At 44.7% G+C, this 72,089-nt stretch overlaps 1 protein-coding gene across 2 annotated transcripts; it reads right to left on the reverse strand.

Annotated features, from left to right (window-relative positions):
• Positions 1-7,456: 7,456 nt before the first annotated feature.
• Positions 7,457-41,409, reverse strand: Ankrd50 (ankyrin repeat domain containing 50). Of its 2 annotated transcripts, none has more exons than XM_055626018.1 (5): positions 41,265-41,409; positions 39,332-40,602; positions 18,537-18,766; positions 9,409-12,956; positions 7,457-7,877 (listed from the first exon to the last, which is right to left on the reverse strand). In XM_055626018.1, the coding sequence occupies exons 2-4, from the start codon at positions 39,841-39,843 to the stop codon at positions 9,412-9,414; spliced, it is 4,287 nt and encodes a 1,428-aa protein (XP_055481993.1). In that variant the 5' UTR covers positions 39,844-40,602; positions 41,265-41,409; the 3' UTR covers positions 7,457-7,877; positions 9,409-9,411. The 2 variants fall into 2 exon arrangements, with proteins under 2 accessions (XP_055481993.1, XP_055481994.1); XM_055626019.1 differs by lacking the exon at positions 41,265-41,409 and adding an exon at positions 40,832-40,870.
• Between the last annotated feature and the right edge of the window lie 30,680 nt (positions 41,410-72,089).

The raw sequence follows: 72,089 nt of genomic DNA on the forward strand, positions 1-72,089 counted from the left end.
GTGGCTTCTAAATTCATCTTTAAAAAGTCATGTGACGCCAACTTAATGGTTGCCAGCCAGTTTGAAGAGTTTGGGACCTGGTATCTGCTAAAAGCAATTAAGCAGCCAGGCACAGATAAATAAGTGATGAATAATTGCAGTGCTACCTTGCTGTATTCAACATAAGCTGAATAGAACAGATGGGAAAGCAGGGGTAGAAAATATATACTCACTTGTGCTACGAGTTGGGTTCCTTTTTGAGCATGGCTAAGCCAAGAATATGTTCTGACAGGTGGCCTAAAATAGCAGGATTTAAATGTGTCTCACAGCTCACAGCTGTTTCTGAATGAAAAGAAAACGCTACAGAAAGTAATTGAACACTTACTTCATGAGGATAATCCGAAAACACTGGGATAAGGAAGGCTCGATTTCTATCTAATGGCAGATTCCAGTGTCAGCAAGGAGAGTCTACTCCAGATAACTCTGAACAGGAACTAGTAAAGACACGATACACGACAGCCATACTAAAAAGACAGGTACTCTTGCTGGGAGAGCAGCACTAAGGCCACTGAAGGTGGCTATATAGCTGCGAAAGAGGAGGAAAGTGTTTTAGAAAGGGGAGGGGCAGGATGGGGCTTGCTGAATCTTGTGGTAGTTGTCGAGAGGAAACGTGTTAGAAGAAGTAACTGGAAAGGCAGGTAAGTCTGAGAAAGGCCCTGGGTTCCCTACCATTGACATTGCCTTAGAAATGAGAGCCGCTGCAGCTCCCTTCATTAAGTTAAATGCCTAATCTTTTTCTGAAATGACCTTGGTAGAACTTTAATATGTCAACACACATCGGCATGATCCTTCAAAAGAGAAGACAGACCCATGTAGCAGCTAGTAGCCATAGAGTACCAAAAATAGCTATTTTAGACCTACTGGCAGAGCATGGCAACAGTCTATTGTGTGTTTGAAGCTCAAAGGTCTGGCAGAATGAAGTGCACAGTGGAAACTCTGTTCAACCCAACCAGAAGGGTTATTTGATTGTCCGAACACAACTGAACAGGTCTTTTTGCGTTTTCCTTCACTTTTCTGAGCACACACGTCACCCAGATTGGATATGTTATACGGATTCAGTGGAATGAACAACCTTGCCTATTCACAGGCCTCAATATGACCCCTGGCTAGTGCATGGGGAGAGGTGACCGTCTTGGGTTTGGATAGACACCCTTTGTAGTGCTCTTAGAACACACACATGGGAAGCGTACAACTTTATGAGAAATAATGGCAATGGCAACATCTGATTGCAGTTTATGCATGTGCCCGTGCATGTGAGTGCTTATCTTACTGAAACAAGGCGGTAGGGGGATATATATGTGTGTGCTTGTATGTGTTCATGTGTGTGCTGCTGTTCATGTGTGTGGTGAATGTGCAGGTGTGTACCAGTGAGTGGAAACCAGACAACAGCCTTGGGTGTCATTCCTCAGGTGTCCTTGTGTTTTGAGACAGGGTTTCTCACTGTCTCAGAGCTCCTGACAGAGGAAGTGCTGGCTGGTGAGCCCCAGGAGCCTGCTCAACTGACTCACCACGAGATAGGGCAGCCAAATCACTAAAGCACCATCAGACATGGACAACTCCATGGTTCCTTTAATACTGTCTCTCTTTTCACCCGACTATTACTCTCTTTAGACAGAGGAAGGATGACATTAGACAAGACAGGGCTGCACTCATTCTGCCCTGCGGAGAAGCTTAAGCAGACACCGTGCCAATAATGGCACACAGTACAGCTGCTTACACTGTAGGGGCTGTAGTGTGTACCGACAGTCTTAGCTGTCGGCACATTTGCCTCTTGGTTTTGGTTTGGGGTGCTGAGAACAGGAGCCAGAACATACGTCACACTCCTAGTAAACTGTAAACTCTTGTTTTTACAATGTTAAGGTGGCCTGAAGATGAGATGCCGAGGACCACTCAGCATTAAAAAGCCATGTAATGTTGTAAAGTTGCCTTCTACATATTTATCTTATACTCCTACACCGTAGGTCTTGGTCAGAGAAGCTTCTTTTTTTTTTGCACTGGGTAGCAGCCAACGTAGACTGCTCAAAGGGCTAAAAATAAGAGGTGGTGAGTGCTCAGCCCTAAATGGAGACTCCTTACCAGCCTCCTACCCTGTCCCAAAGCTCAGGAAGCGGAGGCAGAAAGGGAGCACTGGCTAGAGGATGGGGAGGAGCAGTGTGACTCTGTCTCTCGGACATAACGTGGGGATCAGTCTCCTGAGCTCACAGCAGCTGTGGTGACCTACACAAGCCCTGCACGGGGTCAAGGCAGCTGACATTCTGGGAGCGATGGAAGAGAGGCCCTCAAAGACACACCCCTTACTGAGGAGTTATTGGCAGTGGGGAGTTGCCAGGGAGGGAGAATCCCTCATTTTGATGTGGTGGGCACTGGTGGGATTCCCATGCTTTAGGGGATGCCCTGCAGGGAGTCCTGCTGGATTTAGTAGGTTTTCAGAAGAAGACATGAAGTTGTAGGGGGCCACCCTGGGGAGTCATAGGAGGAGCTGGAGGGGTAGATATAATTATTTTCACTGTACCCATAAAATTTTTGAGAATTCCATACAGGACCCCTGCCTGCTATACGGTGAATCTTAATCACCAGGATGAGGCAGACAGATTGCTAGCTTGTAGTCTGAGGCCAGTCTGGTCTACAGTGAACCATGCTGTTTTAGGATGCATAGCAAGAGTGCCTCAAAACCAAAACAATCCAAACCAAACAGAATACAAACAGAAGAACCAGGTACAACGCACTTGTATCATGATTTCACCCATGGCAAGCCTAGAAAGGCTAAACTATTAAGAAATATAATTAGTGGTTGTTAGAAGTAGGGTCGAGGGGAGGAAAGTGACCGGGTGAATGTAATGAGCCTTGGGAGGTTTGGAAAATATTCAGTGGAATTATGCTAGTGACCTTATCAGAGTCATCAAAGTGCCCTGGGTTTGCTGGGCATGGTGGCATATACTTAGAATCCCAGCATTTTGAGTCTGAAGCAGGGGGATCCAGGTTACTATTCTCTGCTGCGAAGTGACCTTAAAGCTAGCTTGGGCTACATGAGCCCATCTTAAAAAAAAAAAAAAAATCAAAATTCATTCAACTATACTTAAGAGTGAATACTGGTAGATCTTGCTTTAAAATACATTTAACAAGACTTGTACAGAAGAAAACTGTATTTCTGTATGCTAACAGGAAAAATAAAATTTAAAATGTCATTTATAACAATATCAATAACTAACAAAGGACTAGGGAGTCCTGCTAATCATTGTCCAAAGCTTTGTGCGAAAACTATGACACATCACTCTGCGTAAAGATCTAAATAGTGAAGGAAATTAAAAGACTAAAATATATGAACACAGTTAACAAAAGCTTGCCCATGGAGTCAATATCTAAAACAAAACCAGATTTTTTTTTTGATGTTACATTTATATCTGCCTCTCTTCTCTCTCTTTCTCGCTGTGTGTGTGTGTGTGTGTGTGTGTGTGTGTTTATGGAAGTCATGACCACTGCAAGAGCCATCCCTCCTTCTGCCATGTGGGTTCCAGAGATTGACCTCAGGTTTGGTGGTAAGTAGCTATAGTCTTTGAACCATCCTGTGAGCCCTAAAACAAGAATTTTAACAACCAAAGCTTAAGCCTCCCTAAGGTTCTTATGGAAGTGCACACCAATAGACACTAAGGCAAGCTTCAGGAAGAAGACGTGAGGACTCTCAACAGCCTATGAAAACTTGAGGAGCCATGGGTGGTGGCAACTCCCAACAAAGGATTCTGCTTAAAAGCTGTAGATTAAAACACAGCGAGGAAGTGGTCACTCTAATGGATAATAGCACAGACCCACGCAGGCTTTTCAATCGTCAGTTTCTGTGAGTCCCTATGCATAGTTGATTCAGTGGGCTGTGTTCTCCTGACCCCTCTGGTTCCCCTAATGTCTGGCTGTGGGTCTCTGTGTGGGCTCTTCGCAATCCCAAATTGTCTTATTCTAACACTGGTTTTATTCATACTGTAACGCAGACACTGGCAGCCAGATAGTGCGTCTTCACAGTAACTTTAGTACATACGTGGCAAGATGATGAAAATTTCCCAGAAATGCAGCAGTGTGACTCTTTTTTGTTTAAGCTGGCATCTTTCAATCTACCGACCCGACCAAGCCCCTGCAGATTCCCCGCCCTGTGTCTTCTGCCCACCAGCTGAACTCTCCTTGGCAAGGAAGTGTTCTTAAAATTCCATTATCACTTATTTCTGCTCAAATACCTCCTACAGTAAAATTGCTTAGAATAAGTTTTTTTTTTATTAACCTATCAAGTGTATAAAAATATGAGCAAGTGAATGATTGGGGAAATTGAGTTCTAGGAACTACATTATAGAGTCAAGAAGGAAAAACAACTGTTGGCTTTTTTAGAAACCTTCCTTGGGAGGAATGTAATTTACATATAAGCATGGGAGGAACAGAATAGACATATACACTCAGGAGGAATAGAATATATACACACATGCATGGGAAAAACAGAACATACACATACACACGGGAGGAACGGAATTTATACACGCATGCACGGGCGGAATGGAATAGACACATATGCATGGGTTTGACATTCTGATCAGTGATGGGTTCTTCTGGGGAAAAGTGTCCAGGGAAGGCACTCAGGCTCACCAAAGAAGCAACACACAGCCTTTACTCAGAAAACAATCCATTCTTCCAGAGAATTAAAAAAAAAAATCCAGGATAAGACTGTAGTAAAACCAAGGGGCCCCTGTGTACACAGCTCACCTGGTCACAGGGAAGAGCCGACAGTGACATACAGCAGGTGTTCTGTCAGAGGAGAGGGAGCAGAAACAGAAAAGCCAACACCTATCAAGGCTTCGCGAGAGACAAAGGCTAAATCTTGGTCTCCTAGCTTCCTTTGGGAAGGGCTATATCTCATTCCCCCCCCTCATGTTTTTTAAGAGCATAAACGTGTAACAGATTCTTACTGTAAGGACACCCTGCACGTGCTACTACTTGAGGGAGAAGAGCAAACCAAGGCATTTTCTGTAAAGCAAATAGATTTATTATGCACTTCATGTACATCAGGATGTTTTCGCGTAATATAATACAGGGAATAAAATAATACTTTACACTGTGAAATTCAATGTACACTTTAGGTTATTTACACACCCCACACAGAGAGAACAAAAGAAAGCATCTGTCTGCGACTACATTTATGGAAAGTGTTGATGGGGGGACATTAAGCAAAACGAACAGTCGCCTAGCCAAACAGCATGATGACCTGCTCCTGACTCTGAAGTAAGGGCTGTTTGCTTTGTTGAGGAATCAGGTAGGGGTGGGTGGGGGAGAACAGAACAAAAGGTATTTGCTGTACACCACAGGGCTCTGACTTCTGGTCTTCTTGGGCCCCAAGCTTCCCTGATGTTTCCTTCAGATGTTTACTTCTCTGATGTTTCACCTGACCTTTGGGAAGGGGTGTGAAGAAACGCCACAAAAATGTTATACACACATGACAGCCTAAACAGTCGACTTACAAAATTTAGACATTTGAATTTAAAAAATAGTTTGTTTTTTTTTTTAATTTTTGGGACCGTTTCTTATCTTCGTAGTAGAGCAGAAGTCATTGTTTTTCCCAGTTATGGTACTAACCCTCCCCTCCCCCATCCCAAAATGAACGAGCACAGCGGGCTGGCTACAGCACCTTGGTCAGCCTGGTCTTCACCAGAAGCCATTTTTGTTCTACTCTAATCATAACTGATTATAAAAACAAAAACAAGAAACAAACACAAAAACACCCCAAGGAGTATTTATGAGAATCTGATTTCTTCAAGACTCTCCTCCTAGCAACTGTTTCCAGGTGTATAAAGATGGAAACAAAAACAGGTGGAAAACACAAATCCCTAATGCACCAAGTTGTCTTTGCCCTTTGGTCACAAGGTGCAACTTTGTAAAAGCAATAAAATTAAATAAATATGATTTCAGTAATTCAAGGTGAAGAGAAAAAAAAATGGCAGCTTTCAGAGTCTCTTCCTTAAAAAAACATCCACCTAATAAGAAGTCAGAGGTTCCTCTTCTATGGTCAGTGTGTGTGAGAGATGGAGTGATGCTGGTTCTAGTAACAGGCTGTGACCCCATACTTCTCAACAGATTCAGAAACTTTTAAGGCTGCCTTCCAAGAGTCCTGTTCAATGTCATTAATCAACGTCCCATAGGGACAAGAATTCAATCCTTGAACCATTCACATTTGACTTGTCGGTATCAACCACGTCGTCACCTTAACTGTGAGTGAATTCATCAGCTCTCCCTCATCCTGGTTATGACTGATGGATGACACACAGGAAATGAGCTTGGCTGACATGGGAAAGACAGAAAGCAAGGAAAGGCTTACACACAGACTCACGTGAGAAACACTCATCACAGCAATTATACATCTGCACTTCCATAAACAACACTACTGGCGCCCTTCGAGCACCATGACCATTACTGGCCTCTCATTAAAACATTCCAAAGTTGTCAGTAGTAGCAATGGTTTTGTGCTCAATTTCCAAATTCTCTTTCCCCATTTCCCCTTAGCAACAGCACGTGGAGTATACAGAATCTCCTAGGCTGGGGAGATGGACGGGACTCGCTCAAGGATCAAACCATCCTTGGCTTCTGAATCATCCTGTCAAACATTTGTGCAATGCATCTAAGCTGCTCCGAGTTCCCTAGTGCAGATGCCTCCCTTAACCACGGCATCCAGCCACCCTCTGTGCAATTGTGCAAAGAAGAAAACAGGAAAGAGAATGTGGCCAGAGAAGTGCAAGCCCATCACTTCTAGCAAGTAACAGAAGATATGTGCTGTGACTAATGGTTAGCGGTGTCACTTGTGATGGACAGCACAGCATACATTCAAGAACATCCATCCCACCAAGCCATTCAAATGTTCCCAATTGGTTCTGACTGGGGCTAATTTGATCATGCAGTAATTGGCAAGTGGAAACAGCTCAGAGCACTGAGCATTCAATTACAACGATAGATTACATTTCATTTGGCTGGAGGAGGTGAAGGCAGCCGGTGAATGATTCAGGGATCAGAGCTTCATCCTTAGCTGGACCTGGAGCCTGTCTGCACACGTGCCCCACAGGCACTAACAGCTCTGTCCCTGAGAAAGTCCAAGCTTCGGGAGCAGGAGCGGTGGTAGTCTACTTGCAGGTGGGATGACAGGCAGCTGGAAGGTGGCTCAGAGCCCGTGTTGAATTCACAGAGCTCTTTTGACTGCAGTTGGAGTGACTGGCATTCGCCTGCTCTGTCACATTCAGCCTGACACAAACGGTACTTGGCTGGAAAATGGAGACTTAAACTACCCACAGTGACTTGCTACACCACCAGAATTGAGTCACAAAGTCATTTTTTTCACCTCCACGTGGCCTTAACACAGAAACTTGTTTTTGTCTAATGCTGAAGGTTAGCGGACAGAAAACACTTGCAAGAATTGCTTTATTGACTAACATCTATTAAATACACAAGAACCAGGCACACCAGACAATCGATGGGACCGAGTACACACCACAACGCAGAAAACAATAAATACAGAACACCGCCTTTGCGGAGACACCTGACCGTGGCACATGCACGTTTAGCAAATGGGAAAATACTCAAAACTGGGTTTGGTTGTATCGAGGAACTGCTGTTTACATCTGCATTTATTAGGTGTGGTGGAGACTGCTTCAGCACGGGTTATGCTGAGACAGGCAGCCTTACTGGGTAGGCACATGACAGGAAGTCAGGAAACAGTACTGTGGGAGTCACAGTCTTGGCAGCATGTCCTCAGGTGTCTTGCTTCCATCTGGCAGCTGAATGGCCATTCTGACCTAATGCCTCCTGTTTCACACAAGCGGAAACTGGAAAAAATAAAATGAAAGGGAATTCATTTATTTCTACACTTTTCTTACAATGGCACAGTTTTACGGTCTTATAAAAGAATACGTATAAACCACTTACTATTTATGCATTTAAGTACGTAAAGAACAATTTCAATATATACACATCAGAAATTCATTATTCTACCAAATATTTACCTCACATCACATTTTTACTATTTGACAGGGATGTAATCCTTTGTTTTCACAGGAGGTAGTATTATGAGTTGGGGGGGAGGGGTTGTGTTGCACCACCAAAACCAAGTATTTGGAGAAGTATTTTTCAGTGAGCTCGGGCTGGCCATCCATTCCTCCTTATAGATAGGTGCTTAGTATTAGCAGATGATGTAATGCATCATCTATCAAATTCATAAACTGTATCACCAAAAACCATCCCCAGAAGCCATGTGCTCATTACAGTCACTGGACATCAGACATGATGCTCAAGGAAATTTTCAGTTTATTTAGAACATGAGAAATGCCTCTGGGGGAGCACACAGAGTGTACAGAGGAGCCACTCACTTTTACCTGTACAGCGAGGCCTCCTGTGAGAAGATGATAAAACATTTTTAATATAAAATTCTACTGATATGAACATAATATATGCTATCCATATCTTGCCCCTAAATACATAAATAAGTAAATATGATAAACCCATACCTTTCATCTTGGTCCACATCTGTTCATACTACATGCCAACACTACTAGATTTTTACAAGAGTTATCATAATAAAACCAGATTACTGATTTAAATCCATGCTCTGTCTCTGGGTGAAACAATGAAATTAACATTTACCAACTATCTACTAGGTGCAACCCGGTGCTTCAAAATCAAACAATGAATACTTAGAAAACAGCCCTGTTTTCCATCAGAAATCTCCTGATAGGAGATGATAATACAGGAAAAAAAATCTTAATCTAGGATTAATTCATGATATGTTCATCTGTTCATCCAGTTACCCAATACATTTTTACTGACAGTCTGCCACGGGTTCCAATAGTATTCCAAGTACAAGAATCCAGCATCAAATACAAACACACCCCTTTGGTCTAACATTGAGGAGGAAAAGGGAGGGGAGATAAAGAGTAAACAGATTAAGTATGTATTGTGTATGTGTCTTCTCCTGTTTATCATCTGTTACCCAGTGTCTGTCTCTATTACCTATTATCCTCTCATCAACCACGTGCCTATGCATCTACTACCGACCTATCAATTCTCTATGTCTATTATGTGTACGAGCGTATCTATCAATTATCTACTGGCTATTGACTATGAGCTATCCTATCTCCAATTTGTGCATCCGTATATGGACCCATCAGTCCTGTATCACATAAATGCTTTGGATAGGTACTAGAGTCTGGAGAACTCACGCTGAACAGACTGGCTGGGATGAGACCCCCGAGGACACACCGAGGGAGGGTGCCTGAGGGGCCTTGAGAGCACCAGGGAAAGGGCGTTTTAAGGAAGAGGAATGACACTCCCATTCCTTTATGCTTTCCACTGCTCTCTTACCTCTCACAAGGGTGTTTCCTTCTTGTAGTTGAAGCTGGGGTCAGAGCCCTCAATCTGGAGCTTCAGGGCTTGTTTAAGGTTCAGCTCTGTCTCTGAGGGAGGGAACCCCTCCAGCACCTCCTGATGCCCTCGCTCCTGCACTGTGCGAGGGACGGAGACCCTGCCCAGGAACACCTGGTTGCTCTGCAGATGGTAATTGGGGTTCGTCATTATGCCATTCCTCCTCTTCTGCTCACCGCTCTGCTGGTGGAGGAGAAGCTGTTGCTGGGCACGGTTGCTGTCCTGAGGTAAAGGGACCACGGTCTTACACTGAGATTCTGCCGGCGGCGTCTGCTTAGGTGGGCTACTCCCAGGCTTAGCGACAGGTCCTCTTCTGTCAAACTGAGTCATTTCGTATTCTAGAACCTTTGGCTGTGAGGAATTATTTTGTTTTGCTTTCTTCCCAGCTGACCCAGACTTGCTGGAGTTCTCTGATTTGCCCCCTTTATTTGATTTTGTTGACTTCAGACTTGGCTTCACTTGGCTCCATTCAAACTCACTACTGGGAGAATTATGGCTGTGTCCTAGGGACTGGGTTGTGGAGGAGGGGGACACGACTGACTGCCTGCTCCTACTGCGAGGCAGCGAGTGCTGCTGGATCTGCTCCGTGAATGACAGGCTGTGGAAACTGTCAATGGGCACCGTTTGAGCCGTGGCTGTGGAGGAAGTCGTTCTCAGAGACGAATTTTTTGAGCTCTTCAGGGAATTGTTGGACAGGGACGACTTTTGCCGATCCACAGTCGAGTCTGGAGACTCTGACGGAGAGCTGAACGCATGAGCCGGCCCATTGGGCAGGCCCCGGAGGGAAGGCTGCGCGTCCCCTCCGCCAGTGCCACCAGAGCTGTTGGACCTGATGGTCAGAGACTGCATCTTGGAGGGTGCCGACTGTGGAGGCTTCTGCTCCATCGTGTGGACAGGGGAGGGGGAGCAGCCATTCAGACTGGAAGCACCATATTTTTCTAACAGCTTAATGATCTGAGAATGCCCGTTTTTGGCTGCCACCCTCATGGCAGTACGTCCAAACTGGTCGGCGTGGTTGGGGTCGGCGCCGTGCTCTAGCAAAACCTGCACCACATCCACATGTCCCTCCTGGGCCGCGATGCAGAGGGCCGTGGCGCCTTGGTTGCACGTGTGGTCCACCACGGCGCCGTGCTCTATCAGAAGCTGGACCACTTTGACGTGGCCCTGCCAGGCGGCAGACTGCAAGGCCGAGCGCTTCTCGTTGTCCACCGCGTTGACGTCGGCGTGGCAGGCGATAAGCACCCGCACCATCTCCACGTGGCCCTGCCAGCAGGAGACGTGCAGAGCCGTCCGTCCCTCTGCATCGCAGGCCTCCACGTTCGCACCGTTTTCCAAAAAATACTCGGCCATTGTAAGTTGGTTCTCTAGCGCCAGGATGTAAAGCGTGGGCCGCCCATCGGCGTCTTTGTAGTTCACATCGGCCCCGTGGCTGAAGAGTAATTCCACGATGTCCCGGTGCCCTTCCAGGGCAGCAACGCGCAAGGCATTTCTCCCGTCATAGCCTCTCTGATCGATGTTGGATTTGTTCTCTAGGAGGATCTGGACACAATCATAGTGGCCCTCCTGGGCGGCCAAAATGAAAGGGATGCGCCCGTCGTTGTCAATCTCATTCGTTCTAGCACCTTGTTCGATGAGAGCTTCACATATTAACCTGTGACCCTCAAAAGCTGCCATGTGCAGAGGCGTCCAGCCAGCATCATCTCGGTGGCTCTCGTCCAAGCCTCTGTCCAGGAGAGTGCGCACCACCTCCACGTTCCCCTGTGCCGAGGCGATGCTGAGGACCGTCCGGCCTTCGCTGTCGATGCTGTCCACGGCTGCGCCCCAGAACAGAAGCGTGTTGACCACCGAAGCATGCCCCATGGAAGCTGCGGCCAGCAGGGGGGTCCGCCCGTTGTTGTCCGTGTGATCTACATCTGCTCCCCCCTCGAGAAGCAGGTCCACCACGTCCACGTGACCTTCGTAGGCCGCCACCAGCAGGGGTGTCATGCCATCCTTGTCACAGTGATCTACCTCGGCCCCTCGGTCAATCAGAAGGCTCACGACTGACGCGTGCCCCTTGCTGGCCGGCACGCACAGCGCGGCCACGGAGAGGGCCGTCCTGCCGTCCACGTCCTCGTGGTTCACCTCGGCACCATGGTCCAGCAGGTGCTCGACGATCTCTCTGTGGCCCATGTAGGCCGCGGCTATCAGCGCCGTCCTCCCTTCATTGTCGGCTTTGTTGACCTCGGCACCGTGCTGCAGCAGGTTCAGGACGATGTCCTCGTGGCCCCCCCAGGCCGCTGCACGCAGCGCCGTCCGGCTGTCCGCGTCCGCGCAGTCTACCTTTACGCCAGCGTAAAGCAGGGCAGACACAACCTCGGTGTGGCCCCCCCAAGCAGCGGACCTCAGAGCCGTCCAACCGTCCTGATCCGTATGGTTAACGTTGGCTCCACACCCAATCAGGCAGTTGACCACCTTTGTGTGCCCTTGTCGGGCCGCCAGGGTGAGGGGCGTGTGTCCGTGGGCGTCTTCGATCTCCAAGTCGGCCCCCCTGGAGACAAGCAGGTTCACCACATCCAGACTGCCGCTGTAAGCCGCATTGGCCAGCAGAGTTCTGCCGTTGGAGTCACACTGGTTGACCGATGCCCCGCTGTCCAGTAATGTTCGAATGGAGTCCTCTCTCTCCAGGGCTTGCCGGACGATGCACGAGGTGCGGTCGTCCTCGCTGTTGACGTGAGCTCCGGCTCGGATCAGCAACTGCAGCACCTCTTGCTCCTTGGGTATCAAGGTGGACAGAGAGTCTTTGACGGGGGTGCCATTCCATATCATCCACAGCGCCAGCTCGGCTGGCTCCAACTGCAAGTTCGAGTTAATCAAGTGCAAGGCGAATTCTTGTGCTCCCTGGGGCGTCAGGTCCCGGGCCTGGCAGGTGTAGCTCATGGCCAGCATCCGGTGCCCTTCCGCAGCGTTACACAGGTATTTCTGGGTGCAGTGCTTCACATCCAGGAGCCACTCGGCAAAGCTGTGGTGGAACAGGATCTTGGTGCCGCCCAACCCATCCACCAAGAGCTTGGACAGGACGTCTAGCTTGCGCTGAAAGTCCTCCAAGGTTAGAGACATATTTTTGGTCCACACAGCATGGTACAATTCTGTCATGGTCAGGGGCCGGCAGGCCGCAAGGATCACGTTCAGAATGGGCTGAACTTTGGCAAACTGTTTTCGGACAAAAAGTCTCTGGCATAGCCAGAGGTAGAGACCATTCAGCGTTCCCGGGATGTCGCGGATCTCGCGAAGCATGATGAAATTCTCCACGACTCCATCCAGCACGCGCTCCAGATACAGGAAGCACCCGCTGCTCTTGATGTGCAGCTGGTTCAGGGTCTCGGCCGTCTCCTTGGTGAGGTGCTGCCGGAGGGCCTCCTCTTGATCCAGGCGGTGGAGGATGTACTGCTGCACATCCTTGACGATGTAGGCCTTCCGAAGGTCGTCCAAGCTGATCTTCCGGAACCCTGCAGAAGACAAGTACAGAGGTGGGTGTTTGTGTGAGGAGAAAGAACAGATGCAAATCAACGGACTCCTGGGTGAACGCTAATAAGAGGGTCGGTGGACCAACACCTGCTGAGCTGCAAAGCGGCTTTTGCATGTAAAAACACATAAACTGCCAGGCAATGACTTCACTTTTCTACCGACAAATGTGGCTACTATCTGTTCTTGCAGCTCGGTGCCTATTTCAACTCCTTTGCAAGAAGCACTAAGTGAAACCAGACAGACATACCCAGACATACCCAGTACCACGGGAAGGCATTCTGAACATCAAATTTGTGAAAGACAAATAGGCCTGTTTTCACAAGATGCTCTTTTTAACACAGGTACCAGCTATTTCCACCCACCCACTTGACCATGCATCAGATTTAATGTAGGTGGTTTATATCCAGACAGAATACCACTCACTCTATCATATGTTGCTTTATGATATCAAATTAAAATAATTAAATCTCAGACTCTCAAGAAGTAGCTGGAGCCAATTAACATGCAAATTGCCAAGCCACTCATTCAAAGTCAACCAAAGCTAAAAAGCAAACTATCGGTGGCTACTCTAGATTCTTCAAAGCAGACAATAACAGCATCTTCTAGAGGAACACCAGCGTACAGACCTGATTTGTTAGGTCTATTTGTCTATTTGTCCCAAGAAAGAAAAAGCTCATCAAGGCTGGTGTGTGTTAGGAATGGTCATCCCTAAGTCACTCACAATCACGAGCACAGCGAAGCAAGACTGCAGGCAACCCTTAGAGAAAAGACACACTCTAGAAGGGACCATGGCGGCTGGACGACAGCAGCAGCAGCAGCAGCAGCAGGTACAACAATCCATGCTGGGCTGGGAATTATGAGCAAAAGGTGGGTCATACAGGGGGCTTGGTGAGTGTGGATAAGTCAAAGGTGACCTTGACCAACAGGATGGAAAAGGTATCACTGAAAAACAAGCCAACAACTATCTGAACCCAAGCTTGAAATACTCAAAGGGAATTTTTGAAAAGTGCAATCTGCCAACAAAACCAAAATGAAATAACACATACACAAAGCTACATTTTCAGAGTGGGATCTAAGAACACACCACACGCATACACGCATGCACAATAGCTGAATCAGAAGATAAATTATGAAAGAGGCTCTCACCTCCGGGAGGGTTTAGAACTGAGTCTGCCCTGAGTCTGGCCTCACCCCTGTTCACAGCACAGCCTCACCCTTCCCCCAGTTCTGCCTTGTGTGCATTCACTTACTTTTTCTTCCAAAAGGTGAACACCCAACTGCCTAATAAAGCCATGTGTGTGCTTCATGCTGTGTCCCTTAAAAAAAAACAAAAAAAAAAAAAAAACAAAAAAAAAAACTTTCTGCTTTCAAGTAGCAGCTGTACTTTAAAAGTGTTAGAGTTTTGTTTTGTAAGCATAATTTGGCCAGTGGCATCTTCTTGGTTTGGGCTGTTTACTGACAATTGGAGATTTAATTATTTTAATTTAATTGCATAAAACAAACCTTCCCAACCTGAAGAGAGGCTGAGCACACCCCTAGGAACGTCTGGCACCCCACACATCCTAGCAATTCAAGATGACTGGCCTCCAAAGCTTCTTCCTGTGTGTTCACTCCCTTGTTGCTTTACAAAGTCACTGACACCATTAAGGGTACAAGCAGCCCACCTGGTGAGGTGGTGCATGCCAGTGATCGCAGTACTGGAAAGCTGAGGCAGCAGGATTGTGAGCTGGAGGCCAGCTGGGGCTACAGAGCAAACTCTAGACCTGTGACTAACAAATAAAACATTACTAAAGTGGTACACAATAGTGTGTTAAAGTTTCCAAAGTGATGTGCACATAGACTCACCTATGTGAAAGATTATACAACCCATTATGCATAAATAGCTACAATTTAAGCTAATTAACTAAAATACCTGATAAAAACTTGAGATAACAAAAACAGATTTGGGCTAGGCCTCCACAGTGCCAGGACTGATGCCCCCAAAGTGGGCTAAGGACAATGCATTGAGTCAGCTCTCCCTGTGTGCAGTAGTGGGGACTGAACACAGGGCCTCTGAATGCTGAGCAAGGGTTAACACTGGGCTACATGACTGTAAATATTCACACACACACCTTTCGTGTGCACTGTGAGGGAGGCTTTCCTATCTTAAAAGTGAGTTAAGTTCAAGCACAGAAAGGCTGCTTGAGTCACCCACCATGACCAGTGAGTGATGGAGTCAGCGTCAGGGCTTTGTGTGATGCTGAAGTGTTTCCTTTCCTGGTAGCACTGAGAAAGAAAACCATGCTGACAGAGATGGGAGGAGCAAGAAGGCCAAGGACATGGGGCTGATGCTATGCAGATGGGTGCAAAAGATTTACAACTTGAAACATAAACCTTTCCCAAATCTAAAGAGTGATATGGATTTAATACAAATTTCTATGTACCACTAGTAACAGTGATATCCTCAACATGGGGTGGGCAGCTTGTGCCAACAATCCTAGCACCATGGAGGCAGAGGCAGGAAGACTGTTACAGGGTCAAGATCCACACAGTGAGGTCCATTCCTGCCAGGACAAGACTTAGTGGCAGAAACAAAACAAAAATAAGAGCAGAAGGTTTAGTTTAGCTCAGCAGTGCAAGTTGGGCCAGCATGTGCAAAGCTCTGACTGAACTATAGCATGCAAAAGAGAAACTGGACTAACACATATAGAATTGAGCCCATCCACTGACCAACAAGGTAAATATCATGGAAATGATCTTATTTGTTTATTGGGGTACTGGGGGTGGAACTCAGCACCACACTCATGCTAGGAAAGTGCCCATAGGAGCCAAATGGCCTCTCTTTTGAGTCAGGGTTTTGCACTGGCCTGGAACTCACCATGTAGGCTTGTCTGCCTGCCCAGGGAGCCCAGAGGCCTGCTCTTCTCTGCCTCTTCAGGAGGGAGGCTATCACACCCAGCTTCTTTATGTGGATTCTGGAGCAGGTGCTTTGACAGATGAACCATCTTCCCAGGCCCCACTAAATAACTTTTCTATTTTTGGTAAAATATTTCAGTGGGCATGACACTCCTGACTAAACAAATGTGTTTGAGTCTCTGCTTACAAATGGGTGCAAACACTCTTGGTACCCTGACAGGGGACTGCCCCCAGGCTTACAAACAGGTGCTCACACAGTCAGGACCGTTTTCATGGAGCCTACACCCTAGTTGAGAGGATAATCAGTAAACACACGAAATCCAGACAAATTTAAAGTCGTATTAGATCCATGAAGAAGATAAAACCAGACAGAGGGGGTGTGTGATTATGTACAAGGAAGGCACAATTCAGCAAGAATGGAAAACATAGCTTGTGTGACCTAAGAGGGAAGACGGCAAGAAGTGCAAGGGATGAACATTCTGGTATGTGCAAGGCTGTCAAGCAGATGAGGCAACCTGGCTGAAGGAAAGGCAGCGGGAGCCCTCATGCCAAGGCAGCCATGGCTATCACTGCAAGCATGAAAGACTGTAATATAGCAAAGTAACCAGGTCCACGAAGGGCACACTGCCTAAAGCAGTAAGTACAAATAGGCTGGAGGACAAAGGTTCACCTACCTTGCCTCTGGCAGCTGAGGTAGAGTAGCTCATCAAAAATGCCTGGGCTGGGAAGCCATTGGAATTTTTCAGACTTTGAAATATCTGAATATGCACAACACAGAAACCATTTCCAAGTGCAAAACCCATCTGTCTCACATACACATTATCCACACAGCTTGAAAGCTCAGGTAATATTTTAAATAACACACAAAACAAAATCTTGCCAAGGACTCTACTTGGATTCACTCAAACAACTTTTAGATTTTGGGGCATCTGGGACTCAAGATGACCAACCCGCAGTAAGACTACAATGCAACCTGGATGCCAGACAATGGAGGAAAGAAGGGTACAAAGGAAGCCTGCCGTGTTCCTTTGGAGTTCTGCTGCTCTGAGGAAACACCAGGACCAGAAGCAACTTGAGAGGGAAAAGTTTCTTTCACCTTAAGGCTTGCACTTCATCATCCAGGGAACCCGGGGCAAAAACCTGAAGGCAGGGGCTGACTCGCGAGACCATGAGCAACACTACTTACTCATAGTTGGTTGGTCTGCCCTCGCTTTCTCATCCTGCTTTCTTTATACAACCTGAGACCACGTGCCCAGAGTGGCACTGCCCGCAGAGGGCTGGGCCCTCCCACATCAATCACGGATCAAGAAAATGCCCCCACAGGCTTGCCCACAGGCTAACCGTGTTCTCCACTAAGGTTCCATCTTCCCAAATGCCTCTAGCCAACAAACTTGTTCACAGCAAAGATCATGTGGCACTGAAGCTAAAGACCCAGACTTATAAGAAACAAAAGAATCCAGGTCAACACTGATTTTCATTAACACACGAGAATGGAATGACTAGAATAAGAACAACGTGTCCAAGGCCCTCACCAGGCCTCAAGGCCTGTCTAGGCTCATGGGACCACACCGTACAGACAGGAACCAGGAAGTCAGGCAAGCTGCCTGAGGCCCCGGTGTAAGCACGACTGTGAACACAGTGCAGTGACTCATTTGTGCAAACAGAGGACACAGCTTGGGGCTGGAGACATTCAGGGGTTAAAGCATGTGCTGCTTTCGCTGCGGACCCAAGTTTGACTCACTGCATTTCCACTGGGCCACTCCCAGCTGCCAGGAGCTCCAGTGAGAGGGGACGTGGAACCCAAGCGTACAGACTCACACATATACGCACACTTAAAAATGAAACCTAAATGTTCATAGTGAATACAGAACGTAAATGAGCTGATGCTACCAGCTGACTTGAAGAGGCAGAGAAGAAAGCAGGGCTTTGCCTTCACCCACACACAGGAGCGGCCACACAACACTGGCTACTGTCCCAATCACTGGAAGCTTTCACCCTGATAGCACACGGCTGGCCTCAGATGGAATGAAGTGCTCTACTCAGCCATGTCAGGATGAAAGGATCACACGAGACAGCTCAAAGGACTTCGGGAGCCAAGAGATAGCAATTTAATGACTAATGAGTTGTAAAGTGCCCAGAACTACTGAAAAATGGCAGAGCTAATTAATCACTGAGTTGGGTCTTACTGTGGGAAGTAGGGAAAGACTGTTCTTGTATGTGTACACATTCATGTGTGTACATGTGCATATGGAGGCCCAGGAACAACATCAGGGATCATTCCTCCCAATTGGCTAGGCTCGGAGGACAGTGGACCCTAGGGCCTGACTGTCTCTGACGCCTCAGCACTGATTAAAAGCTGGTGTTATGATGCCGGGCTGGGTTTTGTTGTTTTTATGGATGGGGGTTCTCATGTTTGCATGGCAAGCACTTTACCCACTGAATTATCCTCTCAGCCCGGGGAAAGAATTTTGTGGAAAAAGCCAACGTAAGTGATTTTAAAACACACCACGCCTTATTTTAAGTATGATCTTAAGGTATGGCGGTGAGAGGCTAAGAAGGCCTATGCAGCACTGAGGCCTCCACCCGCATACTGTGCTCCCTACCAGAACCCCTCTTGGGTCCAGTTCTGGAGAACACAACTCTGAGGGTCACATAGTCTTGCTCACCAGTGAACATTTTAGTGACGGCTCTGCTCTGTTTCCGGGCAGAGCAGAGAAGCAGCAGCCACGGGGGAAAGAACTCGTGGTGACCAGCCAGGAGCTCTGCCACGGTCCCGGAGAGGCTGGGCGACATCTGCTCCCCTTCCACCACATTGCAGCCTTCGTCCACGGAGTCAACCAACAGGTAGAGGCTCTGTGGGGGTGGCTTCATCCCCAGGAGTGGGAGCAGCACACACCTGCAAGACAGCCACGGAACAGGTCAATGTCACCAACAGACAGGGCACTGAAATTCATAGTCCAAATTATTCGTTGTCATGGTGTAAAAACAGATTTCAGATGAAAGCGCGTCTTCTAGTAGTAAGATCCACGGCACAGTGTGTAGTCCGCACTTGCCTGTGTATGTGCCATGACTCAACATAATTAAGGGTGGTAGGAACTGGATGAAGCTAGATTTCAACACCCTTCCCAGTGCTCTGAGTCAGTAATGAAATGCTTAGATTGTCCTGAATGTGCTGAAAACAGAAACACAGATAAGCTTGGAGGATACCATAGCAGGAAGAAACTTTTTGTCCTGGTTTGGTTTTTGGTCAACTTGACACAGGCCAGAGCTATCTAGGAGGGAGCCTCAACTGAGAAAATGACTCCAATAGAGTGGGTTGTGGTGAATCTGTACCGATTTTTCTTGATAATCAGTGATGTGAGAGAACCCCGCCTGCTGTGGATGGAACCACCCTGGACAGGTGGTCCCGGGAAGTATAGGGAAGTAGGCTGAGAAAGCCATGATGAGGAAGCCAAAAAGCAGTACTCCTCCCCAGGCTTTGAGTCGGTTCCTGCCTTGAGTCCAGCCCTGATTCCCCTCAGTGATGCCACCTGGAAGTGTAAGACGACATAAACCCTTTCTTCCTCAAGTTGCTGTTGCTCATAGTTTTTGATCACAGTGATATAGACTTAACTAGGACAGAAATGGTACCAAGAGTGGGGTATTGTGGTGTTAGACTTGACCATGTTGCTTTCGTAAAGATCGTAGAGGTGTTTGGAACTTTGGGCTGGAAAAACCACTGAGTGCCCAGCGCTTAATAAACTGTTGTGGGAAACTGGAGGATAACTCTGAGAGCAGTGCAGATGTTGGATGCCTGCCCTGTGAGTTTCAGAGGGAAGCAGAGACTCTCCTCCAACAGCTGGTGTGATATTTTGTATTAAAAATCTGTGGCCAGCTGGAGCTGATCAATCAGCCAGCTGTGATTAACTCCAAAATTACCAAAGTGAAACTATCCCTTAGCAGGGAAAATAGATGCTGGTCAGCTGAGGCTGAAGAATCAGCTGGGATAAAGAAGAGACCAGCACCACTGAGGTGAAGTCTTCTGAGAAGAGGTTCCTCAGGATCAGCACACTGAAGCTATGGTCCAGAGAAGGTCAAGTCTATACTTGTGTTTGCAGCTGAACTTGGTAATTTGTAGGAGTTTTCCAAGTGTTACTGGTTTTGAAGGCATAAGGATGTAATGGAAAATAGCTGAGGCTTGACCCTGAGAGGCCAGAGAGGCCATTGGCCAAGGTAGAGCCTCAGTTGCACAAAAAAGCCCCAGGATTAAAGGGGTCATGTAAAGATGAGACTTGGCACCATGTGGCAGGGTCAAAGTCCCTGAAAAGAGCTCAGGAGAGACTATTGGGAAAGGTGAAGTTGTAACAGAGACCTTGGCACTTTTGAGATGCCAGTATCATGAGATGACCACCAAGCACAGCAGCAGCTGTAGAAGGGGAAAAGTCTGAGACTGTGAGACAAGCCGGGTGTGCTGGGTATGCCGGAGAAGTAGAGCTGCTTAGTCTCTTTGAAGCCCAGAAAATTGTGAGTCCCAGGTGAACTTTAAGCTATTTACACTGCTGGAGTTTGGTTTTCCTTTGATCTGCGACTGTGCCTTAATGCTTCCCTCTTATGGTAAGAAAGTATCTGAGTTAATTTTGATTTTACAGGTACCCACAGTTATGAGACTGTCTTAGTTAGGGTTACTATTGCTGTGATGAAACACCATGATTAAAAGCAATTTGGAGTGTAAAGGGCGTATTTGGCTTACACTTCCATATAACAGTTAATCATCAAAAGCAGTGAGGGCAGGAACTTGAGCAGGGCAGGAACCAGGAGGCAGGAGCTAATGCAGAGGCCATGGAGGGGTGCTGCTTACTGGCTTGATTTTCCCAGGCTTGCTCAGCCTGCTTTTTTACAGAACCAAGGACTACCAGCCCAGAGGTGGCCTCCTCCACCTGGGCTGGGCCCTCCCACATCAATTACCAATTAAGAAAACGATCTACAGGCTTGCCTACAGCCCAGTCTTGAGGCACATTCTCAATTGAGGCTCCTTAACTCCTGATGACTCTAGCTTGTGTCAAGCTGACATAACACTAGCCAGTCTAGAGACTTTGGATTTTTAAGGAGACTTGGATATTTTAGAGACTGAATGTACTGGCTAGTGTTATGTCAACTTGACACCCTAGAATTATCTGAGGGAACCTCACCTGAGAAAAGGCCTCCAAAAGATCCAGCTGTAGGACATTTTCTTAATTAGTGATCACTGAGGGTGGGACTCATTGTAGGCCAGGCCATCCCTAGGCTGGTGGTCCTTGAAAGCCATGCTGAGCAAGCCAGCAAATGGCACTCTTCCATGGCCTCTGCATCAGTTCCTGCCTCCAGGCTTCTGACCTGTTGGAGTTCCTGCCCGGACTTCCTTGAATGATGTGTGGAAATGTAAGCCAAATAAACCCTTTTTGTCCCCAAATTGCTTTTGTCAGTGTTTCACCACAGCAACAGAAACCCTAAGATACTGACCTTTTTTTTTTTTTTTTTTTTTTTTTTTTAAAGACTGTAAGATTTTTAGTCATGTTGTCTCACAGGGCAATATTAATAGTAAAATGACATCATGGGGAGAAAGAGAAATGAAAAGGTAATGGTTTAATAGTCAAGTTTGCATGTCAGTTGGCTAGTTTCTTAACAACTTAACACAAGCTGGTCATCTGAGAAGACGGAACCTCAAGTGGTAAAGTGCCTCCATCATAATGGCCTGTAGGAAAGTCCATGGGACATTTCCTTCTTCAGTGATTGATGTGAAAGAGCCTGGACTCCCGTGAGGGGTGTTACCCCTGGGCAGGTTGTCCTGGGAAAAAGCAAACTGAGAAAGCCAGGGTAACAAGCCAGTAAACAGCACTATTCCACGGCTTCTACCTCATCCTGCCGACTTCCCTTCATGACAACTGGAGGCTGAACTAACCCCTTTCTTTCTCAGGTTGCCTTTGGTCATGGTGTTTTAGCACAGCAATGAGGAGCAGCTAATATGCCCATCACATGTTCTGCAGAATTAAGTGCTCCATGAAAATTTTTCACAGGAGACCTGCACGTGGAGAAGTTGTGAACATACTCACTTAAAGAGACTGTGAAGTAGTAATTTTATCACTTTTTATTGCAGCAGTACACAGTACAATGAAGCCGTCTGCTTTCCAGTCTACACTGTACTTATTTAGACCTGCTAAGATCACCTGCCAGGCCCGGGGGCCCTGAAGAACAACCCCCATTCTCTTGATGCTTACAGTCCCAAACAAAAACAGAAACACCATAATGACATTCAGCAAGCCAATAGCACACCCACCACTGCGCCTTACCCTATCTAGTCTTTTGTCTGCTGTGAACACAAAGGTTGATTAAAAGCGAAGCAGTAGCATAGGTCAGCCTAGCAATTCCCCCCCCCCACACATCTATCAGTGAACCAAGATCCCGGGTTCTTAGTATTTACCACTCACTGAGAGACTGAGTGAACCTCAAGGCTTCCACAGTTTCACCTATAACCCAGCCCACAGTAGGAACACCCAGATGCATGCCACCTGGGGAGTGAACAGACTTTGTTCATACCCATCATACTTTGGTTGGTTGCCACCGCAACCAAAAAGGAAACTGAAAGCAACAGGCTAGGGGATTCACACAGCCTGCCTTCCAAGAAAATAGGCCAAGATCAGAAAGCTTTGTGTCTGAGTGCATCAAAATGGCTCCCTAAAAAAAGCATGATTATGGGGATGTGACCTAGAACTTGGTTGTGGAAAAGTGTACTCAAAAAGGAGAGTGCAGAGGGGAATTCTGGGAGTGACAGGATAGCTCTGTACTATGACTGACTCTACACTTCTCAAAATAATAGAACTTTAAAAGAGTCACTATTACTGCATGCAAACTAAAAACAACAACAACAAAAAAAAACAATCAAACAAACAAACTTACATGATATACACTAAAATAGGCAAGAACATAAATCTCTCATGGTAATGTGTCCCTTGGTGTGGGAGTCTGAGTTCTCAGCAGTCGGCTGACTCTGCTCTTCAGACACGAATGCTGAGCAAGTCATTACACAGAAAGCCTTTGTTCATGGGCTGGCCTGGCCAGGCCTTCAATCCCATCATTACCCTCAAGCCACTGAGATCCACACTGCCCTGGAAGCATGCTGAGTCCAACCACAGGTTTCTTTTTCCAGGCCCTGACCAGTAATTGCTGCTTACCCATTCCCTGCAACTCTGCAGGCTTGCTGTGGGCCTTTGAACAAGCCATCTCTCATGCCAGAACCCTCCTTGTATGCCTGCTACCATGATCACTCTCCCCCCCAGCCCCAGAACTCAGCTCAAATACGCTCACAGGCTTGGACAGCACTTCTCACTCTGCAGCCTGACATAGGGAGGGTGCCGCAAAGAGATGATGCTCAAAAGCCCTCAACAACAGGGACCAACCAGGTCACCAAGGAACTGGGAGTATGCCATCTACCTTCCCCATTGCTAGGGAAGAGGAAGGATGCTAGGTGAAATGCCCTTTGCCCTCACACTAGCTCACCGAGGACCCCTTGGAAGAGTTACCTATAAATGTTTCCTGGGTGAGTGAGTGGTGTAGTATATTTGTGAAGCATTCATTTATAAATATTTTTATCTCAATTATAGAAAAAGTTCACAACACTCAAAAATAAGATGCCTACAATTCTAGTGTTGATAGAACAATGTTCTTCATTCCCACATGTGAACATAAGCAACTCACTGCTGGCTTCCACTCAGCTCCTGTGGGCTTGTGGTGGCTGGCTTTATGTGTCAACTTGACTAGGCCACAGGATGCCCACACGTGGTCTTCTGTTCTTCTGGATGTTTCTGAGGTTAAGGTGTGAAATGGTGGCTCTTACCCAATCAGCCAGAGGCTAAATGCATGACTGCCTGAGTTGGGGCATCAGTTCATTCCTGTCTTCAGATTCAAAAACATCTGTTGGGGTCTCGAGAAGAGCTTGAGCTTTGCAATGAGAACTTGTACCACCTGCTGCCCCTATTCAGGTCAGCTTTCCTAAGTCTCTAGCCTGATAGCTGCACAGCTTGCAGCTTCTCAGCATCCATCGGTCACTATGGGAACAAGTTCCTTATAATTAATCCATTTATTACATTCCAACCCAGGGCTTACTCTAAAGCTATTTACACGTTAGTTTCTCATGTACTTTGGAGGTTTCTAGTGGATTCCATACATGGACCTACAAGACATATTTTTACCACCTGCCTCTCTCTCTACAGGGCATGGTGAGATCACTGTGTTCCACAGTGCTGGAGAAGGGCTCATTTTGTGATTTCTTTTAGGTTTACATTCTTGGAATAAACAAGTGAAAATGTTTCCAGAGAACACACTGGGCCTACAAAGATAAGCAGTGTTGAGTACTGCCAAAAGGTGACCAGCTGCAGGGCATCTGTGACCCACAGAGTCGGCACGGCTGTCACAGTCCGTGTAACAGTGGGGACCTGACCTTCTTCTCAGACATGAAGATATTCCTGCCAACTCCGGGAGTCCAGTGTCAATACAGCAGAAGCAGAGTGGCCTGATTCCTCCATTTCTGACAAATAAACATTTATGTTCACTGTTAGGGCACGGCTGCCGATGCATACCTCAGCCACCCTGACCTTGAATGGTCCTGCTGCCCAGTGCTGAGGAAAAGGCAAAATCTGATAAAAAGTGTGTGTGTGTAAACACTTAGTTAAAAAAGGCATTTACAAAAACAAAAACAAAAACAAAAACAAAAAACCACATACTTAGAACTAGTAGGTGAAAAAAAAGAAGCAACTAAGATAAAAATGGGACAAGACAAAAACAAAAACCCTAACTCAAACAACTACAGTTATTTCAATAGGTTGCAGTAGCTTTGCAAATATTTTAAAAAAGGTCAGGTCCTACAGTGACTTGCCATTGACTCCCCATGCTGGGCAGTTCTGTGTCAGGAGACACGAGCTAAAGTCATCTGAAGGGAAGTAACCTTAGTTAAGAAAACGCCTCCATAAGATGGGCTGTGGACAAGCCTGCAGGGCATTTTCTTAATCGGTGCTTGATGAAGGAGCCTTAGCCCATTGTGGGTAGAGTAGAGACACCCCAGGGCTGGTGAGAGAGCAGGCTGAGCACTCTCTGACGAACATGGCAGTAAGCAGCACCCCTCCATGGCCTCTGCATACTCCTGCCTCCAGGGTCCTGCCCTGACTTTCCTCAGTAATAAGACTGTTACCTGGAGGGTAAGCTGAAATACACTACTCACCAAGCTTTTGTTCCGGTGTTATATTATGGCAATTGTGCCCTAACTAGGACAAGCCCACACTCCCTCAGCCTCGGTGCTGCTAAAACATTCCTGGTATTTTTATACACAATAGATTGCCAGAATCCTCTCCTAAACTGGGGTGGACAGACATTAGGGTCACTGCTCTCTCTCTAAGACAGAGAGTGGAAAGTTGGGCAGGCACAAAACATTGGAGCCCACACACCTAAAGCAAACTGTGTCTCAGTACTAACTGCTTCCTATGTGACATATTACTGGGTTCTACTCCATAAACAGGTACTTCTTTTCACAAGAAGGAAGAGGGATGAAGATGGCAGGAGCCAGTGAGGTCCTGTGCATGTCAGTGGCTCTGCACTCACTTCATTAACTGTTGGCCTCACAGTGAGAATATGCACATCTTTCTAAACACTCACAAGTGAGCCATTCTTTCTCTGGGCTTCAGCACAGTACTGCTTCAGTGGTGGGTGCTCCATGACTGAGGTTTTACAGGAAGATTGTCCTGTTTCTGTTTTACATGGCATGATCAAAAATTCTGATTTATAGAGCTGAAGGGGATGCTCTGTGAGAAAAGTACTTGCTGCACAGACATGAGGCCCAGGGTTAGACACCCCGGAAATCATGGAAAGTGTGTATCCTGAAACCCGATATGGAGATGGAGAATCCTCAGATGTCCAAAGGCCAGCTGGTCTGGAGTACACAGTGGCAAACAAAAAGAAAATGAAGATGGACACTGAGAGTGTCCATGGCTTTCACACGTGCTCCAGGGTGAACGACATGCAAAGGGGGGCACTGAGCTAAGCTGTTTTGATTCCAGGGGCCGTAAAGAACCCAAATCCTCAAGTCCTTAACACCCAAAGGCCACACAAGACACCGAGTTCCAGGGCTGAAACATCTCAGGTCACCCAGGCATGCTCTTGAAGAGGTCACGGGGACCCTGGCCTTGTGCACTCTCCACCACTGCTGGATAGCATCCCTTACAGAGGCCAGGATAATGGACTCACCTGCTCAGAGGCCAGAACTGCCTTTGATTTGAATTGCTTTTCTCCGACCCCTCAATGTGATGCTCTCCCAGGATGATGTGACCACTTACAGGGTGTGGCACGGCACAGTTCCAAAGCCAGGGTCTCAAGTCTCTTTCATCTGAGGACTATCCAGGTAAGAGCTGAGGACCTAGCTCCCCCATCTACCATGTATGAGGATCATTCACCTAGAAAGTTAATGCTAAATCTAGCATGTTCTAAATTATCTCAGGCAACATACTGACATCTCTGCCGGTCGTTTTAATAAATTACCCAATAAGAAAGAAATTCCAGGCTTTAATAAAAAAAAAAAAATCTGGAGAGGGTTATTTGCTTTTTACAGAAAATGAAAACAGTAATAATTTTTATCTTGTCTTCCTTCAGTACAACAAACTTCGATTTTCTTAAAAAAAAAAAAAAAAGCCATCTACCCAATAAAGTAAAGCATTTGTAAAGGGACAGAAGATTATGGTGGTAGCTGGCATTTCCAAAGAGTCAGGGGTAAAATACTATCTAATCATTCACCCAACCAACAGTAACAACAACCAGCTGATGATTAAAACAAGGTTAGAGTGTGGCCAACCTAAAGAGGGGGAAGCCTGTTTGTGAAATCTTGACTAAGGTGATGCTGGAATGTGAAAGCATAAACAAGAACATACAGCAAAAGACACACAAGCACCAGAAGCTTAGCTTGGAGGGAACTGAACCCAGACTACCCCAAAGGTATGCAGTGATGGCCAGAGACCCACCAGCCCTGGGAGAGCACCCAAAGCTAGTCTCATGAAGACAGGAATTGAATATAAAAACATCCATGTCAGCCAGGCTTGGTGGCTCACTCTGGGAGGCAGAGGCAGGCGGGTCGATGTGAGTTCAAGGCCAGCCTGGTCTACAAATCAAGTCCAGGACAGCCAATGCTACACAGAGAAACCCTATCTCAAAAAAAAAAAAAAAAAAAAAATCAGTGTCAGTGCTGAACAAAGAAAAGCTGATAGCAACTTGGGGTAGTGTCTTTGAGTTTCAAGTTGTTACCCTCATTCAAAGGTAACACCAAGGCTTAAGATAGTGAGGTGGGGGAACCAGTGAGCAGAGCAGAATGGAGAGTCTGGGGATCCAGACAGAAGAGGGGTATAAAAGCAAAGATAGCCAAAGAGTGACTGCTTCAGACCAGGCCTACTACTGATGTTCAAAGAGAAGTAATTTACAACACTGCCCAAGGACTTAGAAAAGCCACATTAATATTCACAGGAATAACAGCAGAGATAGATTTATTTTTAAAGAAACAATACAAGGTGTAACTCCATAAAGTGGGATAGAAAGTTCCAGGGCATCCCATCCACAGTGACTATAGGGTGAAGATGGAGAGTGGCAAACAGCACAGGGCTGGCTACCTGGTCACAAGAAAAAAGCAACGGCCAGATTACAATACCTACATCTATAAAGACCAGAGATGAGCCCAGGTAAACTACAACTTCTGAGACCAGGGGGGTTTTCAAAGATGGGGACTAGCCTGCTGGTCTCAGTTCATCTGGTGATCGGGAAAGTGTGAGTGATCACAGGTACAGACCAGGAACCAGCTTGGCCCATCAAGGAACTCTGCCAGGAACCAAACCCACAGGGTCAGTCAGGTCTGCTTTAAAGAGCAAAGTGCAAATCTGAAGAGTTCAGCACACAAGATTAGTTTTCCCCAAGGTGTGTTTGCTAAGTTCTGGACGGTGTTTAAAAGGCTGAGGAAAGTAGGCCAAGTGTGTCTGCAGGCCAGCGGGAGAGCTCAGTATATGCTGGAAAGAGAATTCTACTTACTCGAAACACAAACAACACTCAAGAGAGCTGGAGGAATCTGAGGCTGGAAAGGGCATGAGGCTACAGAGCTAATAACCTGAGCATCAGTGAGAAAGAGCAGAACCTCTGAGCCCCAAGGAGCTGAGGGGTGGTCAAAAGTGAGACAACCTATACCAAAGAAGGCAAGTGTACCTGAGGTTCGGCAAAGATCACCAAGAAAGCTAGGGCAGCCGAATCCTGAAGATTCTGGCCAAAGGAAGGAAAGGGTCTTACTGATGAGAGGCACTATTAGAACACTGCTATGCTATCATCCAACACACAGACACATGCTTAAATCTTTATTCTGGGGCCTGGAGGTATGGCTCAGTGTTGAGGAGTGCTTGCTGTTCTTGCAGAGGACTGGAGTTAAGGTTCCAGCACCCACGCTGGATGGTTCACGCCTGCCCTAACTCCAGCTCCAGGGGATCCAACACCATCTTCTGACTCTGCATTCACATGCTCAAATCTACTTCAGATACACAATTAAAACACAAAAACAAACCATTTTTCCCACTTTTACATGGGTGTTTTGCCTGTACATGTCTAAGCACCACATGCAGGCCGTAAAGGCCAGGAGAGGGTATTGGATTCCCTGAAACTGGAGTTACAGATGGTTTTGAGATGCCGTGTGAATGCTGGGAATGGAACCAGGGTCCTCGAGAAGAGCAGACAGTGCTCTCAACTGCTGAGTCATCTCTTTAGCTCAATAAAACCTTTAAAATAATTAATATGGGAGCTTCCAGGCTGGCTTAGTGGGTAACCTGACATCAATCTCTGCCCACATGATGGAAGAAGAGAACTGACCTCTACACAGGTGTCACAGCATGGCCATGCCCACAGATATAAACAAACAAACAAACAAATACATACATACATACATGTGTACATGCTTAAAAATTAGGATTATGGATTGGTAACGTACTGGTAAAAGAAACAATATAGAGCCAGATCAGATAATCCAGGTATTTTCAGCACTCTGGGCATCTTCCATACCATCCAACACAGTGTGAGCATATAAAAAAGATATGCGTCAGAAAACAACTTCGCTAGAGTCCCCCAAACTAAGCCACTCTGGCCCACAGCTCCCTCTGACCACGGCCGTGGGGAACAAACTCACACCCGAGCTGGAGATGTCCCCTCTGCTCTCTTATCCTGGATTCTACCCACCTCACCTCCTCAACAGTGGCCAACACTCCCTCATCTCTTCTCTATTCCACCTCTCCTTCCACCCTGTCTTCTCTGTCCTCTGCAAGCAACCCATGAGCCCACAGCTCCTCCAGCTTCTGGAGGAGGACATTGCTAGATGTCATTCCTGTATCACAGGTAAGACTCCTGACCACAGGTAAAGTGGTCAGGATACCACTCCCTAGCATTCATTCACGATGCCAGTGGCCCGAGCTTTCTTGTGCTGTGGAGATGACCTGCCTGTCACTCACGCCCATATATGATCCTCAACTTGCTGGAATCCTTTACAACTGACACCTTTGACCTAGGAGGTCCAATCCTCCAACTGCAGTGGTTCCTTATCCATGCTCTAACAACCCCTAAATCAACTCCCCCCCCCGCCCGCCCAAGTTCTGAGCCTCTTGCTATTACTCTGCCTGTGTGCCTTAGACGGCAACAATATCCCATGCAAAACCCAGCTGAATCTGAACTGCTTGCTTACCCTCTGTGCTCATGCTGGAGTTCAGCTTTTCACAACTGTAAGCTCCAGCTTCCAGCCCTTGCTAGGCTCCTCCCTTGAGTCTCTAGTTTTCAGTAACTCAAAAATTCCAGCCCTCCAGCTTCCCAGCCAAGATCTCAAGAGCCAGATCTGGCTTTCTTTCTGTCACAACTCACATCCAAAAAGTTCTCGGGTCAATCTGAAACCAAACTCAGAATACACCTCGACTGGGCTCTCTGCTTCTCTCAAGACCAAGCCCCAACAACTGCAAATGGATGACTTACTGCCCACTTACCGCCTTCCTTGTCTTAGCTATCTACCCTCTTCTCAGGACGTCAATTAGTGTGACCTTATGAAACAAAGCACTTCCATGGCTTCCAGTCTGCTCAAAGCGGGGAGAAAGAATGTCCTCTCAACCATCTAAAGCTCTCTCAGGCTCCTGACTGCCTCTGCCTCTCACTAGCTGCCCCTGTGAGTTCTCCCCCAGCCATACAAGCACCCCTGTTTCCTAGAAATTAAACCAACTCTGACCAAGGCCATAACCTTGTACTTGGTATCTCCTGGGTCTAAAGAGCTTGTGTCAAATTTCCTTCTAAACAGCCTAAGAAGCCCTATATGAAAGAGCAGGCCCCCATTTTCCCAGCCCGAGCTCCTGCCCTGCTTTGGTTTTCTATAATAAAACACTGTTACTTGTTTTAAGTCCTGCGACAACCACCTCCACTAGCTAGCTATGAATGGTGCCAGGAATGCCACAAGAAGACCAACAGAGCCAAGTAACCAGAGCCCAGAGGGGCTTGTGGAGACAAAGCACCAAGCAAGGACTGTGCATAGACATGGTACATATACAGTTGTACCATGTGGGTCACCTATAAAGGGGAGTGGGGCTGGGGGCTGACTCCGACATGGACTCTGTTGTCTGCTTTCTGATCATTCCCCCTTCTGGCGGGGCTGCTTCACCAGGCCACAAGGAAAGAGGATGTTCAGTCCTAATGAGACTTAATGAGCTGGAAAGCATGTGGGTAGGGCTCCCTTTTTCTGAGGAATAGAGGAGGGGGAACAGGAGAAGAGAAAGGGAGGGTGGGACCAGGAGGAGAGGAGGGAGGGGGCTAAACTAGGGATGTATAGTGAATAAATAAATAAATATTTTTTAAAAAAGCCAATAAACACACAGGATGTTTGCCACATCTGCTTCCTGCGTGCCCTAGGACAGGATCTGGTGTGTTCCTCACCCCTATTATGTATTCAAACAAATGAATGAACCAAAATATGACAGTGGCCTCAGCCACACTGCATACTTAAGTCTGCTCTTCAGAGGACCAGAGTTTGGTTCCCAGCACCCACATCAACTGGCTTATAACTGCAATTCCAGCTCCAAGGGATCTGACTCTGTCTCTTTGGACACCTAGCCTCTTTGGACACCTACACTCATGTAGCATATACAAACACAGACACACATACACATAAAAGATAAAGAAAATCTTTAAAATACAAATTTACAAAGGAAAATGTTGTTTAATGATGCTGGCTGCACAAGACAATCCACCCCAGACATCCCAGGCCCCACACCTCAGAGAGGCACAGTGAGGCAAAGGAAGATCTCCCCCAGAATATGGGCGGATTCTGGCTACAGCAGAGGGATGGTGTAAATGAGATTTGTTCATCTACAACTCTGTAATACACTTAAACTGTTTCTCACACAAAAATGAAGTATTTCGGCATTGAATGTGGTTTAAACAATAAGAATGGTATAGATGTGGCCAAAATTAGAATGTTTCATATTAAAACAAGTACTCAGCTATTAGTTTAATAGTAATTGGCTCTTACCACATCCTAACTCTCACAACCACTTCCTCTGCTCGCTCAAAAATTAGTCAAAGAATAAAACTTTACAGAATTACAGAAGTGATTCCAGGAGGGACTGCCATGCACACGTGTGCTGAGTTGGCAGTCACATAGCCTGCCAGGATAGAGACAGTGTGACTTAGTAAGGAAGCTGCTCAAAGCATTACAGGCAGGGTCAAAGGCCAAGGCCTGCAGAGCTCAGGCTCACCTCAAAGGTGGCAAAGAGGTGCTGGCAGGTGTAAGTGGAGAGGTAACATGACCTGATTTTCTCTCTGATATCCAGGGAAGCAGCAGTAGTTCCACAACACAGGACTTAGCCATGATGGGAAATGGAAATGGGAGGCGCTGGCTTCATCACAGAGGTAAAACAAGTTGCTGACAGATTCAGTATATGGATGAGTGAAATTGATTAATCCATGACTCCCAAATTTCTAATGAAAATGACTTCCTATTTGAAAAATTCCTTTCTTAAGTTTTGCAGTTATTTTCATAATCGTGTCTATAACCCACCCCCTACCCTCCCAATAACAATTACATACACTCTCTCCTATCTATGTGTGTATTTTATCTTCTCTAGGCATGGGGTCAGATTACAGGTGGGATCCTGTCTCTCCATAATCATCATCATCATCTCTGGACCAGGAGGCCAATGAGAGCACATTCTCACCACAGTTCTGTTACCATGGTGATGGCAAGAAGCACCAGAGTAAAAGCTTCATTGAAGCCTCTGTTCGGGCCACATCTGCCACCATGGCACAGGCCTCTTGATCCTGAGAAAATCAGAGACAGAAATGGCTCCAGAACTCAGCTGCCTCAACGGTGGACTGCAACTCCATATGGTGACCCCCAACTTTCAAAATATAACTTTGTAAGAGTAAAGGTTTTTTTAATATACCATGACCCAAAATTAGCTCAGCATAAAATTTGGAATGAATCCAGGGTATTCCTGGCAGCTCGCCTGTGCTGTGTCACAGGACTTCACTGCAGCCTTGGCTCTGAACATGCGGCATGGACACTTCATGCTGTACATAGTTAGGCCCAAGGCCTGAAACACTGCAGCTTGCATTCATGACTTGCATTATGAATCACCTTGCTTCAACTCCACAGACAAAGCCTTCTGCTCTTACAGAAACGTGGCAGCTTAGTTGTGGAAAACCAAGTCTTCCCATGCTTTACTATTTCACTCTTTGGCATGTAAGAATCAAATTAGGATATATCTGGATTGTATTTGCAACATTAGTTGGCTTTTTTTTTGCATTTATTTATTAAATGTGTGTGTTTATGATGAGTATGTGAGACACACAACAACAAAAAAAGAAACCTTGGAAGAGAAGTGAGTTTAAACAAAGGTTAGTGAGGGATGGCCAAGTGAATTGACAGGTATAGATCAGCATGGCTAAAGATCTGTCACATGTTAAGAGAGTTACAATGTTGACATGTCACTAGATAAGACAGAATCATGTACATGAAGGAATGTGAGGATGCTTTGAGGACAAACCTAAGAGAAACCAGAGGAAGAGCCATGAGAAACAGTCAGAGGGGGATTCTGGGAAAAAGGACAAACAAGGAAGACTGTTCAACAACATAAGAGATGCAAAAGGAAAGCTGCGCCAGGAGCCCAGAGCCTGCCAATCATACATTCAAATCTTCCTGTGGGTACACTTGACAGGAGTCACATTTCAGTAAGACAAGAAATGAGTGACAGAGAAGAGGAAGAAGTTCCTTTTATGGGCACAAATTCAAGACAGGCCCAGTACAAGCTTGTAGAGAACGTATAGAGTGTTTCTGGTATATGCCAACAAATGAAACTGTCCGTGTGTAAAACTGCGCAGACAGTGTCAATCAGAATGTCAGCCCCGTCAGCCCTACATGCACACAGTGGCTGGCTCAGACCCCAAATTACTGTTAGGGTACCTTTCCCACACCCCCAATAACAATTATGAACACTCTCCCGGCTATGTGTGTGTTTTATCTACTCCAGGCATAGGGTCTGGTTACAGCTGGCATCCTGTTTCTCCAGAACCATCATCATCCCTGAAGCCAGCCAACCAGAGCACATTCTCACCACAGTTCTGAACAAAATCTGAATGCAAATGTTAAATTCCTGAATTGTGTAAAAATATACCAACTTGTAGGGCACCATTTTCTTCTCTCTGTTTTAAAAGAAGAATGAAAATTATCCAAAGTGAATTAAAAACATGGACACCTGAGCAACATTCTAGTTCAGCACTACACAGGTGCTGGGAGGCCAAGCGTGCAGAGCCATTGCAGAGAGCACTTCCGGTGCTCTGCACTCACAGTCCACTGGGAGAAGAGACAGATGTGAGGGAGAGGCAGTGGAAGGCTAGAAGAATGGAGACTCATCCTACAGGAAAACGACAGAGTGGGGCTGGAGAAATGGCTCAGGGATTGAGGGTGCTTACTGGTTTCCAATGGAGTTCAGTTCCCAGCACCCACAAGGCAGTTCACAGTCAACTGTCACTATGGCTGTAGGGAACCCAACTCTCTCTTCCGGCCTCTGTGGATGCCTCATGAGTACAACCCACTCACAAACTACACACTACATATAACTAAGAATGCTTTTAAAATTAAATAACTAATACATAAATACTTTAAGCGATAGGGCAAAGGTGAAAATGGTCTTGGCCTGAAAGACAACTGCGAAGTTTTGTGAATGAAATTATAGTTTTGTTGTGTTTAAACTGTGTGTGTGTGTGGGGGGGGGGGGAAGACATGTTAACAGGGACCTTTGATTTAAAAAATAGAATAAAGAACAGAAAATGAAGAAGCTGGAGAGATGGTGTAGCAGTTAAGAAAACTACTGTTCTTGCAGAGGACCCAAGTTCAAGTTCCAGTGCTCAGATCTAGTGGCTCACAACCACCTATTACTCTAGCTCCTGTAGATCTGATGACTTATACTGATGCACATAAACACGTACATAAATTTTCAAAATGCCTTTTAAAAAGAATGAAAATGACATTTGGCCTACCTAGCATTAGTTATAAAAGACAAGTGATGAAAAAAGAATATTTTGCCATGAGCACACACAAGGGAACAAGCGGCGGGCCTTCTGCCCTGAGCCCTCTGTTGAAGAGAGGTGGGATGGGAGACAAGTATCTGGCTACATTGAATTGCCTGGATTGATGCCAGCTCACACAGCTAGTCACAACAGTAGCCTGTTCAGCACTTAAAACTAGCCTTAACAATGCAACATTTCATTTTTCTTACTCATTCAAAGGCTTCAGCCTTTTGGTTATGTTAGGGAATAGTTCAGATAGGCAAGCAGCATTATGCATTCATTAAATGATAATTACTTAGCAGCTGCTGACATCATGCAAAATGCTAACTAAGCACTACAGGAGACAGGAAAAGTTCCTCGGGCATGAATGATGTCATGAAGATGGTGAAGAGAGGGGGCAGCAAAGGATGCCCTGCATGAGTAAGAGACCCAGGTAAGAACCAGGAGATGGCAGATGAAAGCACTAGGAAGATTTGGACTCCTGTTGAGTTGGCACAGGGGTTCATCTCTCAGCCTGAGCTCTTCTTTCGCAAGCCCAAGGCCCTTCTTCACCACTAACACACTTAACTGCTAAACTCTCAGTATCGAGAGTCATTTATCCATCTTTAATATTTCCTCAGGATTCTAATCTACTTACACTGATACTGTGATACCAGAGGGAAAGGGACACCTTCAGAGTGTCATCTAGAAATAAAGGCAGGGGTAGGGATGAGGGCCTCTTGGGCACCATGTCCACACCTGAATATAAAAGATTTAGAAAGCCCAGCTGGGAGCTTGCAGCCTAGTGAAATGCCATCCTGCTTCTAAAGCACACGGGAGGCCTGAAGCTACTGCCACCAAACCTCACTCCCTACACAGCAAGCCACCATTTGCCCAGAAATAGCTGGAATTTGCTAATGGTTACAGGACTGACTGGAAGCCCTGCCTTACTTGTTCTAACACTAGAGCAGAAGCCATGCTGAGGGCAAAACACACAGTTCTGTACTGAAAATCTGGGGTTGGAGGGAGCAGAATGAAAGAAATCAACCACCAGTTTTCAGCCTTATAGACTTATTCTGAGTAATACAAATGAATTTAAAGGGAAAAAAAAACTGTAAATACATACAATTAACTGCAACTCAATGAAAATGAAAAGAAACAAGCAATGGTGTGTTTTTATGTCTCTTCAGTAAGCAAAATAATCCTGTGGATGCCACATTGTGTCACAAGAATGCTGTAAAGAGTTTTCAACCTTAACCTCTCCTCATAGAAGCAGGATGGGTTAGAATAAAATCTTTTTGAAGGCAAGGCTGCAGCTACATCACTCACTGTTTATCTCCAGCTCAGCACAGCTCTGTCTGCTCATGTGTGAATGAATGAGTGAATGAATGAATGAATAAGTGAGTGAATGAATGAATGAATTTTAGACCACTATATCTAAGAAGCAGCATGCCATGTCTGAGGGGAAAGGAGCTGCCATGTGTAACTAGATTAAAATAAACTCAGGCATACATCATCTCACGTAACGATTTAACCAGCAGTACTACAGTCTAGCCACAGACTAAGAGTAAAATACACATAAAAAGTTAAAAAGTGAAACTAAGGGAGAAAGTCAAGTGGATGAAAAAGCTCATGACTGAATCTCCTCAGTTTCCCAGCAAACGGTTTTCTTCACCAAGTGCAGACTGCTGCCCTTTGTGTGTATTCACAAAGCTATTAATATTATAAAAATTTATATGTTAAGAAAGTATAGTTATAAAAGCTGGCTTTGACATTTTTATCAAAAGGAAAAAGGATGATTCCATTTCTCTAGGCTTATATTTCTATTTCATTTAATTCTGCATCAATCATCTACTTTCATACCATCCTGGGTAGTTTTATGTCAATTTGATAGAAGCTACAGTCATCTGAGAGGAAGGAACCTCTCCATAAGATGGCTGTAGGCCATGGATGGGGGAGGGCCCAGCCCACTGTGGGTGGGGCCATTTCTGGGCAGGTTATCCTGGGTCCTATAAGAAAGCAGGCTGAGCAGGCCATGAAGAGCAAGCAAGGAAGCAGCACCCCTCTGTGGCCTCTGCAACAGCTCCTGCCTCAGGTTCCTGCACTGTCTGAGTTCCATTCCTGGCTTCCTGTGATGATGAACAGGGATATGGATGCATAAGGCAAAAAAATCCTTTTCTCCTCAGGCTGCCTTTGGCCATGGTGCTTCATCACAGAAATCCTAACTAGGGCTCCTAAATAGGACATACCCCCTTAATTGTCTCCTTTTAACTCTACCTAAATAAAGTGGCTACATGGACACTACAGCCCTCTCCTAAGTGACATGTTGAATGGTGTCTCTTCATGTCCAAATCTAACACGTTCCTAATAAAGTTTGCAGCAGTTTACTCAAAGGGGGTTGCCTAAGTCCACTTTGTACTGCTGTAACAAACACAAGAGTGGGAAGGACATAAGCAATGGGTTTACTGGGTTCTAAAGGGTGGGAAACCATCGATGGAGGAACCTCAGCTCATGAGGTACTTCTTGCAAGCAGACACACAGTAAGTATAGGTGGGACCCCTGTCAATAAGAAGGGCAGTGTGGGTGTGCTTTTCATCCAAGGTACTAACTTAGCTTCCTTCCCTTTGACCAGTTAATAACTTCAAATTGGGCAGAAAAATAGTTACAGACTAATGTCTGGAATGGAAGAAAAATTCCTGAATGTTTTCAGGAAAATCAATGGTATTATGAAGAAAGAGTTGCTTGGTATAAGAATACATTAAACAAAAGCACAGTTACCAAACAAGAGTTTGAACTCTTAGGTATCAGGCTACACACTCCAAAAGGGATTGTTCACGATGTCACCCAGATAGCTTATGAAATTATCTAAAACAAATTAAACATGCCTCTTTAATTAAGAATAGTTGGATTCAGAAAAGGCAGTAAGAGGGGGGAGAGGGTGGTCAAGTACAGCCTGTGCGATCTGCTATAGATGACATCACTGAGCCTGCAAAGCTTCCACACAAGGTGCTCTCCACCAAACCTGCCACCTGGCTGAGTCTGTGTCACAGGCTTGTCCTGATTTCCTCAGCAGCTTACAGGCAGCAGTCCTGTATTTACACATTAAGACGTCTAGAAGAGGGGGCTGGGAGAGACGGCTCGGCGGTTAAGAGCACTGTCTGCGCCTCCAAAGTCCTGAGTTCAATTCCCAGCTCATAGATGATGAAACCAGCTATGATGAAATCTGGTGCCCTCTTCTGGTGCATATGCATTCATGCTCACAGGGCACTATATAAATAATAAGTAAGTAAATCTATGAAAAAAACAGTCTAGAAGAATGTGACACCTCTCAAATCCTATGCCCGAACTGGCCTTCATATATAAACAACTCACCTTCAATCCTCTGGTCACAATACCTGTACTTACTGCTTTCTGTTACTGTGATCAAACTTCTAACAAGAAGCAACTTAAGGGGAGAAGGTCTCATTGGAGGACATGCAGCTCATTATATTAGAAAAGCAACAGTAGCTTGAGGTAGATGGCCACATGATGTCCACAGTCAGGAAGCGGAGAGCAGAGAGGAAATGAGGTGAGGCTACAAAACTTCAAGCCTACCCCCAGCCGCCCACTTTCTTCAGCTGGGCCCCTCCTCTAGGGCTGTGCCTAGCTGTGGACCAAGCTTTCAACTCAGGAGTCTATGGGGGCACCTCCCATTCAAACCCCACTCTTAAATAGGCCATCTGAACATGACACTAAACACACACCTCCAGGCTCTCCAACTCCACTACCCACAACTTGTTACTTATCACGTGCATCAAGAACTCTAGTCTCTCTCTCTTTCACACACACACACACACACACACACACACACACACACACACGTAATCAGATAGATATATAAAATATCAGTCTGCAACTTCCCAACCTGTATAATCTTCTGTAATTTCCTTCTGCATTCTGTTTCCTCATCAAGAAAATAAAATAAAGTTTCCCACACCACAGAATTCCTAGGAAAATTACATGACTTAATATTTGCAACACACTTAGCATAGCAACACCCACAGTGTTTGCTATCATTATCAAATACTTTCAGTATCTCCTGCAGAAGCTTTAGCTATCAGGATATAAAAACAAGCGCCGCTTTTGTCATCCTTTGCAAATCCCTCCTCCACAAACCTCTCAGGCACGAGAGAACAGAATACTGAACACACACTTGGTCCTGGAGGACCTAGGCAGTGTGGAGGAGAAGGAGGCACACAGGGAGAAGGGTGACTCAAGCAGAAGTGAGGCGGAGAGGCTTCCTGGAATGCAGTTCTGCACCTGAAACCATTTGCAAAAGCAGCATGCTCACTCACACCAACCCATTTATCACAGAGAGATTCTTAAAAGAGTAAAACAATGTTGTCTTCATCACTCAAAATACTAAAATGGTTCAAATGTTCGCTGTTTTAGAAATATCACCATAGGTCACGCAACTTTTCTCTTAGTCAGTAACAGAATATACCCCACAACATGAGCCAATTTCCTAAGGACTCGGTTTTAGAGAAAGTACCTTTCTTAAAGAAACTGTAAATATTACTATGGTCAAAAGCTAGCTTCAGTGAAACCCCACCCCAGAGTCCCAGCAACTAACTGCTATGTCTTAGAACAAATCCCCCTTTCCAACCACACGCACTGTGTAAGGAAGCAGCATTCTGTTACTAAACCAGTAAAATGAAGCTTCATCTTTAAGCCACATACTATGCAGTACAAAGCTTAAGTTTGGTTCTCTTTTATATAACCAAGGGGGTATACTGATGAACAGTGATTTAAGTCCAACAACTGAGCAGTGTGGTCAAGGCATCCCAGACTTGGGTACACAGAAATGCAAGCATGGCTGCCTTTTCGTGGTTACCTTTTAAATGCTTCTGCTGGGTTCCTCTCACACTCTCCAGGCCCTAGGAGACTCTGGACGGCTGGATCTCTTAGCTTGTCCTCGTAACCTTGGAGAAGTCCACTTTGGCATATCTGGGCTACCAGACCTCGGATAAATCCCCCAACACACAAAGTGTCAGAGTCCTGGGCTTTGCAGAAGTGAAAAGCCAAAGCCTGGCGGTGCAGGCCTCTCTGCAGGCCTGCGGGGGAACTTGGCCACAGGAGCTCAGTGCAGAGGGCTGTCTTGCCACTGCCAGGACCTCCTACCAGCAACACACCCCAAGAGGCTCCCTTTCCAGAGATGGCACTAGCATTATTCCCAGCATTTCCGACAAGAGACTGTGTGTTGGCTGCACTGTTGCAGCAGCTTGACTTCTCCTGGAGGCAGTGCTGAAGTTTGTGGAAAACCCATTCGCGACAGTAAAACTGCTTCCCTTGCAGCAGACTCGTTTGGGCCATTTTGCAGACTTTCTCTTCCCAAGGATTCGTCATAATAGGTTTTGTTTTCTTTTTTAAATCTTCAGTGTGATCCAGAACTCAGATACATTGCCACAGGCTTCACGTCCATTTGGGCATAACTTTTATGTAAGTTGACTGGGAATGGCCAGTTACAGTGAAACTCAACAGCCCCAGAGTTCATTTGGCAAAGGAATGCGCGTGTCTTTATTTGGTTCCATAGCCTTAATTAGCAAAGGATTTATATATTTGTCAAGAGGATGTAAAAATGGCTTGTCCCAAAGCTGGCAACACCATTCCTGGATCTTTTGGGGTCACAGAACTCTGTGGCTCAATCTGGAGTTCATGTGATGGTAGATGTTTCAAGCACACAAATGAGAAAACACATCTGGAAAACAGAAGAGAATTGCCAGTGCTTGGATCTGTAGAAAACGCCCCCACAGCACTATGAGCCTCAGTGCTCTCTCTGAAAACGAGATGCAGAAAAGCCATCCATTATGTTAAGTGGCACCAAAGATTGCATTTAGACAGGATGTAGGTAGCGCTGTGTCTCTCTCGCTGAAGGATGAGCATTCCGAGCCTAGCGCTAGTTCGTGCCAGTTTCAAACATCTGACCGCTGCCAGGGAACTGTTTCAAATTAGAGTCTCTTATGTGGCAAAAATCACAAACCTCTGTTGACACCTTCTTAATGGAAAACATTCATAAAATACATTTTTCGAGATGACAGATTCTTAATAGACCTGTTTGCAGGTTCCTCGGTGTTCCTATGCCCAGGCAGTCAACAATTCCCAAAACTAAAATGAAGCAAACAAAAACCACGTTAAAACCTATCTGTTACAACTCACCGGAGAAAGCACTTTCAAAAAGTTACACGATTACCCCTTAAATGAACCCATTTTCCTTTTTTAGACTTTTTCTTCTCCATGAGCATTCTTCCGAGACAGATTTTTTTTCCAGAATTAATCCCGATTTTGAAAGCCTCCCTGTCGAAACGGAAACAAAATGGTACTTTCTGCCACCTACAGCAGCACCCTGGATTTCAGCCTGAAAGCCCTCGCGGTGTAGCTGTGCAAGAGCGCCACTGAGGCAGCTCAGGCTCGCCCCGTCCGGCGGGGCTTCTTTGTTGATAGTTTGCAGACCCTCGGGGGAAGCTCGGGGCTGCCGCTGCACAGGACCTGCTCCCGCAGAAGGCCGGCTGAGCCCGGGCAGGCAGTCCCCACTCAGGCCCGGGAGGACGCCTGCCTCCCCGAGTGCTCGCGGCCGCAGCTCCGGCCCCGGCTCCACTGACAGACAAAGGCTCGGAACGAGGTGCTGCCCGGTGCGGCGCGGGCAGGGCGCGGCCCAGGTCCCGCCGCGGGCGCCGCCTCCAGCCCCGGGAATCGAGAGAGGGGTCTGACCCGCCCGGTCCCAGCTCCGCTGCAGAGGCCGCTCCGCCCGGCCCGCTGCCCGGGGTTACCTCAGTCCTTCCAGCTCCACGGCTCCCGGGATCCCTCGCAGCCGTTCTACTGCTTCGGTCCCCGGTGCGCTCCGCCTCGCATCCGCCCGCGGCTCCGGCCGCCGCCAGCCCGGCCGCCCCGCACCGCGGCGCTCCGCCCAGCCCCCACAGCCGCCACCGCCGCCGGCGCAAAGACTGTCTCTGCCAGCGCCAGCGCCCCGCCCGCCACGCATACCCCGCCCACTCAGGGCCCGCCCCGCACAGACCCCGCCTTGTTGCGCCCAAACCACGCCCCTTTTGGACCACGCCCCTCCCCATAGGTCACGTCCCACATAGACCCCGCCCCTCCCCTTTAAGCCCCACTCCAATTGGTCTGCCTTTCGCAGGCCCTGCCCAACCTTTCTTTCCCCGCAGGCCCCGCCCAGATCATAGCCCCGCCTCGTCTGCCCAGCCATTCTCCTAAAACCCGAAGCGCTACGACCCCGCCCCACCCCGCCCACCGTCCTCCGCACCCTCGAAGAGTGAGAGCGGATTGCGGTGCTGCGCAAGGCTCGGGCAGGGTCGTGTTCTGGTCCCCAAGCTAGGCGCGGTGGCCCCTTGTGTGCAATAGGTCCCTGGGGTTGCACAGACAGACGTCCGCTTTCGTGCCTAGCTAGGGAGGCGGCTCAGGTCAGCCCGCTCAGGCTGAGGGACCCGGTGTTAATCCCGTGCTTGCTGAACTCCTACACCTGTAGTCCCAGGCGCCTCGTCCAGGTTGCCAGCGAACCTGCAGAAACGAGTACGTTCTCCACAACTGTATGGAAGCTGGTTTTTATAAAGCTACGGTTTGGGTTAGTTTCTGCTTAAACAGCTTTAGTCACTACTTAGCCTGTGTCTCTTACAGCGTAGGGCAGGACGGAAAGTGGAGAGATTTTTAATACATATGTAGACCAGTTTGTTCTCATTTATCCTGTATATATATTTTCCATTAAACTACTACTAGTTAATTGAAGCAGTTAATTTAGACCTGGACCAGAAGGTAGAGAGACCTGGTTTGGCAGGCCATACCCGTTGACATGGAACAGTTTTTTGAGGAGAGGCAGTCTTCGTGTGTTGCACAGGCTGGCTTGGAATGTGACTGTTCCTCTGCCTGTGCCTCACTAGTGCTAGTATTACAGGCATGGATCATGTCTGCTGAAAGACTAACATCAAGTTGTAATTGTTATTAATCTTTAGACCCATTTGGATATTAATTTTTCATTTATGTATGTACCTCAATTCATTTCTCATAGAAAAACTAAGAATAACTTACAGTTTTATCAAATTTATATCTATCAATTGCCTAAATACTAAAAATAGCAGATTATTTGCCCCTGGTATATACAGATCAGTTTTGCTTTGTTTGAGACAGGGTCTCACTGTGCAGCTGTGGAACTTGCTGTGTAGACTAAGGTGGCCTGAAACACATAAAGATCTGCCTGCCTCCGTCTACTGAGTGCTGAGATTAAAGATGTTGTGCCACCAAGGCCGCTGATTCACATACATTGTTTAGTTTCTTAGCCATATTTTCTCTAGCAGAAGATGCTGGCATCTTTCCGGGAAAAGAGATTTCAAATTAGTTTTTCTTATTTTTTTTTTTTTGTTAGTAACATTTTCTTAAATCTTTAAAGTTGCATACAGTTGAAAGTATTCACATTTTCAAATATATTTGACACCTGTAGACTAATTTGTTCTTCTAACTTATCTCTTATTGATTTTTTTTTTCACTATTAGAAGTGAGAAGTGAGACCCCACAGACTAAGATATTTAAAAAACCCAAATACAATTTCAAACTGGTGCTTTTATATTTATGGTCTTAAAATGAAGGATGTTTGTTCCCTTCTTTGGCAGAGAAAATTATCCTCTTCTATCTAAACCCTGATTTCAGTCATTTCAGCAGGCAGAGGCTGCAAACATCAAATACTCAGATTTTAGAGATTTTAAGCAAGATGCTTTGAAAGAGTGGAGGACTCCTGTGGGCCCTGTGGCCTATATCATCGGGTTTGCTCAGGAAGCCAAGCTTTAAGGTGTTGAGGGTCTCAGATTATGTCACGGCTTTGAAGCACACTGCTTGCTGTGTGCTTCCTGACCAGGTGACATGGTCTTTACAGCACATATTTCAGAGAGCTTACATTTGGTCCCCATTGGATCTCAGGAAGACACTAATTGCAGGGGTCCCAAGTTTGGGAGGCAGTGGCAAAAAGTACACAAGTTTCTAGCCACACTGCCAGTGTCTGTGTGTGTATGTGTGTGAGAGAGAGACAGAGATAGAGAGACAGAGAGTGAGAACACGAGCCATTCCCCTGAAGCTATATTTTGTGTTTTGAGATATCTCACCATTCTAAAAAGAAAGGGCCAGGGGGAAAAAAAATCGCTTCAGGTGGCCTTTCTTGTTTCCCCACAAATTTAAAGAGCTCCACACAGATTGTGTCTCACACCCCTCAACAGGGCAGAGGCTGGATGTAAAGTAAAAATCAAGGTGCCACACCCATCCACGTGATTTTTAATGTTGCTGTTAGTACAGGTTTTATTTACATAAGCATGGGGCATGCTGGTTATGCTGATGGAACTTAACAGAAATGGAGAGCATAGGAAAGATTTTACCTTGTAAGAATATGGTAGCTTACACCTAAAATCCCGGCATTCCGGAGCTTGAGACAGGAGGGTTACTGAGAGTTCTAGGCCAGTCTGGGTGGCCTAGACACCGCCTCAAAAGACCAAGACTAAAGGGACTCTAGCTTAATAATGGGACATCCTGTTGTCCTCCTGAGTGCCTTTTGGGGGAGAACCTATATAAACTTTACATATTGAAGGTACTTTCCTGCTTGCCCTGTTCTAGAATACATCCCTAAATTAGCTTTTACCAGTAAAATGTAAGAGGTCCGGGTGTTTTCTCTCAAAGGATACATAGGAGAAACCCTAGATAAGTTGAATGTTGTAGAATGCCAGGCCCAGAGGAAGAAAACCTTCCAAGCTTGGTTAAGCAGCGGATGGCAAAGCTTGTAGGCGGAACAAAAATTGTCAGTAGGCCCTAATGCTACACCAACAATAGACTTACTAGTGTGAATTTAAAACTCAGCCTTTTCCACCTCTGAGAGGCAGAAAGGTATTTTTAAACGGCAAGTTAGGGTCCTCTAACAATAAAAAGTTCAGGTAGTGAACTTGTGCACAGTTTTAATGATCTGCCATCCTCCACCTTCTCAGAGTTTCATCTATTCCTAAGCCGTCTCTGAACCACATTTAAATAGCTGAGAACCTTGGAAACCAGCTTAGTAACAAGTGACCTTCATGCGTCCTTAAATGTGGCCTGTTCCATATGCTTATATAGAATCATAGCAATAATCACACAAAATTACACCAATTTGAAACTAATGTTAAATGTCATCTGCCAAGGTGAACTTTTGTAACTTTATTATGTCTGCTACACATCCTCCAGTGAGACAGCAAGTGGCTAAATTAATCACTTCATTAGCCTGCATATAATTTGTTAACTTGAACGTTCCCAGGGAAATGAAAGACACTGTTTAATCACTTGTCCTCAGGCTGTCTGTGCTCCCAGTAGCACACCTTACTTTTTCTTTCTCCAAACCACTCCTGTCTGCTGAGCCACGCTGACAACTTCAGGATGGTAGTTTGCCTTCGCGAGGAAGACTAACATGATGTGCTAGAAAGTGCAAGGGTAAACTCAAACTAGGGTGTATGGGAGTCACAAATCTAATAAGACATTCTCCTCAAGGGCTGGAGAAATGGCTCTGAGGTTAAGAGTGCTTGCAGAGAACTGGAGTTCAGTTCCCAGCACCATATGGCTGACGCATAACCTCCAGTTCTGGCCTCTGGGGATCTCTGCAGTCACTTGCAGATACCTTCACACACACACACACACACACACACACACACACACACACACACACTTACATAAAAAATAAAACTTAATGCAGAATTTTTGCTAAGGTGTCAAGAAGCTCCTGTGGGCCCTACAAGTCCTCTTCTAGAGCTCACTGAGGGTGATGATGCGGGCGACAGAAAGAACCTGCTGCAGAGCAGGAGGCCTACCACAGTGTTGGGGAGTTAGTTGGGTTTGCTTAAAGTTAGACTGGCTGTTCGCTAGCCACTAAGATGTAATTCATAATTTTCATAACAAGTCAATCGAGGTAGGTGGATGCCTAGATTTTTTCCTTTCTTTGTTTGTTTTGTTAGCCTGATATACTTTCCTTCTTTTAGGGGTTGTTAAATTTTTTTTCCTCTCATTGAAAGGGAAACTGCGCTTGTGACTTCACCGGCTGGGTCACAGTCACAGTTCAGCATTGCTGAGATTATGGGATAAAATCACATCCAGATAGAGTATAATGACGTGTATGAAGCAAGTGAATTTTGCATCTACATTGGTACTTAGTTTTCTTGTTGCTGTACAAAGTAACTGTCGAAGCAGCTTTGGCTTCTTGATGATGGTAAGTGTTCTGTAAGTGTGTAGGAGACTGCTGGGCAGTGAGCCTCTAGGAGTGATTGTGGGGCTTGTTTTGATTATGTTAATTGGGGTGGGAGGGTGTGGCCACTAGGGTGGCAATCACTGCCTGCTTGGGATTCTGGACCCATACACATTGAAAGCACGGGCTGAGCACATATTATGTGTTTTACAGATCAACACATAACAAAATTGTTGTATTTCCTCAGCTAATTCTAGGAAGTGGGTCCTATTTCATCAATTTTGGACTCTCTAAGATTAAATTATTTTAAACCAAGAAGGTTAAAATCAACTCAAATTCTCAGCTTTGCATATTGGTCTGAGGGTATCCCATCACACAAGAAAAGCCGATTTTTTTTTTTTAACTTTAATTCATAGTGTTAAAAATTAAACAGTGTGTACCGAAACCTATCTTAAGAGGAGTGGTTTTCAAAGGTAATTTGCTGTATGACGTAATAGTTGGCTGTATCTTCCCCAGATAAGTTTGATACTCGATACGATCTTGGCGCTATGGGCATGCATTATAACGCACGGTAGTTTGACTTGGCTGAGTTTCAGGTAGAATGAATGAAGAGTGTTTTATTCTCTATATTCTTATATGCCTTCATTATTTGCTTCCAGAAGATCTTAGAAAAGTCACACGCACAAGCAGCTGGCACTTTCCGTGACTGATAAAATACAAGCCGGGCTTTGCTTGTGTCCACACAGCACAGGGTAGAAACTCTCACACAGTTCCTGAATGTCCAGAAGAGCAAGGTGCTACCGCTTGATAAGGCAAGCCAGAGCTGCAAGAAAATACTGCAATCAAAGTGTGCCCTGCGGACAAAGCAGAAACCAAAAGTTCACTGCAGGAAACTGTCCTAATTTGCTCTCTGATGCTGCAGTAAACACTGACCCAATGCAGCATGGAGAGGGGAAAGTTTATTTGGCTTACAGCTTACAGCCCATTTCGAAGGGAAGCAGAAACTGCTTCTGGAGGCAGAAACCGTGGAGGAATGCTGCTTCCTGACTTGCTTCCCAGTTTTGTTCAGTCCAACCCCACCTCTCTCTCTCTCTCAAATAAATCTTTAAAAAATGTCTATAACTATTTACCTGCATCATGTGTACACAGGTGTACATGCGGGGTGGTAGTAGGAAGCCAGCAGAGAGCATTGGATCCCCTAGGACTGTGGGTGCTGAGGATCGAACCCGGGTCTTCTAGAAGAACAACCAATACCCTTAACCTCTGAGCAACCTCTCCAGCCCTCTGTTAGTTTTCTTACGCAGCCCAGGTCCACCTGTCTTGGTATTGCCCACGTGTGGGCTAGGCCCTCAGGTGTCAATTAGAAATCAAGAAATGCCCCACAGGTAGGGCCACAGGCCAGTCTGACAGAAACAGTTCCTCCGTGGAGTTCCCTCTTCCCAGGTGTGTCAAGTGGGCGACCACAATTAGTCATCACAGAAGTCCTCCGAAGGAGTGCCCATAAAGCAGACACTGCACAAAAGGAAAAGATCCCAGAGTCAGACACAGTTTCAGAAGCCCAGTGATCTTCAGGAAGTTTCTCAGTCCTGTTCTGGGCACAAGGGAATCTGTAGCAGGAAGTTTCAGTGCACCTCTGCTGGCTTGAAAACAGCAAAGGCCACAGGCAAGGATGGGACAATGATCCAGGAAGCTAGGAGTGAAGCCTGGCTAACTGCCAACAGGAAGTGGGACCTGAAGACTACAGCTGTTGGATACTAAAGTCTCCCAAGCACAGGAAGGAGTCTGGAACCGAAGCTGGAGTCCCACAGCCAGCACCTTGATTTGGATTTCATGATATCCTAAACCTAGAGTCACCTGAGCCTGGCAGAAACGGTGTGGTGATAAGCAGATGTTGTTTTAAGGTTCTGAGTCTGTGATAACTTGTTTGCCAGTCACAGAAAAGCTCTCCGTACCACAAAGCTATCATAACAAATTCTCAGAGAGGGCTTGGCTGCCTGGGGATCTGAACCAAAGCCACTAGAATTTTAAAGAATAATAGACAAAGCTTATAGCCTGGAAGTGGTGGTTACTAGAAAACAGATTTAAAAAACACAAACAAACAAACAAACAGCTTGGCCAGAGGAGGGGTCTGAAGGCCTGGAGGAGAATCTTGTTATCAGAACTGGAAGAAGGGAGTTCCTGCTTGATGGTGGGGGTAGGCTTTAGTTCCTATGGCTCTTGAAATATGCAGCCTTGACTTGGTAAAGCAGCTCAGGAAAGGACTGTGAGAGGCTAAGGGAGACTTGATGGCTTGGGAATTTCCCAGCTGGGGCTCAGACAAAGACTGAAAGCACAGCTGACTAATCCTCTTCTGAAACCTGAAGAAGAGCAAAACTGCAAGGGTTCAACACCAGAGACTGAAAGTAGTCTGGAGGGTGTCAGTCAAACCAGCCATCGCTCGCACCCTTAGGTAGCTTTGGCACTGCCCCTCCCAGTAAGAGCAGAGGCCGAAAAAGAGGAGCCTGGACCTCAGAAGAATGAACACAACTTTGTGTCTCAGGTAGCATAGACTCAGAACATTTTCTTCCCAGCAGGAAGCTGAGGCTAGCAGGACCGCTCAGGTGACACAAACCACCTTCCATGGAAGAGGAAGAGGGCTGGGAGTGAAGATCCCCAAAGCCCAGGACCAAACCACAGAGGATGTTCCCAGGCCTCTCCCAGATGGGAGGGAAACTGTTCTGTTTCTCACTCTGGATGAGAATGTTTCTAGTTCTATCATTCTCCTACTCTCTCTCCTCCTACTCTCTCTCCTCCTTCTCTCCATCTCCTTCCTTCCCTTCTTCCCTTTCTTCTTCTTTTTTTTTTTTTTCTTTAATAAGGTCTCACTATGTAGCCCAGGTTGGCCTCTAATTCACCAAGTTCCTCTAGCCTCAGTCTCTGGGATTATAGATGTGTGCCACCACACCCAGCTTGAATCAGTTTCCAACTGCCTTGTAACAACTTGCCACACCTATGGTGTGTATAGTTTTAAAGCAGGTGATAAGTAGCCTGTGGCTCCAGAGAATCGTCTTGTGGCCTCCAAGGGCATCTGCATAGACAGAGCTTACACTCACCCAGACATGTTCATAAACATAAAATAATAATAATAATAATCTTAAAAGAAAAACAGAGGCATTAATCTCCTCACTTGAAATCAAGAGCACAAGGCAATGTCTCTGTGTGGGTAGCACCTTGATTGTGTGTACCTCATTCCATGGAGTTGCCTTTGCTTACTTCACCACAACTGGGTATTTTATGAATATGTGAAATACAATGGAATGCAAGAGGTAACACGTTTGAAACCCAATACAAATACACATATATGCATATGCAAATGGATGTTATTAATTTGCATATGCATAACGGACATCTTATTAACCCTCTGTGTCCCTGCTGATGCAGTCCATCTATAATTCACTAGTATTAGCCTTGTGACTTCTGAGCTTGATTTTACTGTGTGCATTCTCTGCCTGAGCCACACTTCACACATGTGGTCTCTGAACCTCAGGAACGTTAGTTCTCCAGTTGTGCATCTTTCCTCTGGCTTAAGCTGTGACTTTGTCGGAGGGTTTTCTCATCTGTGCTTTCCGTGGTTAGAAAGCAGAAGGCTACATGTCGGCCATTCCAGTTAATACCCACTGGCTGTTGTAGGCACGATGTTATTGTGTAATACAAATGATCATTTCTGTAGGCCCCCTCCCCCACCAATCTGGTTACAATTCTTGTTCTAAGAAACTCCTGTCTCAATGTTGTGTAAAACACTGCTCCCCAACTGTCCCCTGATATGCCAATAAGGCAGCTTACAGCCAATCAATGGGGAGGGGAGAGAACAGGGCTGGACTTCCTGCCAGCCAGTGGAAGAGGAGTTAGGAAATAAAGTAGAGGATTCAGCCTGGGGATTTAGCCACTGGTAGATGTCCAAGAGGGGCCAGGAGAAAGAACTCAGCAAGGGAAGCTACAAAATGCAGTTATCACTGGGATACATGCTGGGAGGAAGCCAAGTTAGCTTAGAGGGTTAAGAAAAGAATGATAACTGTTCAGGATTGGCTGTGAAACTTGTTAATATAATGGAACCTCAACTATTTGTGTGATAGCTGGATTAAGAGAGAAACTGAGAAACAGAGTTTTGAAAAATAACTGTAACAGTGTTCTTTTGAATGGTACCTTTCCCCTCACTCCCAAATGCATTCATTTGGAGCCCCAGTGCCTACCTATAATCAGAGATAAGGTGGTGATTCAAGTTAAATGTGTTTATAAACTAACCCAATAGGATTGGAGTCTCAAAAGAAGAGACAGAGGACAGGCATTGGTGGCGCATGTCTGTAATCCCAGCACTTGGGAGGGAGAAGCAGGTAGACCTCTGAGTTCAAGGCCAGTCTGCTATACAAAGGGAGTCCCAGACAGCCTGGGCTAAACAGAGGAACCCCCCTCAAAAAAGAAGCATGGATGCTTGCATAGAGGAAAGAAAGGCCAACAGTACCAATATTGGCGAACCAAAGTCAGAGGGCTGGCCAGAGTCCAAGCCTGCTGGTACCTAAGTCTTAGGCTTCTGGTTTCCGCACCACAAGAAGATGCATTTCTGTAGGTCATATCACTGACTGCTGCTTTGTCTGGTGGCAGACCTAGCAGAGGAATCTAGGAACTGCCCAGTTCTCAGTAACAGAACAAAATCCAAACATCAAAAAGTACTCATGAGCACAGTTGGACATGTGAAGGCAAGACTGAGGGGTTTTCGCCCTTAACTTAAAAACTTGGGAAATATTTAGGCCAAGTTCAATGTTTCCAACTTCCAAGTTCTTCTGAGTTTGTCATTGAGTTTTCTGCTTCACAGTTCTGACAAAAACTGCTCTCTGCAATGTCACTAGTGACCTTCAGCTGTGCCGGTTCTCCGGCCTCCCCCAGTTTGTCTTGCTACCTCAGGTGTCTGAGCTACAATCCTAGTAGTAACAGCATGCATGAGCAGCTTAAAGACAAAAGCGTTTACTTTGCCTCACAGTCCATCATGGCGAGAAGTATGGCGACAGGAGCATAAGCTGGAATCGGGACATGAATGCGCATGTTCAGCTTGCTTTCTTCTTTTAATTCAGTCCCGGTCCCTAAGCCACAGAATGCTGCTACCTACAGTTCAAGTGAGTATTCCCACCTAAAATGACCTAAAATCGTTCCTCACAGGTGTGCCCAGGCTTTCCCCTGGGTTATTCTAGATCTTGGCAGGTTGACATTCAAAGTTAGCATCACACTTTTTCTGAGTGAGAACCCTAATGGTGGAGCTGATTTCTCCTGCAGTCTTCTTTTGGCCCATTCTATCCATTGTCTTCCAGGGTTCCACATCTTATTTCACTTCTCGGGACACAGTCACATTCAAACCTCCAGCCTCTGCGCGCTTGTCTGTACTGAAGGCTCCCCTGGACAAGCCTGCCTGCCCCAACTCTTTTATGCACCACATTCCCTGACACTACCTACCTCTTTGGTTTCGTAAAGGATTGAACGTTAATAAATTAAGCATGAAATGCCAATGATAACTTTGAAGTAGGAGAAAATGTAGAACGGAGATGGTGAAGATCTTAGAGTTGGTGGTAAATAATTTTGCAGTGCAGCCTCACTAAAGATAAAGAAAACTAAAACAAAACAGTGCATACTGAATCTTCAAGGAAGAAACAGGAGTACTGGATGGCAGCCAGTGCCAGAAGCCCCTAGGTTTGTTATGCTTTTGGCTGGAATCCAGTGGGGCAGGGCTTAAGACATGAATCCTCTATCAGGGAGACAGGTCAAAGGAACAATTGTAGACATTTTGATGTGAACTCTAATGAGCAAGTTGTTAAGGCCAGTTTCTTGCTTTTCTCTTTTTGTTATGTCAGGTCATCAAGTTTTTATTTTTATTTTTGCCTCAGCACACATTTATATGTTAGTAGTAATTGAATAATCATGTTTATGTAGCTTCCAAACTATGCTCATGTGGGAATGTACTTGCCCTATTAAAACAAAGAGTGTAAATATATTATGTTTAAATAACCATAAGCCAATTACATGCTGATATAAATAATGTAATTTTATAATTTTTTTTCAAAGGAGTAACAGCAAAATACCATGAGAAGACTTCAGGACTCCCCTTTAACAAATCTTTTTAATGTGAGATGTAATAAAAGACAGCAGGAGTCTTTGCCTGTTGGGGAATATACTTTTGTGTTGACCTATTCTGCCTGAAATATACATAGCAGCCAAGCCAAGCATAATACATAGTTCAAAAAGACACAGAATAACAACAGTTTTTTCATATAATAATTATGTTCAGCTCCATACTACACCAAAATTTGGCAAACAGAGGCAACTTAAACATTAAATTTCAAAATGGGATCTGAGTTCACGGCGATTAATTTAATTGACTGATTCAATTAAATCTGGTTTGTCTTTCTTACACTATAACAATATATTTTATTGGCACATTACAATAAACCCACTTGGTCTAACTAAAACTATAAATGAACTATTTTTTTCCAGACATGTTTGCATAACATTGAATTTTTATGATTTGGCAAATATTCACTGAGGTTGGTAGACACACTCCCTTATAGAATATACAGAACAACAAGAAATAAAACCCAAATCTTGGGATTCCAGAAAATCTTACTAAAGAGAAAAGGGGGTGCTGCTTGAACAGGGAGAGAAATAGTGGAGGGAACAAGAGTGAATAAGAACAGGTGTGATGGCATGTACATATAAAAATGCCAGAAAGAAACCCATTACTTCTTACGCTGCTTTGTTAAAAAAATTAAAGATAATTGCCTTTTACTAATCTTAGGATATTGGCCAAGTGGACACAGATGACCACTAGCATTCTCAGACGAAATATTATGTGCATGGGTGTTTTGGTTATAAGCACGTTCGTGCACCAAGTTCATGCCTGGCAACTGAAGAGGGCATCCGATCTCCTAGGACTGGAGTTATAGACAGTTGTGAGACTCCTTCTATGTGCTGGAAATCAAACCCAAGCCCTCAGAAAGAGCAGTGAGCCCTCTTACTCAGACTCAGCTCCCCAGCCCTACTCCCAAGATTTTCATTACAGTTTGAAAGCCTATGTTTTGTCATTGGCAATAAATATTCCCTGTTTCTTTCCCTGAAGATGGCAGGAAAGATGGCATACATCTTTCATTGTTGAGAAAACCTACACTACACTCCCTAGGCTAGTTAACTGCAGTGTGATAGGTCAGTTGTCCTGTCAGTTAAGGGTAGCGTTCATGAAAACTGTGTAGCTCAACTGACCATAGAGCAATGAACGTTTACCAAGGCGACTGATTCATAGAGCTTCGTAGCAGGAAATATACATAGCTGCGAGATTTTAGTAAAACTACTCTCTTTGGTAGTGGCCCTGAGTTAAGCTGGCTTTGTTTCTCCACTCTGTGCAGTGGTGAGTGAGCTACGATGACTTCCGACCCCACTGGGTGCCCCTGCCAGCTGGATCTGCCGAGCCACCAGCCCCCTAGAGCCATCAGTTAAACATCAGCGTACAGAAAAAGAAAATTACCTTTTCTTATTTTCACAAAGACCCCTTTAGCTTCATGGATCTCTTAGCGATCCTTAGAGACTGTTACTGTGGTTTAGAGTCATGTGTGCATGTGCCTGCCCCTCTCCCCAAGCGTGGTCACCATCTTCATTGATGTTACCATTTAGCAATGTAGGTTGTGGCAAGAGAGGAGCATCTCCATTTAGCCGCCGGAAGTGGTTGGTTGAATTTTGTTTTAAGGCAGGATCTTACTGTGTAGCTCTGTCTGGCCTCAAATGTACAGAGATCCACCTGCCTCTGCCTCTCCAGTGCAGGAATGAAAGGCGTGGCCCATCTCAACCAGCCAAGAGGTAAATTTTATCAGTTAGTGTACATGGCAATTTGAGGTACCTATACAGTTGGTGAAGGATTATTTCTGAGTGTCTGTGAAGGGGCATGCAGAGGAGACCAGTACCTGAGTTGGCACACTGTTAGGGAGCCATCAACCTCACTGTGTTTGACACCATCTAAAGAACTGAAGTCAGACAGATCATGAGGGCAGAAAAGAGAAGCTGTCTGTTTGGCCCCCATCCTGGGACCCCCCCTCTTTTTTCCAGCCATGAAAAACATTTTTTTTTCCAAAATTTTTGGCTTTGGGTCTGTGAGGTATACAAACCCCTAGCCCCAATTCTATGCCATTTGTTCTTGGACTTGGAATTCCAAGATTAGGTCCTTTAGCTCACATGGTCCAGAAGCCTTTAGACTTGGCCCAAATGACATCACCTCACCCCACTCCCAGATTCTGAACCTCCCTTGTCTTTTGAGCACATCATGAACACTCAGCCCAGCTGTGTTTTCATGATAACTTCACGAAGCATGTCCAAATTTGATTCCTTTTCAGCATTATCGACCTGTTTGGCATTTCTGTTCTTATCGGGGGTGCACAACTGTGCAAACGTTTCTTCCTTATCCAGCTTTGTCCAGTCAGGTTACCTAGCAACTTCCAAAGTTATGTTGTTTTATCAAACCCCTATCACCAGGAGCATGAAGTCAGCCATTCTTGTGAGGGTACAAAAAGCCTGAGAGATTCTAATCCCACCACTGAAGGAATGACAGGACTCTCCACCTCCACATGTTTCCATCATAGACTTCCAAACCAACAGCACGTGTAAATGCTTCCATCCCTGGGACCTGGAGCCGGCAGATGTAATGTGGGCTTTTTCCTACCTGGTCTTTCAAAGTAACTAGTGCATCTTCTGCAACACTCAAAACTAATTGTTTGGGTGACTTTTCATATACTCTGTGAGCTCCTTCAGGGCAGAGGCTGTGTGTGCTCATCACGAACCCTCCCACCCCTCCTCTTCTGTCAGGCTTTATCGCTCCTCACTAACCTGTGTTGAATAAATGAATGCTCTCTGCTTAGCCCAGAGAAGCACAGAGTTGCTTTGATAAAAACACCCCCATGTAACGTAGTCACAGCACGGTGTTTTCGTTTTAATCTCAACGAACATATCTTCTCATCCCACACAAATCTGTTCTTCCTCTCGGATTGCTATCACTGTTTGGGTACAATCTCCCTTTGGCTGCTCAAATCACAAAACTAGGCATTGCCCTGCACATCTCCTTTCTCTTTCTTGTTTATGTGAAATCTTCCTAGACACCTAAATGCCTTTTATTTGATGTTTTTAGTAGAATCGTTTTTATTCATACCGTGTATTTTAGTAATACTCATCCCACCCACTCCGTGCTTTTTGAGACAGACTCTCACTGCGTAGCTCAGGCTGATCTTGAACTCCCAGTGATTAAAGGCATGCATGGCCTCGCCTGAACACTTTTATGATCATTCTTACCCACCTTCTCGTCCTCACCACGTGTTTTCACCATTTCGGATCAGCCACTTCCAATATTCACTATAGCCCACGCTACTGCACAGCAATCTATCATCTAACTGACGGCCCTTGCCTTTTATGAAGTTCTATCATTGGCTGCCTTTACTATAGGCTCACTGATGAGTTGCCAGTGATGAGGCAACACCCAGGAACCACTTTATCTTGCTTTTTTTCCCCTCCATGCATTGTGCACGCACTGATACACTTAGCACTTCAGACCTTACATTTTGGAAGCCAGACAGGCTGTAGTTTCTTCAACATTTCCACTTTTGGATCTACTTATTCCACATGGCCATTCAATATCAATGATGAATGAATGAATATGAATTACAGGAAAGACAAGCCCTGAAGCTGCCAAGTACTAGGTCATACTTTATTCCATTTTCAATGATTATCACCTTTAAAGGAGGAAAAGGGGGTAATAACCTGCCTTCATTCATGCAGAGGGACAGCTATGAATGATAACTATGGCTGTGAGCCCGCAGCCACACCCAGGGTGTTCTTGTAGTGTTAAAAGGTAAGATGAGAATCCAACACACCATATAGAATACTATATGGTTAAAATGTAGTTTTAATACTATGTGGTTAAAATGACTATTTCACAAACCTTAAAATGACACAGAACATTTTGTGCTTTTGAAATGTGGCAGCATAAAACATATTGATTACCTTTTTCAGTTATGGGAATAACAGAGTAATGGTTATTATTCTACTGGCCTTGAAATCTGTGTTCCAAAGAGAAACAAATTTCTTTCTCTCTCTTCATCTCTATCTTTGTCCCTCTCTCTTCACCTCAGTATGCGCAGATTTGTATGTAGTAAAATATATCATAACTATAAGAAATATGATACTTTATATATAGATGAAGAACACTCAAGAAATTTCAGAGACTTCAAAATCTCCATAAGTCTTATTATACTAAGGAATTATCACCATTTCTCCATTAGAACTGAGGTTATGTTCAGTCTATGTTCTGGTTTGGAGATGTAAGAATTTTAAATGTAATTAACGTAATCAACTCCTTAGGGGTACTTTGGTGGTGTCTGAAGTGTGGGTCCATCATGGGGGGGGGGAGTTAAACAGAGTCTGTGATCTGCTAAAAGGACCCAGAGACCAGGTTTACCATCACCCTGGGACTAGCTTCCTCCAGTTGGGCCTGAGCTCCTGAAGTTTCCATGAGCATGCCAAAGCACATGATCAACCTAAGCAGCTGCAGCAGATATTCCATGCTTCAACTGTTACTTCAGGGGGAAAATTAAATGACGTCTACAATGCGTAAACTGAATGATCAGAGCAGATGCTGGCATGGTCTGTAAGGAAGCAAGGCTTCGAGAGTGCTGTGTCCTTGTTGGTTGTTAGTCTGTCGGCTCTCTCATATTGTCTCTCTGACTCTGGCATTCTTTGTATAATACACAGTGAGTATGCATTGTGTCAGATATTGTGTTAAATTAGGTTTGAGATGAAAAGCAAATAAATTCTCCCTTCCTTGAAGGTAGTAGTCCTCAGTACAGTGGGTGTGGTGTGGCTCATAGGCCTAGCTCTCTACCTAGAGAACATCCTAATCCTTCCTGGGTTCTTTCCATCCACAAGACTGCTAAGAGTTAGCTTTGGAGATGCAGGCCCTCTCCTCTCCTCTCCTTTCCCCTCCCCTCCCCTACCTTTCTTCCCCTCTCCTCTTTCCCCTTTCTCCCCTCCTCTCTTTCCTCCCCTTCTCTTCCCCCTTATTCCTTTCCCTCCCCTTCCCTACCTCTCCATCCCTCTCCTTCCCTTCCCCCTCTCCTCTCCACTCCTCTCTTCTCCACTCCCCTTCTCTTTCCCCTTATCCCCTCCTCTCCCCTCCCCATCTCTCCTTCCCTTTCCTCTCTCCCCTCCCCACCTCTCCCTCCCTCTTCTTCCCTTCCCCTTCTCTCCTCCCCCAAGCCCCCTCTCCTCCTTTCCAGATCACCCTCTTGCTCTACTGCTCTTTCTCTCTAGATTTTCCTCTCCCTCATTCTCTGTCTCTCCTTGTTCATGCTCATTTCCAATCTTGAATGAATTAAAAAATGCCTTGCATGCATATCCCTGTGAGTTCAAGGCCAGCAGGGTATATATAGTATGACCCTGTCTCAAAAAATGTTTAAGAAGGAAAAAGACAGAAAGAAAGACAGATGGAAAGAAAGAAAGAAAAAGAGAAAAAGACAATAAAAGGAAAGAAAAAGGCTTTTTAGGGTAATCATCATTTTAAAATTTTGACATGACCTTCTTAGCTACAAAACTCACAGTAAAGAGAACCTTGCAATCAAGTTATAAAAACATTATAAAAAGAAAAACTGTAATGTATTAAAATGAGTTTAATTTTTTGTGTTGTACTGAAGTCATTGTTATCCTGGCTGCATGTGGCCACTCAATTGAATAGCTCTAAGCAGGTCCTGGAGGCATGTGTTGAGTATGTTGAGGAAGGCTCCTCCAGGAAGGAAAATGGAGGGGAAAAGACCTACCCGAGACCCATGAGCAGCTCCATGCCATGGCTGATAGAGTACAAAGGATGGAAAGAAAACCCCCCATCTCTGTTTCCTGATTTTCCAAACGTGAGCAAGCAGCCTTCCACCATAGTCAGCAAGAGCTAGTCCCATCACCTGGCATTCCCCACCATCACTGACTCTGTGTCTGGCACCATGAGCTAAAATAACCCTTCCACCCTTAAGTTGCTTCTGTGAAATATTTTGTCACAGGGACTAGAAAAGCAAATAACATACTGAAGCATGTATGTCCCAAAATGAACAGTCAGGCTCTCCTGCTGAGACCGTACCAAGCACTTGCATGCCAGCAATCATGCCATGCTTTGTGTACATGTGAAGTCACTTTTCCATTTTCTTTGCCATCTCCTTGGTGAGTTGTCATCCTTAGACGTCTGTGGAGGATGGGCTTCTGGACCACTTGCAGCTACTAAAGTTTATGGATGGACTGGAGATGTAGCTCAAGGCTAGAATGCTTTAAGGCGCCCAGGACTTAGGTTCACTCTGCAGAAAAAGTGAAAGTGTCAGCGTTTGCATAGAGCCTGCTGGTAATGTATACCGTAAGCATCAGCATAGTATGTAAGTAGAGATTCTATGCCCTGCCCATTGACTTAGGACAAGAAAAACAAAACAAAACAGATGCCGTTATTTTCAGATGTTTTCCATCTGTTCATGGTTGAATTTGCAGGTGTGTCTGGCCGTAGGCTCAGAACTTTCAAAAGAGATGGAGTGTGACAAGTCCCAAGAGATTTCAGGAAAGACTCCCAGGTGTAGAACTGGGGAGTGGGTGAAGGAATGGGGGTGTGGTTCCTGAACACCTCCCTGTGCCTTGACTTGCTCCACTTCCATTACTCTCTGTTTGATTAGAGCCTGCCTTTTACCCATGTTGAAACAGTCCTCATTAATATTATGAACAGGGTTTTAATTACAAAGCCAACAGCTGATATGTCAGGCCTCCAGTGAGGCGAGGTGATGCTAAGTTATTCACCCGGTTTCTGCTGTTATTTGTGACACTTCTCAATTAGGCACTGACCCATTTTTCATCTGTTTAAAACCTTTTCCACTCTTGGGATGCTTTATTACCTCGTTCTTCTTTACTAATAGGGTGAGCTCGCTTTACACTCTGGAGGGAAAAAATATTAAATAGATGGCAAAAATCAGCTCTCCTGTGACTTTTTCTGATCTAACATCCCCCATCTCTTTTGCTTCTGCATGGGGACTACTCTCTACCACACATACAGTGAAGAGTAAAGAGTGATGCATTTTGTCTTCTGTTTCTCTCTGTCCTTCTCTCTCTTTCTCTGGGTGTGTACATGTGTGTGCCTGTTCATGTGCACGTGTATTCATGTATGCAGAGGTCAGAGGACAACCATATTAGCTTTCTCTGGTACTGCCACGTTTATTTTTGTTTATTTATTTATTTTTTGAGGCAGGGCCTCTCACTAGCCTGAAACTAATCAAGTGGACTATCCTGGTTGACCATCCAGCCACAGAAATCTGTCTGTCTACACCTCTTCAGCACGGTTATGGTGTGGGCCACCACATCTGACTCCTTTTTAAAATTTTTTATTAATTAATTCAATTGACATCTTGGTTATAGGCCCCTCCCTCCTCTTTGCCCAGTCCCACCCTTCTTCCCGAATCCCTCTTTCCTATTCTTCAGAATAGGGGAGCCCCCCTACCCAGACACCCCAGCTCATCTATTCATATGAGAACTGAATTCATCTTCCTTTCCTGTGGTTCTGTAGGGAAGTCCCATCAAGGAGAAGTGATCAAAAAGTAAGCAACATAGTCTGTGTCAGAGATATCCCCCTGTTTCTCTAACTAGCTTACAGGAAGCCTAAGATGTCTATTGGACTTATCTTCTTGGGGTCTGTGCATTGTAGTATGTCTATCCTGTACTATATGACTAAAATCCATTTATAAGTGAGCATATACCATCTGTGTCTTTCTGGGTCTGTGTTACCTCACTCAGGATGATCTTTTATAGTCCCATCCATTTGCATAAAATTTTCATGATTTCCTTGTTTCTAATGGCTGAGTAGTATTCAATTGTGTAATGTGCCACAGTTTCTTTATTCATTCTTCAGTTGAAGGACATCTAGGTTGTTTCCAGTTTCTGGCTATTGTGAATAAAGCTTCTGTGAATATGGTTGAGCAAATGTCCTTGTTGTATGGTGGATCATCTTTTGGGTAAATGCCCAGGAGTGTTATAGCTGGGTCTTGAGGTATGACTATTCCTAGTTTTTTGACAAAGCACTAGATTGATTTCCAAAGTGGTTGTACAAATTTGTACTCCCACCAGCAATGAAGGAGTGTTCGCCATTCTCCACATCCTCTCCAGCATGTGTTGTTACTTGATTTTTTGATCTTGCCCATTCTGACAGGTGTAAGGTGAAATCTCAGAGCTGTTTGATTTGCATTTCCCTGATGACTAAGGACACTGAACATTATTTAAAGAGCTTCTCCACAATTCGAGATTGTTCCATTGAGAATTATCTATTTAGCTCTGTATCCCATTTTTTAACTGGATCATTTGGTTTATTGGTGTTTAATTTCTTGAGTTCTTTATATATTCTGGAGATTAGCCCTTTGTCAGATATAGGATTGGTGAAGATCTTTTCCCAAACTGTAGACTGCAATTTCATTCTATTGATTCTGTCCTTCCGTTTACAGAAGCTTTTCAGTTTCAGGAAGTCCCATTTATTAACTGTAGATCTTAGAGCCTGAGCTGTTGGTGTTCTGTTCAGAAAGTGGTCTCCTGTGCCAATGAGTTCAAGGCTCTTACACACTTTCTCCATTAGCAGATTTAGTGTGTCTGGTTTTATGTCAAAATCTTTGATCCACTTGGACTTGAGTTTTGTGAAGGGTGATAAATATGGATCTACTTACATTTTCCTACATGTAGACTTCCAGTTAGACCAGCACCATTTGTTGAAGATGCTACCTTTTTAACATTGTATGGTTTGGGCTCCTTTGTCAAAGATCAGGTGTGTATAGGTGTGTGGGTTCATTTCGGGCCTTTGATTCTATCCCATTGATCAACCAGCCTACTTCCATGCCAGTACCAGGCAGTTTTTATTACTATTGCTCTGTAGTATAGCTTGAAATCAGAGGTGGTGACACCTCCAGAAGTTCTATTATTGTATAGGATTGTTTTAGCTATTCTGTTTTTTTTTTTTTTCTTTTTCCATATAAAGTTTAGAATTGTTCTTTAAAGGCCTGTGAAAAACTGTGTTGGTATTTTGATGGGTATTGCATTGAATCTGTAGACTGCCTTTGGTAAGATGGCCATTTTTACTATGTTAATCCTACCAATCCATGAGCATGGGAGATTTTTCCATCTTCTGGTATCTTCTTCAATTTCTTTCTTCAGAGACTTGAAGTTCTTGTCATACAGGTTGACTTCCTTGATACTTACCCCTAGATACTTTATTATTTGTGGCTATTGTGAAGGGTATTTTTTTTTCCTAATTTCTTTCTCAGCCCATTTGTCATTTGTATACAGAAAGGTTACTGATTTTTTAAAATTAATCTTGTATCTAGCCACTGCTGAAGTAGTTTATCAGCTGCAGGAGTTCTCTGGTGGAATTTTTGGGGTTGCTTATTACATTGTCATATCATCTATGAATAATATTTTGACTTCTTTCTTTCTTTCTGATTTGTATCCCTTTGACCTCCTTTGTCTTATTGCTCTAGCTAGAACTTATATTGAACAGATATGGAAAGAATGGCCAACCTTGTCTTGTCCCTGATTTTAGTGGGATTTCTTTTGAGTTTTTCTCCATTTACTTTGATGTTGGCTATTGGCCTGCTGTATAGAGCCTTTTTCTAGGGATGGGCCTTGTAGCTCTGATTTCTCCAAGACTTTTATCATGAAAGGTTGCTAACTTTTGTCAAAGGTTTTTTCTGCACTCAATGAGATGATTATGTATTTTTTTTTTCTTTCAGTTTGCTTATAGGTGGTTTACATTGATGAATTTTTGTATGATGAACCATCTCTGCATCCCTGGGATGAAGCCTTCTTGATCACAGAGGATGATGTGTTTGATGTGTTCTTGAATTCAGTTTGCAAGTATCTTATTATTTTTGCATCAATGTTCATAAGGGAGACTGGTCTGAAATTTTTTTCTTCGTTGAGTCTTTGTGTGGTTTCGGTATCAGGGTGATTGTGGCTTCATAGAATGAGTTTGGTAGTGTTACTTCTGTTTCTATTTTATGAAATAGTTTGAGGAGTATTGGTGTTAGCTCTTCTTTGGAAGTCTGGTAGAGTTCCACAATAAAACCATCTGACCCTGGGCTTTTTTTTGGTTGAGAGAATTTTGAAGACTGCTTTTATTTCCTTAGGGGTTATAGGGCTGTTTCAGCTGTAACCTGCTCTTGGTTTAAATTTGGCAGGTGAAATATATCAAGAAAATTATCCATTTCTTTAGATTTTCCGGTTTTGTGGCATACAGGTATTTGAAGTAGGACCTAGTGACTCTTTGGATTTCTGGACCTGGAGCCTGCATTCTCCCGAGTATTCGGAATAGAAAGGGGACTCACAGTTTGTGACTCCTGGACCCTGGAGATGGCCACAGAGTGCCTGGATCCGATTATCCTCAACTCCTTGGATATCCCCTCTTGTCCAGGAAGCACCAAAGTCAGTGTTTTGGATCTAGCCCCCTGTTTACTTACCGGTTTCAGTTTCTGATTTTCTGCCCCTTAGACAGGGTACACACTGATCACCACCATCTTGAAGCCTCCACATGTGACTCTTTTATACAGATTCTGGGTTTGGAACTCAGGTCCTGAAAAGCAAGGGTCTTAGTCATGGAGGTTCTGTGTCAGCCCCTTAATCTTTTTGCTTAATGTGGCTCATAAGCATCTTTTTGTTTCCCTCACAAAGAAACTAGTTAAATGTAGTGGACAACGCTATAAAACATCTGAAATTCAAAGCATGTTTCAAATGGTGCCATCCACAAGTGCTTAGGAAACCCTTCTGAGAAACTAAATGTAATGAAATCCATTTAGTGATTATATCCAACTTCCTCTGGCCTCAGCAGCACCCTGAGTGCTGTGAAGGCCAGCCTCCTGCCCTTGCATTCAAGGCCAGACACACTTTCAGCTGCTGTAATTATGCTCTTTGAAGTTTGAATGCCAACAGTAAGAGAGTCATTTACATTCCTAATTTCATGGCCACTAGTGTACCAAGAACTAGCCAGAAACTCCTAGTATATTCATTTTTAATGAGGCTTTGGGAGAGATAGGGGTAAGAAAAAATAAGCTGAACACTTACTTTGAGGTTCTGTGCTAGAATGTTCAAATAGGTCAATGTTACTCTCCCAGTGTAACTATCCTGCCATCAAGATTGTTAGAGCAGGGGGAAAACAAAACAAAACAAAAACAAAACAAAGCAAAACAAAAACAACAGACAACACTGGGAAAGTGCTTCAAGGTGTTGGGAACCACAGGAGTCCAGTGTAGTGTTTTCCCTGGGGACCATTGGCTCACAGTTATTAATGTGTAATAGCAGCTGCTTTATAAAGATGCTGTTCTTTGTTGAAGACGTCTGAAAATTAGTACATATTTTTCCGAGTGTATGTTTGTGTGAGTGTGTGAGTGTGTGTGTGTGGTGAAGGATGTGTGTGTGTTGCGGTGGGAGTGTATAGTGAGGTTTATGTGTGTGTGTGTAGTAAAGTTTATCAGTGTGTGTGGAGGAGTGAGGGGTGTGGTGTGTGTATTTATGAGTGTGTGATGGTGTGGGTGTATGTGGTGGTGTGAGTGTATCTGAATGTATGGATTGTGTGTGTATGTGTGTGTGTGTGTGTGTGTGTGTGTGTGTGTATACAAGTAGGAGTATAGTTCAGAGCACAACCTCTGAGTGTTGTTTGTACCTCAGGTTTCAAGCTCATTCATTCAGCCAGCACATCCCCAAAGAGTCTTCCTGCTATGCCCCCCCAGTGTGCCTTTTATTCTCACAGTCTTATTAAGAATGTTAACAATAAAATTAATATATTATATTAATATTATCGCCATGGGTGCATTTTCTAGCTCAGAACCTTATTTACTTATTTGTAAAGGCTTTGTTCCTTCACCTCCTTGTCCTATTGTTTTTAGCTGATTCAGTTACAAGATTGGGAAAAAGTAAAAGATTAAGGCAGAAAGAGATCTGATATTTCCTGCTGTCCCATGCATCATTCTCATAGCTCCAGAGATGTTTGTTGTCCTAGGATGGCCTAAGTGGAATAGTGTTCACCTCTAACCCCAGCTTGGAAGGCTGAGGCAAGAAGGGTCTCAAGTCCAAGGTCAAACTCAGCTTCATAGTCCCAAGACTTTGTTTCAAAAGGACAACAACAGCAAAAACACCAAACCAGGGCCCCCGGGAAGAAGGATGCTGATGTGTAAATGTGTTTTAATTAATTTTGCTCACCATTGGAGTGCAATGTTGGAAATATTTCTAGTATGTCACTACCGCAGACTGCTCATCTCTAGAGTGGAAGGATGAGGCCAAATCCCCTACGTTCTATGAGGAGTAGGGGGTCATAAAACTAACTAGGGGTCAGAGCTGGTTTTGTGGATGAAGTCACAGAGTTTAGGGAGTCTCGCCACGGTCTCTGCTTAGTTTCCCGCTAACTCTTAGGACCAACTCTGCACATTTGACTGAATTAGCCCCCACTTTCTCCCCTTTAAGTCCATTTTCATTGCAAATAAAGTTAAACAAAGAAAGTCATTAGTTGTAATCATTCTCTCTGTGTAGGAAATAATAAGACATGTAAATGCACCTTAATGTGCCTTTAGAGAAGCCAGAATTTATTGGATACTGGGAAATTAGATTTCACAGGGATCTACTCTGTGGATTCATTCATGCTTAAGTGCCAGGTGAATTTGATATACATACTGATATCACATATTCATTATGATAAAGTATTAGAACATGTACTTTTGCTATTTTAATTGTGTGTGTGTGTGTGTGTGTGTGTGTGTATGTGTGTGTGTGTGTGTGTGTGTGTGTACTTGAAAGGGCAGCTGAGGGGGCCAGAGGTGCCCATATGCCTTTCGAGTGAAATGACAGGCATTTCTGAGTCACTCCACAGGGGCCTGTACCTGACCTGGGGTCCTTTGGAGTGTGTGCTATTAACTGCTGAGCCATCTTCTCAGCCACCCACAATGATGCGTTTCATACAATTTATTAAGATTATTCAAGCTACAAACATGGTATGCGTTAGGTTTCCTTGGACTTCGTTCCGTACAATTATACCTTTTTTTTAAAAAAAATTCTTGTGCATAACTTTTAAATTCATTTTTAACTATTTCACTTATATGCTATTTTAAACATTTTAAAAATGTTTATTTTTATTTTTTGAGACTTCCCTAGATGACTACAGTCTCTTTATATAATTTCCTCCTCTTCCTCCCAGTTCCTTTCATGTTTCCACATACCCTTCTCAAATCCATGACTTCTACAATCATTTCACACACACACACCCATTTACTTTAGAAACACATGTTAATATTCTCTCAGAGTTGCTGCCAATGACTTGAAGGCTTTTTCATCTACACACACGATACTTTTCAAATATATTTACAAGTCAGGCTCCTCTTTCTGTTGGTGTCCATGGTGACACTTCTACAGAAGTATTCCTGACTGTGACGTGTTGAGTTATACTAATACGCTCTTCAAGATTCTTGCAAAGATGTCGTGAGCTCCTCGCGCTTCCCTCTGGTGACAGCCCATCTCCCAGATCACTGCCTATGGTGACTGGAAGCAGTCGACAGACCTCAAGTTAATTAGTTTTAGCATCCACTAGACTCTAGTCACTTCCTCCAAGCATCCAGCTGAGTATCTAGGCAACCTGGAGCAAGCTCTAGGGAACACAGTCCTCCTTGGCATTCTACCTTCTCCCTGTGACTCTTGTCTTGATATGGTGGCAGCTTCTTCCTTTTTTTTCCCCCCTCTTCAAGGATTCAAGTCCTGTTTGCTTCTTTATTTCTGGACATTACTGGAGCCTGCTTTTCTACGAGAACAGCTGCAGATTTCTGGCTTTTCTACACAGCCACCTCTCTATTTCATTACCCAATAAAGCAATTTATCTCTTCCACTCTCCCGGCTCTTATCCTTTGCTAAAGTTTCTATCTATGCATGTATATATTTAATACCCATTCCACCCCCACCGCCACATATATAAATTGATGAGCTGCTTGCTCCACTCAAAACATCACCTTTCTGAGGTGGTTGCTGTCTCTCTGTGGAGCTACGAATGGCCAGTCACACCTGGCAATTATCTACTTCTCTATTATTCCCACCAAGCAATAATTTCCTGACATTTTAACCAGTTTTCATTGCTACAACAAAGCACCAAAGACTTGATGATTTATAAAGAATACAAGGTGAAACTCTGAGATACAAGGTGCCAGCATGTGGGACTCAGATGAGGGTTTTTCTCTCCAAAGCGATGCACTTTTATTATTTCATTGTGTCCCTCAGAGGCAGAAAAGGAACAGGAGCACTCACCTGGCTTCCTGTTGTGGGAACACCAATTGTATCTGTGAGGCCCTGCTCTCATGACTTCATTACCTTGTAAAAGGCTTCGTATCTAATTCTGTGTTAGGAGCTAACATTTCAACATAAGACCTTAGGAGAACATTTTTCGTACATCATTCTTGGAAGGCTCGTTAGCTTTGTTCACTTTCCCACATTTTCTTGTTTGTGAGCTGTTTTGAATGTTAGCTTTGTATTTTTTAAGTGTCTTTCAAGTTTTTATTTATTTTTATCTTCTTTGTATAGGTATTGTGCCTGCCTGTGTGTCTGTGCACCATATATTTGCCTGATGCTCTCAGAGGCTGTAGGTGGGTGTTGGATGCCCTAGAATTGGAACATCAGACAGCTGTAAGCCTCCAAGTGGGTGCTGAGACTAGAACCCTAGTGCTTTGGAAGAGCAGACAGTGCCCTAAACCACTGAGCCATCCCTCCAGCAAGCCTGACCCCGCAGTATTAATCAGAATTCTCTAGAATAACATAACTTACAGAATAAATCATCTATCTATCTATATCATCTATCTATCTATCTATCTATCTATCTATCTATCTATCTATCTATCTATCTACTTATCATTTTTGGAATGAATTATAGACTGTAGTCCAGCTAGTCCAACAATGTGTGGCTGTGAAGAGAAAGCCCAATAATCAAGTAGTTGCTCAGAGTTACTACCTGACTGAGTTTTTGATAATCAACTGTCATTCTCCAAGATCCATGTGTCTTCTGCACTGGCCAGATAGGAGAGTTAAAGGGGGTTGTGGTGGGAACCACCACCTCTGCATTACTGATGGTGAGTCCTTGATACTCACCTTTATCCATGGATTTTATCCACGAGTATCCATGGATACTCACATTATCCATGATAATTACCATGGTGAGTAATTTATACAGTTCCTGCAGGGTTTTTGATTCACTGTTTTCTTTGACAAGGGAAACTCTAAAAGTTCCCCGTTAGCCCTTCCAATCATAACAGCTCTCACTCCACAGGTCAGAGAACCCATGTGAGAATTCTGCCAACTTCTAAGTATATCTATTCCAATTATACATTCTAGAACTAGGAAAATAACCACCGGATGGGTTCAGAGATCCACTGGACCTACTGTGAGTTGGACTTCAGCCAAAATTCCATTACTCACTAGATTTCCACAAACTCCTACTTTAACTGGAGGGCCACGATATTTCTTGCTATCTCCTAGAATCAGTGTCAATTCAGCGCCATTATCCAACTGAACCTGAAAAGTCTAATTGTTCCCCATCCCTGTGTACAGTTTCCCTTGTAAAGGCGGTAGGTCCCTCTAGAAAAGACCTAAATGTGGTTCCTTGAAGGAAAATGGCTCCCATAGGCTTACAGGGAGTGGTATTATTTGAAAGGATTAGGTTGTGTGGCCTTGTTGGAGTAGATGTCACTAAGGGTGGGCTTTGAGGTTTCAGATACTCAAATCAGGCCCAGTGACTCGCTCTCTCTTCTTGCTGCCTGTTGGCCTGGATGTAGAACGCTCAGCTACCTCTCTGCCATGTCTGCATGTGTGTTGCCATGCTTCTCACTATGAGTAATGGACTAAACCTTTGAAACAGTTAGGTAGCCCCAACTGAATGTTTTCTTTTATAAGACTTGTGTAGTTTTGGTGTTGTTTCACAGCATTAGAAGCCCTCCAAAACTGTTCATCAGTTTGAGTACAATTGTCACTTGGTGACTACAGATGACTGATTCCACTCTTAGTGATACCCCACCTTGAAATGCTCAAGTCTTTGCATATAACTATAAGCTTCCTCTCACATGAGTCAAATCATCTCCAGATAACTTGTAATACCCACGGTGGTGCAAATGGCATGTGGAGACTTGTTAGACTGCTCTGCTTTGGGAAGCATGCAATGTGAAAAAACAAACAAACAAACAAACAAAAAAAAACAAATAACCCCCCCCACACACAAACCTGTATGTCTTCAGTTGAGATGGAAGGTTTTGTCCCTGCAGTGACCTACTGCAATATGACCTACCTCTTAAAGGCTGCACAGTCTTCTAAGTAAGTTCCATCATCTGGAGACACACGCCTACCTGGGGCGTTCACTCAGCATCCCAGAATGTGTCTCAGTATGCCTTGGAGAGGTCACATTTTCCCTTTGAACCTCTTAGAATCTCCTATCAATTTGTGTGTGTGTGTGGGGGGTCAATTTAATAAATAACACCAAACAATAATATCTTTCTAGGCACTATTTGAATATCATGTGCAAATTGACTTATTTTTATCCTAAAATAATCACACTTAGTTGATGAAGAAGCAGGCACATTAAGTTGAAGTCATTTACCCAAGATCACTCAGATCCCAAGAGTCATAGCCACAAGAGAAACTGAGTCCACCATGCTCTGTACCATCATGCTTTGTTCTAAAAGGGCTGCAATAGAGGAAGGAGCATGGGGCTGGATTTTCATGCAGACAGTGTGCATGGGAGATTTTCTAAACCCTGGATCATTCAATGTTAGGTGAGCTCTTTCTATCTGTTTTCCATTGACTACATTATCAATATTTGCCTCCTGGTGATCATACTCAATGGTATTAATGGTTGTGACCTTTAAACGGGACTATTGGAACTTCATGTCAACACTAAAGGATGTTTTTATCCTTTAGAAAGCTTTTATCCTTTGGAAAGCTTCTCTGCCCAAGTTCATGGTAATGACAAAAAACACACAAGATTCGGTATTTGCAAGACGGAATTTCACCTGGACTACTGGAGGCTTATGGTGCATCATGGGCCACCAGGCATGACTTAGCAGCATTTTACATCTTGTAAACAGCATCTACATCTGAGTGTGAATCACTTAAAGGTTTGACCTCAAGGGGCAGTGTACACTTAAGTCATATATCGTCTCCAGGTGAGGCATCCAGGTGTCGTGTTGTAGGAGACTCCAGTTCAGGGTCTCCCATAGTAACTGGCCTGATTCTAGGTCCCCTGGGAGGCAGGGCATGTGGATGGTTGGCTCAGGGTATTCTGGGATGGGTGGCATAGGAGACACTGTTCCAGATGTTCCAGTAAGGCTATAGTGAAGAAGTTGGCCTGGGCCTCATCTGAACCTAGCTGCTTCAATTTTGTTGCATGGGGCTGTTTGAATGTCTTTAGGATGTAGGCATCGGCCTTCTCTTAGAGGGCATAAACCAAGAAAGAACAGGGCAGAGTGACAATTTCACTATAGCTTTAATTTACAAAGTCACACTGCCATTTCTATACTGTTTGTTGTTTCACCACTGAGGCCATGTCAGTGTGGCTTGGGACATCACAGGGGACATATATCCAGATGAATCGGTGGTGGCCATGTTGGCTGTTGGATACTAAGATCCCAGTCACCACCGTCCTGCATGAAGATTGGCCTCTCACAACAGAAGCTGGACCTGCCAAGGGGAGCCTGTAAACCAAGTGTGTGTGTGTGTGTGTGTGTGTGTCTGCTGAGCTCACTGCCAAGAAAGAGCAGACAGAGGACTGAGCTATATAGCCAAAGCCAACAATAAGACAGAGAGAGAATGGCTGGGAGCACTGCAAGGAAACAAGGCCTTCACTAGAGGCAGGATGTAACTCTGTGGGATACAGCTCAGAGTGCTATTGGAAGGATCTAGGCTCTGTTCTCAGCACCACAAGAAAGAAAATAAAGTGGACTAGTCCTCCTGTCAACACACCACATAAAATTTGCCCACAAATCATGTGACTGTCTCCCAGCTTGAGGAAAGTTGTGACCGTGTAGCTGCTTGTCTTTCTGGAGTTCTTTGCAGTTAAAAGGCTCTTTCGTGCTTTCTTCCCATGCACCATCACTTCCTCTTTTAGATGGGTACACATGGTAAAGAAATATATTTGCATTCATACATTGTAACTTCGAGGATAAAATCCAGACCATTTAAGCTTTGTTTAACACTGTATTTGTGTGCCTCAGATTCTTTTAGACATTTTATTTCCAACACAGATAGAGCCTATCACTAACAATAAATGTGAAGAAAATAGCCTTGACCTTGAGGGTGAAACTAAATAGAAGTCAGCAATAAATACATGGGTTGAAAAATCAGAATAGAATAATGGGAACTGGTCATTTCATCAGTGTTTCAGTCAGAGTTCTCTAGAGGAACCAAACTGAAGTGATTTTATATTCTATTACAATTTTATATAATTGTATAATTTATAATTATATATTATATATAAGTAATATTTTCGATAGGATCGATAGACAGAAGATGATAGAGGATTTATTAAAATGACTACAGGCTGTGTCTCAGGTAGTGGTCCAAGAATCAAGTTATTGTTCCGTCCATGAGGTTGGATGTCTCAGCTGGTCTTCAGTATTTGCTGGAATCCTGAAGAAATACGCTCCAATGCCATTGAAGTAATGAACTTGCCAGTGCAAGCACTCAGGCAAAGAAAGAGCAAAAGCTTCCTTCTTCCATGACCTTCACATAGGCTGCCAGCATACGGTGTGGCCCACATTAAATAAAGGTGGATCTGTGGTATTTTGAATAAGAGTGACCCCCATAAGCTCATATAGAATGCTTAGTCACCAGGGAGTGAAACTATTTGACAAAATTATAAGGATTAGGAAGTGTGACCTTTTTGGTGTAGGTTTGGTCATGTTGGAGGAAGTGTGCCTGTGGGGATGGACTTTGAGGTTTCCAAAGCCCTAGCCAGATTCAGTGTCTGTTTTTTTTCTGCTTGTCAATTAAGATGTAGCTCTCAGATACTTCCCTAACATCGCCCCTGCCTGTCACCATGCTCCCTGCCATGATGATAATGGACTAAACCTCTGAAGCTATAAGTAGACCTTCAGTTAAATGCTTTCTTTCATTAGAGCCACCTTGGTTATGTTGTCTCTTTACATCAATAAAACAGTGACTAAGACACCTTCCCATCAAAAGAATGGGATTAAAAGTGAATCTTCCCATTCTGTCCTACTCATAGATAAATGCCTTGATCAGCCATCATCGGAGAAGTAGGAACAAATACAGAGACCCACAGCCAGACATTATATAGAGTGTGAGACCTTGGAACACATAGCCTTAGATGGGATGTCTCCATCAAATCTCTCCCATCAGAGCTCAGAGAGAGAGCCAGAGAGAGTGTAAGAGCCAGAGGGAAAGGGACCCACCAAGAAAACAAAGCCCACTAAATCAACAGAATCACATGTGAACTCACAGAGGTGAGGAGGCATGTACAGGGCCTGCATGGGTCTACACCAGGCCTTTTGTGAATATATTATGTCTTTCAGTTTAGTGTTTTTATGAGATTCCTGGGTGTGCAAATGAATGGGTCTGTTTCTTGTGCCTTCTCTTGAGCTTTTTCCTTTTTGTTTGTACAATTCAACTATGTTAGTTTTTAAATTTAATTTTATTATTATCCTTTAGAAGTCTGCTTGTTTTCTAATGAGAAACAGAAAGGAAGTAGAGGAAGGGAGGTAGGGAAGAACTGGGAGGAGCCAAGGGAGGGGAAATCATAATCAGGATGTATTATGCGAGAAAAAAAGTGTATTTTTAATAAAAAGAGGGAGGGATGGGGTGTTTTCATTTCAAATTTTTTAATTAAAAAAATTCCTCACAGGTGTACCCAGCCATGTGGGTTTTAGTTAATTCCAAATGTAGTCAATTTAACAACCAAGAATAAGCTATTACAAGTCTACCCCCTTGATATAATATCATATCTATTTATGTCCTTTGTTTCCAAATGAAAACAATTACCAGGTCATAATGATACTTAACATAATATTATTATGCCTCATACAACCACAAACATGTACATTTTAGAATGGTGAGAAATCCCTTGAGGGATATTCTTTTAGTATCACAAACTTAAATGTGATAACCACTGATATTTCTTAATTGACATTATTTTACATGATAAAGAAATTGAGGAAAGAAAACACAAATATCTGTACAGATACATTCTTACTAAAATATGACAGAAGCAATCATGTCAATCATAATCCTTGGTTCTGGTCACATGGCCTTAGCTGGTATTTATAGCTCCCTTTCTCTA

This window comes from Psammomys obesus, unplaced genomic scaffold (assembly GCF_907164565.1).
Source record: "Psammomys obesus unplaced genomic scaffold, mPsaObe1.curated_primary_1811, whole genome shotgun sequence".
In the NCBI taxonomy this organism is placed as follows: domain Eukaryota; kingdom Metazoa; phylum Chordata; class Mammalia; order Rodentia; family Muridae; genus Psammomys; species Psammomys obesus.

What these genes read in the sequence shown, in the direction of transcription:
- Ankrd50 (XM_055626018.1), bottom strand. Translation starts at nt 39,843, where the DNA reads ATGACGAATCCTTGGGAAGAGAAAGTCTGCAAAATGGCCCAAACGAGT. An exon ending in CCAGCAGAAGCATTTAAAAG is followed by an intron (nt 18,767 to 39,331) that starts GTAACCACGAAA and finishes GCTGTCTTGCAG; the next exon opens with GTGTGTGCTGCTCCCACTCC. An exon ending in CGTCACTAAAATGTTCACTG is followed by an intron (nt 12,957 to 18,536) that starts GTGAGCAAGACT and finishes TGTCTTCTGCAG; the next exon opens with GGTTCCGGAAGATCAGCTTG.